This window comes from Cervus canadensis, chromosome 24 (assembly GCF_019320065.1).
Source record: "Cervus canadensis isolate Bull #8, Minnesota chromosome 24, ASM1932006v1, whole genome shotgun sequence".
Classification (NCBI taxonomy): domain Eukaryota; kingdom Metazoa; phylum Chordata; class Mammalia; order Artiodactyla; family Cervidae; genus Cervus; species Cervus canadensis.
This window is the reverse complement of record NC_057409.1, coordinates 20,485,823-20,557,911: the sequence shown is the minus strand read 5'-3', so window position 1 is coordinate 20,557,911 and position 72,089 is coordinate 20,485,823. Positions and strand designations below refer to the sequence as shown.

Here is a 72,089-nt window from a genome sequence, read left to right as displayed (position 1 = left end):
ATGCAGGGCAGAAGGGGTCTTCCATGCAAAAGGAATATCCCATATTGAAAAGAAGGGCTGCAATGGTGTCTTCCCACCTGTGTAGGATGACTAGGCCATAAATGCCCCTTTGGGTATAAGGAATGTTTTTCCATATACATATATATACATATATATTGCCATATTGTTCTTTTGGTTGCTAAATCATGTCCAAATCTTTTCGGACCCCAGGGACTATGGCCTGTGACTCATCAGGCTCCTCTGCCCTTGTGATTTCACAGACCAGAATACCGGAGTGGTTTGCCATATATATATATGATGGTGAAAAGCCTAGGTTTAGAAGTCAGACCAAACTAGTTAACAAACACTGCTAACATATAATTATCCTCTTTATTCTGGGGTGTGGATTGCTTGAGAAATAAAATTTTTCTAACCCCTTCTTCTTGTTCTCCACCTCTCAGGCATAAGAAAGGGGAGATGGAGGATTTTTTTTTTCAATTCAGATTCTCACTTCTAAGCCTGGCAAGAAACAAAGAGTCCTAGGTGGAAGATGGCATTGTTTACTGCTCCTGAAATTCACTCATTGCTTTGATCAAAGGGTCAGATAATCCAAACTCTTTAAACACAGAAAAAACTCCTAATTTCCAATCCTTATAGAAAAATATACATTAAATGCCACTTTTAGTATTGGTGAGTACTATTTCTCAAGCCCTATGTAAAGAAAACAGATTTTCAAATATGGCATCCTCTCATTTGCCAGTTTTGCTAATGGAAAAGAAAGAGGAGGTGGAAAAAATCATTCAAATTGGCTATGATGGAGCCCACTACTCTCTATATTCTTTCTACCTATGAAACAAAATCATTTAGAAGATATTTTTCTAAGGGAATATTGATCAATTCCACCAAACAAAAGTTCTCTTTACTTCACATTATTAAAATCTTTTCCTCCTTAGATACACAGCAAAAGAGATAGGAATATATTTCATAAGAAAGTTAAGAAAGAAGTAGAAGGATATTCATAGAAAAGGAGGATCCAGGAGCCACGCAAGCTGCATAAGGCCCTTTTGTACCCCAGGGGTGTCTGGGAAAGCCACATATGTATGTTGCAATGTCATTGCATCATCGCTTCTCTGAATCTGAGGGGAGGGATTTTGCTCTACATAAATTGTGGTCACAGAAACTAACTGAGCTCACTTCTGTTACATTTGCGGCCAGGAAAAGAATTACACATAATTATGCATCTTTGTTGGCCATGCATGGAAACAAATCCTGGAAATAAAACCAACTCTTCTATCAAGTTCTCCAAGCACACATCCATCAAATTTACGAGACCTCAAGAGTGTGAATTTGGAAATTCAAGCATGATGCTTCCTCTGAAACGATTCCCCAAGGTGTGTGGGTCAACAGAGAATGGAATCCTTCACTGTGTGACTCAGAACACAGGAGAGAGAATCTGGGTAGAACATCGTGAATGAAGGACTGCCTCAGTCACCCTGTGCATCTGCAACAACTGTTCTGGCACCCGGTTATATAGCCCACAAAGACCTAATTTAATGGTGTGAATACACAACATGGTGTGTGTATCTGTGTCTGTTTTTAATGACCTCCACACAGGCTACTATTTTATCGTGGCTTCCAGCAGAGAGAGGGAAAAACAAGATTCAACTATAGAAGCTGTCTATATTTAATATTTCTGTTAGTTTTCTGTCTGCCAGTCTGGCAGATTGGCCCAATTGGAAAAACAACATCTATGATTGCTGAAACAGTTCCTGGCTACATTTGGCACTCTTAATCACTGAATGACACAGAAATTCCTGTCTGCAAATCTAAGGCAAAAGAGGCCAGCCTTTGTGTATCACCAAGACTTATCTGTTTGTCTTTATTTCAAAGTCCAGATTCTAAGGTCATTACTCAATTCAATAGCATAGCCGTTCACAGCATTTCACAAAAACAATGCAAGCTCTATGCAAATCCTTGGGTTAACTGGATGTCATCAGCACCATTCCACTATAAAAACTGAGTCTGTCTCATGTTCTCTGTTCTGTTTTGTTTTTCTAGGTCAGGAAAAAAAAAAATCTCTTTCATTCAATCCACTCAAATGCTACTTTTAACATTAAAATAACTTTTCTATATGTTGATACACAACAAATAAGAAAAATGAAATTAACATCCTGTGCTTTTGATTACTAGTTGGCCAACAAAATTTCTAAATGTGGTGAAGAAAAAAAAAATGTTTCAAAGTTCTGAACTTGAAATTGGAAGTGCCAAATATGAAACTTAGTAGCTGGGTGAGATTTGACAGCTCACTCAGCCCTCTGAGTCACTCAGTCTTACATTATTGGAAAATCAAGTGGGATTCCATGCGAGGGTGCTATTGGTAAATCACAGCTTGCTATTCAAATGTAACATATTATACTATAAACTGAAGAGAGGACACCTAATCTGTAGGAACTACTTAAATCAAAGTTGAACATTTGAACAAATCTATAATTCTTAAAAAAAAAAAAAACCTTTATCAGTATCTATATAGGCTTCTGTTGAGTGAAGAAACTGTAATATTTGGTCCCACATCGAATTATGTCCTGAAAAATTCAGCAGGATGTGAATGGAAGTTTTGCTTCCATGCAAGAAATCCTGGCAATTAGGACATCTTTTTTCCTCAGCACATCAACATTCCATACCACAAATTACTGGCGTGGACTGCAGGCAGAATCAGCTACCACACCCTAACACTTTGGCTGCCAGTAATGGGGAATTGGGCTCCCCTGGTGGTTCAGAGGTAAAGAACCCACCTGCCAACGCAGGAGATGCCAGAGATATGGGTTCAGCCCCTGGGTACGGAACATCCCCTGGCAACCCTCTTCAGTACTCTTGCCTGAGAAATCCCACAAACGGAGGAGCCTGGTAGGCTACAGTTCATGGGATCCCAAAGACTTAAGCAACAACAAGTTTCCAATGGGGAATACACATTATCAGCAGAGATGGAGTAGCCCAGGGGACAGCACTGGTAGAAGCCTGATACCATCTTGAGTAAGGTCTTGAATTGGTTTTAAGAAGAAAGCATGACCTTTGAAGTCAGACCATAGTCATTCCAGTTTTGGTTACACTGTTTTCCTTTTCCCATCTATAGAGTGGCATAATAATTACCTACAAGATAGTAGTATTGTTGACAAGCATCTTAAGATGAATTAAGAAGAGTGTGCCAATGTCCAGCACATAGAAGTGTATGTGTTAGTCCCTAAGTCCAACCAGACTCTTTGCAACTCCATGGGCTGTAACTCGCCAGGCTCCTCTGTCTATGGGATTCTCTAGGCAAGAACACTGGAGTGGGTTGCCAGTACCTTCTCCAGGGAATCTTCCCAACCCAGGGATCGAACCCAGGTCTCCTGCATTGCAGGCAGATTCTTCACCATTTGAGCCACCAGATAAGGCAAAATGATTGCCATTAATATTATCAACTGTGAGTTTATTTTTTGGAACGTCTTTATGTCCTTTACATCATAGGGAACTGGAAGGCAAAAGTAGGAAGTCAAAAGATACCTGGAGTAACAGGCAAGTTTGGCCTTGAAGTACAAAATGAAGCAGGGAAAAGGTTAACATAGTTTTGCCAAGAGAATGCACTGGTCATAGCAAACACTCTCTTCCAACAACACAAGGGATAGCTCTACACATGGGCATCACCAGATGTTCAATACTGAAATCAGATTGATTATATTCTTTGCAGCTGAAGATGGAGAAGCTGTATGCAGTCAGCAAAAACAAGAGCAGATGACTATGGCTCAGATTATTAACTGCTTATTGCAAAATTTGTACAGGACACAGGGAGCAAGACCATCCCCAAGAAAAAGAAATGCAAAAAAGAAAAATGGCTGCCTGAGGAGGCCTTACAAATAGCTGTGAAAAGAAGAGAAGCAAAAAGCAAAGGAGAAAAGGAAAGATATACCCATTTGAATGCAGAGATCGAAAGAATAGCAAGGAGAGATAAGAAAGCCTTCCTCAGTGACCAGTGCAAAGAAATAGAGGAAAACAATAAAATGGGAAAGACTAGAGATCTCTTCAAGAAAATTAGAGATACCAAGGGAACATTTCATGCAAAGATGGGCTCAATAAAGGACAGAAACGGTATGGACCTAACAGAAGCAGAAGATATTAAGAAGAGTGGCAAAAATACACAGAAGAACTGTACAAAAATGATCTTCATGACCCAAATAACCATGATGGTGTGAACACTCACCTAGAGCCAGACATCCTGGAATGTGAAGTCAAGTGGCCTTAGGAAGCATCACTACAAACAAAGCTAGTGGAGGTGATGGAATTCAGTTGAGCTATTTCAAATCCTAAAAGATGACACTGTGAAAATGCTACACTCCGTATGCCAGCAAATTTGGAAAACTCAGCAGTGCCCACAGGACTGTAAAAGGTCAGTTTTCATTTCAATCCCAAAGAAAGGCAATGCCAAATAAAGTTCAAACTACTGCACAATTTCATTCATCTCACACACTAGAAAAGTAATGCTCAAAATTCTCCAAGGCATGCTTCAACAGTACGTGAACTGAGAACTTCCAGTGATCAAATTGGATTTATAAAAAGCAGAGGAACCAGAGGTCATATTGCCAACATCCGTTTGGTCATCAAAAGAACAAGAGAGTTCCAGAAAAATATCTACTTCTGCTTTATTGACTACAATAAGCTGTGTGGATCCAAACAAACTGTGGAAAATTCTTAAAGAGACGGGAATGCCAGACCACCTGACCGGCCTCCTGAGAAATCTGTATGCAGATCAAGAAGCAACAATTAGAACTGGACATGGAAAAATGGACTGGTTCCAAATCAGGAAAGCAGTAGGTCAAGACTGTATATTGTCACCCTGCTTATTTAACTTATATGCACAGTACATCATGAGAAACGCTGGACTGGATGAAGCACAAGCTGGCATCAAGATTGCCAGGAAAAATATCAATAACCTCAGATACGCAGATGAAACCACCCTTATGGCAGAAAACGAAGAGGTACTAAAGAGTCTCTTGATGAAAGTGAAAGAGTGAAAGAGCTAGCTTAAAATTTAACATTCAAAAAACTAAGATTATGAAATCTGGTTCCATCGCTTCATGGCAAATAGATGAGGAAACAATGTAAACAGTAACAGACTTTATTTTCTTGGGCTCCAAAATCACTGCAGCTGGTGACTGTAGCTGTGAAATTAAAAGACGCTTGCTCCTTGTAAGAAAACTATGACCAACCTAAACAGAATATTACAAAGCAGAGACATTACTTTGCCCACAAAGGTCCATCCAGTCAAAGCTATGGTTTTTCCAGTAGTCATGTATGTATGTGAGATTTGGAGTATAAAGAAAGCAGAGTGCCAAAGAATTGATGCTCTTGAACTGTGGTGTCTTGAGAGTCCCTTAAACTGCAAGGAGATCAAACCAGTAAATCCTAAAGGAAATCAGTCCTGAATATTCATTGGAAGGACTGATGCTGAAGCTGAAAACTCCAATACTTTGGCCACCTGATGTGAAGAACTGACCCCTTGGAAAAGTCTCTGATGCTGGGCAAGATTGAAGGCAGGAAGAGAAGGGGATGACAAGATGAGATAGTTGGTTGGCATCATCAACTTGATAGACATGAGTTTGAGCAAGCTCTGGGAGTTGCTGATGGACAGGGAACCCTGACGTGCTACAGTCCATGGGGTTGCAAAGAGTTGGATACAACTGAGTGACTGAACTGACTAACTGACTGACGTATATCTAATCAATCTTCTAATCCTGTCAGACTAATCTCCAAAGTCCCCCCTCAGAGTCCGGTTCCTTCTCTTGTCCTTCCTCTGCTCTGCCGGGACCTCATCACTGCTCTTCTCCACAGCTTCATGTTCTCTTACTTCCATCCCCGCAGGCACTATACTCTCACTCCTTACCCAGGTTAGACCAGTGACCCAATCCATGGGTGCCATGACCAAAGTGTCTCATTAACCTAAAAGTGCAAATTTCCTATTGTTAAATACAGTTCACTTGGCATACTGACTCAGGTAACCTTTCAGTCTCACAGTCAGGGTCTCCCTCTGAATGGCCATTTTGCACCTAAGTATACTCATTCATGGATGCTAAGTCACTTCAGTTGTGTCTGACTCTTTGCAACTCTATGGACCATAGCCTACCAGGCTCCTCTGTCTACGGGATTCTCCAGGCAAGAATACTGGAGTGGGTTGCCATGCCCTCTTCCAGGGGATCTTCCAATCCAGGAGTGAACCCACAGCTCTTATATCTCCTGCCTTGGCAGGCAGGTTCTTTACCACTAGCGCCACCTGGGAAGCCCTAAGTATACACAGAAGTATATACAGAAGTTCAGTGGGAACCTCATCCCTTCCACAGACACAAGATGACAGAGCGGGTGTATGGCTGATCCAGGCAAGCAGACAGAAGCAAAGGAAATAACCAACAGACAGAAGCAAAGGAAATAACCAATAACCAGCAGACAGAAGCAAAGGAAATAACCAATAACCAAATATATACAAACACACACACACACACACACACACTCTCAAAAAAAAGAAAACTAGGTCACTTTGCTGTATAACTGAAATAAGCACAACACTGTAAATCAACTATGTCACAAATAATTTTTAATTAAAAAACAAAAACTAACCTGAGCTTCTTAAAACACTTCCCCTACATTGAGTAGATAAAAATGGGCCCAAGTGTGGAGAAAGGGGATTTTGTAGGATGCCTACACTGGCGAGGGTTGTTGTCATGTAGAGTCTTATCTCTACCTTTTGAGAAAGGGGTTCAAGGGTCCTACCTTCTAAATTACCCCATCAGGGAAGGACTTGCCACAGGTTCTGAGTGGGGCTCGTGGCACACTGTTCTCAGCTGTCAACCCTGTAGGGAATCCCTCAGGTGCAGAGAATAACCTTTCTCAAGATCACTGCCCTGTCAAGATGGCCCACATCCAGTGAAGGATCCAATGACAGATAAGGCCAAGCTATTTCAGCCTATCCAGTCAACTCCAAAGGACCTTTCAGTGCCAGAGCTTATTGTGCAATCAGCTGAGATTCTCCCTCTTAGCTCAACAACTCCTTCTGCCCAATCCTACATAATCTCCTTCTCTTCAACAGGTGCTAATTCCAGGGACCTTTCCCAATAAACATTTTACATATTAAACTTCACTTCAGAACCAGCTTTAAGGAGATCAATAGTGTGTTCTAGTGGTTTATTTTCAGATATAACCGCCTTCCAGGCTGCAAGTCACTTGAGGGCAAAAGTGGCTCTTTTTTGCTTTTTTGAAGTATAGTCGATTTACAATGTCATGTTAGTTTCAAATGTACAGCATAGTGATTCTTTTCCCTTATAGGTCATTGCAGAATATTGAGCAGAGTTCCCTGTGTTATTCAACAGGTCCTTGTTGATTATCTATTTTACATGTAGTAGTGTTTATATGTTAATCCCATCCTCCTAATTTATCCCTCCACTGTCTTCCCCTTTGCTAACCATATGTTTGTTTTCTATGTCCATGAGTCTATTTCTGTCTTGTAAATAAGTTCATTTATAACTTTTTTCTCAGATTCTACATATAAGTGATATCATATGATATCTGTCTTTTTCTGTCTCATTTATTTCACTTAGTATGGTAATCTCTAGTTCGATCCATATTGCAGCAAATGGAATTATTCATCCTTTTTGATGGCTCAGTAATATTCCAGTGTGTGTGTGTGTATGTGTGTGTGTAAGTAGTGAAAGTAAAAATATTAGTCTCTCAGTCATGTCCAACTCTTGGTGACTCCATGGACTATAGCCTGCCAGGCTCCTCTGTCCATGGAATTCTCCAGGCAAGAATACTAGAGTGGGTAGGCATTCCCTTCTCCAGGGGATCTTCCAGACCCAGAGATCAAACCTGTGTCTCCTGCATTGCAGGTGGATTCTTTACTGTCTGAGCTACCAGGGAAGCCCATATATATGCATATGTATATGTGTATATATGTATACATATATATATATATACACACACATATATATCTCACATCTTAAGAGATAGGTCATAAGGCATCTTTGCATTACTGAGTCCTGACTCCTGAGAAAGGGCTCAGGATTTTCAATTAATATAAAACATCAGTCTAGGACAAGAAAATAAAATGTGAGATTTCAAATTAGCACAAGGGAGATGTTTCTTTGCCAAGCACATATTGAATTTCACACTGAGATAGAAAGTACTTAATTTTATTACTACTCACTTTTTTCCTAAATACTCCCAGCCTATGACTGCAACTCACTCCTGCCTGTAGAAATGAAGTTATTTATGTGGTCACTAGGTAACCATCCGACTCAAGGAAACCCATCCACTTGCATTTGGAGTAAAGATCCTGAGAGAGAAGAAACTGACTTACCAGGAGGTAAGTTTGGTAAAAGGAGAGGTAATCCTCTCTCTTCCTCAGTTGATTTGGAATCTGCCTGCCTAACAAAACCCTAGTGTCTTCTGTGTTTCCACAAGCTATCCAAGATGAGGTATGTAGTTACTCAGTCCCTCCAGAGAGTAAGTAGGTATAGCTGTCTACTTTAGGGGCAGAGTATTAGCAAGGTCACTTGGCAAACAGAGGTGTATTAGTTATTAGTATTAGGTGTATTAGGGGAAAAAATTACCCAAAACTTAGCAGTTTAAAACAATTTACTATCTCATAGTTTCTGTGTGTCAGGAATCTTGACCTGGTTTACCTGCACCCTCTGCTGCAGGGTCTTTCCTAAGGCTGTTGTCAAGGTGTCAGCTAGAGCTGAGGCTTCATTTGACCTCTCAATTGGAGAAATGTTTGCTTCCAAGCTCACGTGGTTTTTGACAGAATCAGTTTCTTGCAATATATTGGAGTGAGGACTTTATTGACTCCTCTCCAAAGGCTGCCCCCAATTTCTTGTCACTGAGTGTCTCCAATGTGCTACATCAATGCCAGTAAGGGCAGTAAGGGAGACGGTCAATAAACAGCACCTGCTGGCCAGACACTGATCTTATGTCTATAGTCATCACCATTGCCGTATTCTATTCATTAGAGCCAGTTACTAGGTCTTGCCCACTCAAAGAGAATGGATTACACGTGGACTTGGCTACCAGCAGATGGGTATCATTGGCGGTCATATCAGAAGCTGCCTTCAACAACTCATAAGGCTCACTGTCCAGCAGGCTTATCAAAAATCCTAAAAGTGATATTCTTATTGCCATTGGTCTGACTCCAGTGCCCATTTCTCCATCGGCCCCAATCTCAGGAGGGAAAGAGAGATGCTCTCTATTCCCCCCTGCCCAAGTCACCAACATGCATCCCTAAGATTGTACAGTGCACGATTGAACAACCTCTCAGCGGAGAAAGCACAGGTTGATCTCTAACTGCCCTCTCAACCACGCCTTGATCCCAGCATGAGGCAGAATCTCACTGAGGATCTTAACCTTACCCTGTAAGCAGAAGGCACTGCACTTATCCTTACAGGAACTTGAGAGAATTGACCCCATGTGCTCATGCGGGCCAGTGATCTCACATAACCACGCGCTGAGGGCAAATGTATACTTGCCATGCCAACTCTCGGGAGACACAGATACTAAAGACTCATGTGACTCTGGAGGAACGGAACCAGAGATCGTGTGACGCAAAAATCCACACTGCATCTCCGTCAGAGAGAAGCGTTGAGAAGTGTGCCCCTTACTTATCACCACAAAGGTCCTGTCCATGTTGTAGCTAATCCAAAGAGCAGGGTTGGCTGAATGACCCAAGTCCTCCTGTGCTCAGGAGGCGTTCCCAAGTGCCACACACGAGACACTGACATTTACATGATGGAAAAGGGCTCCAGAGCCAAATGGGAAGCAGCTAAGCACCTGAGACATGTGTATCCCTGCTCCTCTAAGACACTGAAATGAATAAGCTCTGACAACGCAAGCGCCGACTCTGTGTAGAGTGAAAGCCGTGTAAACCCACCTTGAGGACAGAGACTGGGTCATTGCCTTCCCACTGAGATCTACTTATTGCCATATGCATAGGGTGTTTTGTAGATATGTGTTCAGTTGTTTCATTGCTAAGTTTTTGTTTGCTGTTGTTGTTTGGTTACTAACAGCCTTTTTCAATTTTTTACCTGTTTCATTTTTACCTGTGCTACAATATATATGATTGCTACATAAGAATTCTAGATGGATAAGGAGCTACTCTGCAGTTTTTAAATTATTTAATCAGAATATACATCAAGAGTACCAAGATAAGATATTGGTATCTTATCTGAAAGATAAGCACTGAAACCAAGTGCTAAACTGGATTGCTCCTGTTTGCTGGGATGTGGTGATGGATCCCGGGCATTTGCGTATGAGCAGGAAGAGATCTCAAGAGAAATCTCTTATAGCTTAGATTACACCAGATCTTAGGAAGTGCTACACTTTGGTTCTGGACCTTCCGAATGCATAGATCTCTTTTTCTGGGAAATGGTGCTACCTTGAAATTTCAAGAAACCACGTCCTATTTAGAGCATTTCACTCAACCTAGAATTGGACTGTCCCTCTTCTAGTACAAAGTTGTCCAACGGATACTTCTGAGATGATGGAAGTGTTCTATTTCTGTGCCGCCCAAAACTGCAGCACAGCCAAGGGTGATTATTGAGCACTTAAATGTGGCTCGTGAGACAAAGGACTATATTATTTAATTTTATTTAACTTAAATAACCACATGTGGTTTTTGACTGCTCTATCAGATAGCACAGTTGCTAGAGAGTTGCTATTCAAACCAGCAGCTTTGGCATCACCTCTTGCATTTCTATTAGAAATGCAGAATCACAGATCGATCAACAAACATAATCTGCATTTTAACAAGATTCTCAGATAACTTGCATACACATCAGAATTTGTAAATTGCTGTTTTAAAATATTTCTTTATAAAATTGATTAGTTTCTGACACTCTAAGGGAATAAAACTTCAAAGCTTACTTTTTTGCAACAGAAACCTAGAGAACACAGTATTATTTCAGCACTCTTCCTAGAGAGATATCAATGTAGAAGGATGACTACAAAGTTAAATCTTCCAGAATCTTCTAAAATGTAATCTGTATTCTTTCTCCAGGGGATTGTCCCAACCCAGGGATCAAAGCAGGGTCTCCTGCATTGCAGGTGGATTCTTTACCATCTAAGCCACTAGGGAATATCCCCCAAAACTTTCATTCAACCACATTTAACCAAGACCTTCTTTCTTTCCCATTAGGGCTGCTTTTCATGTGAACTTCATACATGTACTTGGTAAAAGATTTCCACTGGCCCTAGAAAGAGGCCTCTTCGTTCACTACTCTTCTTTCCATTGAAATCAGTTTGCCAATTCTTTCCCTAAGAAAGATCAGGCTTCAAAAGTTTATATCCTGAAAACATTTAAAATTTGCACCGGACTAGTCGCTGGGAGTCGGACAGACTGGGTGACTTCACTTTCACTGTTCACTTTCATGCATTGAAGAAGGAAATGTCAACCCACTCCAGTGTTCTTGCCTGGGGAATCCCAGGGACGGAGGAGCCTGATGGGCTGCCGTCTATGGGGTCACACAGAGTCAGACACGACTGAAGCGACTTAGCAGTAGCAGTAGCAGTAAAAACCACAATATAAGTTATCTGAGGACTACAGGTGATAAGGAAGGAGCAAGAAAGGACATGCCCTAAGGAGAAATGGACGAGAAATCGCAGCGGTGAGGGAATAGGGAAGAGAGGGAGGCTGCCTTTCCCTGCAGCACGTTATTCAGGCTATGATTCCAGATGGAGAAAACCACTGTGGTCCAGAATTATATTCCTCAGAGTGACTGCAGTCACTCTGGTAAACTAAATTCTAGGAATATTAGTCGCATGCATTCGAAAGCTCTGAGTACCTCCAAAGGCACCTACACTAAATCATTCTTCCTAAATTGTTGCTAGCAGGAACTCCCAAGAACTCTTCTGTGGTGGTCGTTTTTGTGTTTGTTATTTTCTGGTTCTGCATACACTGCACTTTTCCCCAGTATTAACTCCAGAATATTATTTGAGCCTTTACCTTCAGGTCACCCTTAGCCAGTGTATCATTGTTGTTGTTCAGTCTCTCGGTTGTGTCTGACTCTCTGCAACCCCATGGCCTATACAGTCCATGGACTTCTCCAGGCCAGGATACTGGAGTGGGTAGCTGTTCCCTTCTCCAGGGGATCTTCCCAACCGAGGGACTGAACCCAGGTCTCCTGCACTGCAGGCAGATTCTTTACCAGCTGAGCCACGAGGGAAGTCCAAAATTCTGTAGTAAACAACATTAAAAAATTAACTTGTGATCATAAAATTCTCAGTGGTGTCTATTCATTTATGACCAGCATAACATTATCCACCACTTGGGTGAAAAGTCACAACATTTTCAAATGTACAGCTTAATGACTTGCTACAGATTCAGCCGAATTTAATTTTCTTATACAAAGAGTAATAGAAGTTAAGATGCACATTTCCAGGTATCTTGTCTTATTATTAAAATCTGACTTCTAAGGGAAAGCTATGGGAATAGAAAAAATAAAGTAAAATTTTAAGTGGGATTCCCTAAAATGTTGGAAATAATTTAAGTATGTTGAATACAATTACTTTACATTAATATGTCTGGGTTGTTTCTTATTAGTGAAACAATGTTTGGAACTGAGAGTCCATTTCATGTAAGGTATTAGATGGTGTAAAACACATCAGTAACAATTATAAATCAGTGTCAGTGTTTCTGACGGTGCATAATGTAATACCAGGCATAGAGTGGCATTCTATCTTGAGCCACTTACACCCCTAAAGGAAATGGCAGTCACGTGTCCTAAATCACAAGTTTCCTCAACACCAGAGACTTCCAGCATGCCATTGATTTTTTTGGAGACTCTATGCAAGAATGCATCTGTATATAGATTCATTTTAACAGAGATTTTTGTGAGGGGAAGCTAAGTGTTCTGTATCAAATTAGGAATGAGAGTTGCAGCCAATGAAGATGGCGGGGGGAAAAAAGACAGCTTATCCCTTACTGCTGGCAAAGCCAATTAGGCGTATCTTTGTTTCATGACAGCTATATAAAGAATTGGGGAGTGGAGAGTGTGGGCATTTGATATGGATTGCAAGCTAATTCATTCTGTTGGATCACACAAACAGCAGTTAGTAGAATATCCGGTAGATGCTTTTTGGCCTCACCTCCCTAAAACATGTAAGGCAATGCAATTGAATACACGCAGTGGTTTTCTGTTTTCTATCCAAAAATATGAGTTTCTTCAAATAGAGCATTTAAGATATGTCTAGATCAATCCTGATTCATTAGATTATTCAATTCAAAACTAAAATCAAACTCACATTTGTGTAATGCTCCTGATAACTTTGACTTTTTGTATATCTGCCACATACTAGCAATACAGTAAGCATTTGATATGCATATTCAGCACCAACATGAATTTTGTTATTGTAATTTATTTCATTGTTTAACCCTTTGCAATTTATGTATTCCTCCATCACTTCTACTGTATTGTGACTCTTGAGAGTCCCTTGGACAAAAAGGAGATCAAACCAGCCAATCCTAAAGGAAATCAATCCTGAATATTCACTGGGAGGACTGATACTGAAGCTGAAGCTCCAGGACTTTGATACCAAGAGCTGACTCGTTGGAAAAGACGCAGATGCTGGGAAAGATTAAGGGCAAGAGGAGAAGGGGGCAACAGAGGATGAGATGGTTGGATGGCATCATTGACAAAATATACATGAGTCTGAACAAACTATGGGAGATAGTGGAGGACAGGGAAGCCTGGTATGCTGCAGTCCATGAACAACAACAACAAACACAAAAGGCTTTCACTTGTGTCTACTTTGTCCGCACTACACAAAGACACTGGGAACTCAACAGTTTGTGAAATAAATTCAGTATTGGTTTCTATAGAAAAGTATGTTAAGTGTTTTGGTTAATAGTTTATTAAGGAAGTCCTACAAGTAAGGTATGGTGGGATTCTCCTGAGCAGCACTCATTCTTATTTCACAAACACATATTTAAAAGATAAACAATTATATTAAGCACAAGGCTGTAGCAATTAGATAGCAATTCTGGCTGCTTACTGTCAGCCAGATAAAATGCCATGCACTCTCAATCCATTATTTCTTCTCTTTTTACAAATGTTCTATATGGTAATGATATTTCTACCCCAAACATCACAAGTAAAGAAACTAATGCTTCCTTAATAGAGGACTTAATTGTATACCCAAGATCATACAATCTGACACCTGAGTCTTCATTCACAGCCATGCTATGCTGCTACCCAATAGGTTCTTTATTTTGATGACCCTGAGAATTCGTAGGTGAAGGCTAAGCCTGTGGGAACAGGTAGGTGGGTAATTGACTTTACCATAAACTCTAATCTCTCCTTCTGTTTGTTTCCTAGTTTCAGAAATGAGATCAGCCACATAAATTCCTTCAATCCACAGGGTAAATACGGAAAGAGATCACATGAGATTTTAAATAAGGAAATTGTTTGGTTTGAGGAGGTTGGCACAGACCAACCAGCCCTGAAAAGTACAGTTGGCTGTGTGCTCAGAGAAAACAGGTCTGCAGAGAGGGAGATGAACTGTGAACCTGCCTGGGATCACCCGTCCAGGAAAGGTAGTTTGCTTGGGATATCGTCATCCCCTGTTGTATCAGCAACTCCTCCAGGAAGAGATGTAAAAATGACCAATGGGGAAAATATGAGCATTTTGTAAGACAATTGGAGATGTTTGGTTGGACAGCTATTACCATAAACTGACAAATAATTAATAGTAACTAATATTCCCCAAAGGCTCAGCAGGTAAAGAATCCTCCTGCCAAGGAGGAGATGCAGGTTGGCTCCCTGGGTCAGAAAGTTCCCCTGGAGTAGGAAATGGCAACCCACTCCAGTATTCTTGCCTGGGCAATCCCATGGGCAGAGGAGCCTGGTGGGCTACTGTCCATAGGGTCACAAAATAGTCGGACATGACTTAGCAACTTAACTACAACAATATGTATATTTAAGCATGCATTCCCTTATTTCCTGATTTTACTTTTTACTTTCTTACCTGTGAAATCTATACAGAAAAAAAATAACTTACTTGCTTCAGAAAAGATTCCTGTCATTCTATTTGAATTTAAAATGACAATGTCAATTCTATCATAAAAAGAGGTTTAAGTTTAAGGATTTAGAAAACATTTCCAAGACACCCTAAGGAATGTTTTTTCTCCTCTTTTATTTTTAGAATGTGAAATTAATACAGTTTTCACTCTGAATTTTCCTATTATAGAAAAGGAAAACAACTAAGATTCTATACCCAGTAAAAATAGTCTTCTAAAATTGCTGTTGTTTAGTCTTTCACATTTAATATATCAGGGATTTTAATTTTCTATTAAATGATTAATATCCAGGGAAGCTACACATCTATTGGAATAGCTAAAATTTAAAAGATTTAAAAGATTAACCATGTCAAGTGTTGGCAGGGATGAGAAGGAGCTGAAATTCTGGAACACTGCTGGTAAGAATGTAAAATGGTTTGGCCACTTTGGAAAGCAGTCTGGCAGTTTCTTAAAAGATTAAATATACAGCTAACATTTCATCAGACACTCTGGAATTCTAAATCTAAGTAAAGACCTGTGTCTATGCAAAGATTTGCTCATGAGAATGAATAGCCATTTTGTTCATAATAGCCCAAATATGAAAGCAACCAAAATGCCCAAACTGTGATCTATCCATACCGTAGAATTACTTAGTAATAAAAAGAAATGAATTATTAATACAGGTCACAGCATGAATGAACCTCAAGATAATTATGTGTGGATAAATCCTAAACAGTATGTTGAGAGAAAAAAAGCCACACATACTCAAACACACAAAAAAGATATATCTATGACCCACCATATTTGACTTCCAAGAATAAGCAAAATAAGCAATACTATGTAAAATTCAGGATATTCATCTTCCTGTAGACAAGGAGGGTGGGTATTGACTAGAAAGGGGCATAACTGGCTTTTCTGTGGTGATGGAAAACTTATTTTCAGTTTAGGTTATTCAGCTGCATACAGTTGTCAAAATTCCTTAGCCTGAACACTTAACATCCATGCATTATATTGTTTATAATTATATATCAATCATATTTTAAAAGAAGAGCCATGAAAAGTAAATTACTCTTTATACCATCCCTCACATATGCTTTCCTCAATGATTTACACATTGCTATTGCAGATGAAGTTTATTTTCCATACTCATAAAAACAAGCTGAAAACATAATTAAGAGAATATTAAACGTATTTTTTTCCATAAAGGACCTCAAATGCAATAGCAGGAAAAGCAAATGGCCAAACAAACAAGAAAACAACAGACAAACAAATACAAAGGGATACTCTAAAACAAGAGCCTTCTCCAAACTTAGCTTAAACCCAGTGTTTTCTTCATGATCAGATCATTCTGTTAATTTCAGCTCATCTAAGGTAATTAAACATTAATATGGATTTTCATGGCCATTTGAAAATACATGTCCTGCACCAGTGTTCTGGGGATGCTTTGGTCCCATTCAGCCAATTTAAACTCACGTTGTGAAGTAATTTCTTTGTTTTGTTGCCAAAAGATATATAGAGACAATAAAAAAGGAGAGAAAAGGGAAGATTGTTAGTAAAAAGAAAAAAGGCAATGAAGATGTAGATTTAAATGAGATGACCCTCCTGCCTCAGTCATTAGGCAGACTTTTAAAATTACATAGCAAATATCCAAAAGTGTCCTATAGGAGGGCATGGCAAGCCACTCCAATATTCTTGCCCAGAGAATCCCATGGACAGAGGAACCTGGTGGGCTGCAATCCACAGGGTCACACAGAGTCAACACGACTAAAGCGACTTAGCACAATACAGCACACCCAACTTTAGACATCAGAAGAACTAATTCCAATTTGGTACAGGGGCATCTGTGTGGGGGTCTGGTTGTGATTATTTATGGGTTTTTCTCCTTCATTACTTACCTCAGAGGAGAGCTAAATACCCCATGATTTTAATGCTTTTAAGCCAAAACGTTTTCCTTTTAGGGCAGAGATAATTAGAGTCCCTTGAAATGCAAGGAGATCAAACCAGTGAATCCTAAAGGAAATCAACCCTGACTATTCATTGAAAGAACTGATGCTGAAGATTAAGCTCCAATACTTTGGCCACTTGATGCGAAGAGCCAACTCATTGGAAAAGACTGTTGCTGAGAAAGAGTGAAAGCAGGAGGAGAAAGGGACGACAGAGACGAGATGGTTGGATGGCATCACCAACTCAATGGACTTGAGTTTGAGTAAACTCCTGGAGACAGTAAAGAGCAGGTGAGCCTGGCGTGTTGCAGCCCACGAGATTGCAAAGAGTTGTACGTTACTTAGTGACTAAACAACAACAATTTAGAGCGTGTGTACACCTTGCATATCTAGAAGTTAAAATTAAAGAAGTAACCGTATTGCTAAGTCTCAATGAAATTTTGCCAACTATTCTCTTTCCCAGGAACCATACTGTGGACAGCACCCCCTAGAGATGTGCAGGGTACATAAGCATCTATGGAGTCCTGCAGTCCCCCTTCCTTCATATAAACATCCAAATTTGAATCTCACATTGTCAAATTTCCACCCAGCCCCTCTTCCCATGATAGCCATCCCTCGCATTTCTCAAAGACATTAGCTCCTGGACCTACTGTTCCTCTCTCTTTGACATTTCCTGTCTCCAAATAGATGATTCTTCCACTATTCTGGTTTCTTAGAGTTTTGAACCCTGTTTATTCTGATGGTCATATTCTTCCACCTGTCTCAGTCATTAACTTACCATTCTCATATATCAGTGGCTCTCAAAGTTCAGTCTCAATATCACCTAGGTACTTGCTAAAAATGAGCATTCTCAGATCTCACTTCAGATCTACATTGAAACATGAAATGTGGGATAAGGCCCAGAAATTTCTGTTTAACAAACCCTGGAGGTGATTCTGGTGCTTGTTCAATTTTAACATCGCTATTATCAAAAACTATAGCACCTCTATAACCAAGTTCCAAGAATTCCACACTCTGCCCTGGCTTTTACCAGAATCTCATCTCTCCCCTGAGTATAACTTGAACACTGTATTTCATATCAATCGTATTCCTATTATTTTACTCACTTGGCAAAAAAGCTCGACTCTAATTAAGACCAAACTTCAACCCTTTTCTGTCTGACCTCAGAAGAGCTAAACATGGCTAAAGAAAATCTAGTATCAACTTAAATTTTAGTCACTATCCTCGGGGACCCTTCGTGATGAAGGGCAATCATTCTAGATAGATCATCTCTATTCTTCCTCCCTCCCCACTGAGGGACTATTAGGAAATTCCACACTTCTGTTCCAATCGTCACTCCTATCTAATAACTTTGCTTCCTATGTCAACAAAAGGTAGCAACAGTCAGAACAGAACTTCTCCCGTCACTTGTATCCACCTACCAGCATCTGACTCTTACACTCTGCCTGCCCACCACTTTCTCCAACTTGAGTGAACTTCTAAGATCAACCTTTTCTACTTTTGCACCAGCTTTCATCCTCTCTTGCCTACTCAAGGATGTTATTCTAGTACCTATCCACTCTTTTCTGCTTCGTAAGTTTTTCCCTCTTACTGGATCATTTCATCTACGTAAAGCATCTTTTTTTACATTTTAAAAAAATAACAAAACCCTCTTGATATTAATAAAACTTTCCCCTCCAATTACTGCCCCATCCTTCGTATTAATAGCAAAACTTCCTCCACAGAGTCATCTATACTTGTTTTATACAATTCCTCGGCCCTCATTTTCTCCTAAACCCATTCGTTAGGTTTCACTCCCATCACTCCACCCAAGTGTTTCTATCAAGGCCTCCTCTGATGTACTTCACTGGCTCAACCTGCCAACCATATTTGACTCATTCTGTCTTCCCTACCAGTTCTTCCTCCCTTTAGCTTTCTCCATGTTTCTACCACATGAACAACCCCTCCATCCGTGTCTCCATTCTCACTTCTCAGCCACTGTACACTGGCATTCCCCAGTTCTTGACCTTCTTCTTATGGTCTTCTTATCACTGGCACCCTGAATGATGTCATTAGTCTCAAGATTTTAAATACCTTCTACCCTGATCATCTCTAATTTTATATCACAGGCCGAGGCTGCTTGGCAAACTTTATACTTGTATACTTAACTGCGTTAATTCAGCATTTCCACTGGCTTCCCAGGTGACACAGTGGTAAAGAATCTGCCTGCCAATGCAGGAGATGCAAGAGACGTGGGTTTGATTCCTGGGTCAGGAATATTCCCTGGAACAGAAAAATCAATCCACTCTAGTATTCTTGCCTGGATAATTCCTTGGACAGAAGAACCTGGGCTACAGCCCATGGAGTCACTAAGAGTCAGACAGACTGAGCACGCACACAGGCAACAGACATTGAAAACTCAGTATGATCAAAATTAAACTTCCCTTCTTCCTCTGCAAACCAGTTCTAACCAGAGTCTTCCCATCTCTAGAAATGGTAACCACAAGCTTCTAACTGCTAAGGGTCAAAACTTGCAAATCTCCCTTGACTTCTTTTTTCTCTCTTACATCCAATTCATCAGTAGTCCTATTGACTTTATCCTCAAAATATACCTCAAATCTCACCACTTTTCAGATGCCACAAAGCCACATCATCTCTTACATGGGTTATTGAAATAGCTTCTCAACATTATCACCTCACCTTTCAGTCAGGCAGTCAGAGTAATCCTTTAAAGACATGTATCAGAATATTGCACTCCTCTGCTCAGAATGGTGCAGCATCTTCCCAGGTCTTCTAGTTGGAAATTCAGAATTCTTGCAGTCCTACGTGATCTGACCTGCTCCCCTTTATTTCAACAATTCATTGACGACTGTTTTTCCCTTTGATAGTTCTGCCAGTCAGTCCAGTGCAATTGTTTCAAAAAACAACTTTTTTGTTGATGGTGAAATAAGAATAAAAGAGAGAAAACAGGCTGAGTAATTGAGGGATGATGACAATAGATAACATTTATTAAGCACTTACTATGCCCAGGTAATATCCTAAGTGTGTTACATATCTATTAATTCACTTAATCCTTCAACAACTCTATGAAGTGAGTATGACTATTATGGCCCAGATTTCCAGATGAGAACAATTGAAGAGCAGATGTGGGAGGTAATCTGCCCAATGTATCCAATGCTAAGTAGATGAGTGGAATTTGAACTTACACAATATAATTCTACAGCTCATGTTTTTATCCACTTGACTAAGCATGTGTGCTAAGTCACTTCAGTCATGTCTAACTCTGTGACTCTATGGACCATACCCCACCAGGCTCCTGTCTCCATGGGTATTCTCCAGGTAAGAATATTGGAGTGGGTTGCCAGGCCCTCCTCCAGGGATCAAACTGGCATCTCCTGTGTCTCCTGCATTGGCAGCCAGTTCTTTACCACTAGCCCCACCTGGAAAGACCCCACTTGACTATATTGCCTCTAGACAATAACAGATTATAAGGATTTTTTTTTATTTTGAAAAATGTTAACCCACTAATAACCAAAACAGAAAAGCCAGTAGAGAAAGTTGAGAGAAGAGAGTAGATAAAGCAAAATCTAAAGGTGAGAAAGAAACTCAGGTGTAATTTTAATTTCAGAAGAAAAAAAGACATATGTTATTTTCTTTACTTTTTCCCAGTTTTCCCAGTATGTCAATATTAGTTGACATATAACCCTCTATAAGTTTAATGTAAACAGAAGAATGATTTGCCCTATATACATTATTAAATGGTTATCACAATAAGTTTAGTGAACACCCATCATCTGACATAAACACAAAATTAAAGAATAGAGAAAAATGTTTTACTTGCGATGAGAACTCTTAGGATTTACTTAACAACTTTCGTATATAATGGACAGCAGTTACATTGTACTGTTATACTGTTCAGTTATACTGTATACCAATTACAGGTGGAACTCAGGGCCCAACTGGGCCAGGTGGCCCAGATTTATAATGGGCCCAAACAATGGTCATATTCTTACTCCTGTAATATATGCCAATTATGTCAACAATCGATTTATTAAGGCAACTAGTCTAGTGACCCATTAATCTATTTCAGTTATTATCATTTGAAAGTCACAAACTATGTCCCTTCTTAAAAGTTTCTACAGGTATGAGTTATCACTAATTCAGACTGACCCTCTTCCCAATTGGCCCAAATATTTCATATTTTCTGTACTTCTTTCATCCATTCTAAGACACAATCATTTCAGATTTTATTATCTCAGAAATCAAGTTATGTCTTATACTTGATTTCTGAAACTGGGAGCATTTCCCCCTGAAAGTGAAAGTTTGTTGCTAAGTTGTGTCCAACTCTTCGCAACTCCATGGACTGCAGCCCGCCAGGCTCCTCTGTCCATGGGATTTCTCAGCCAAAAATACAGGAGTGGGTTGCCATTTCCTCCTCCAGGGGATCTTCCCAACCCAGAGACTGAATCCATGTCTCCTACTTGGCAGGCAGATTCTTTACCACTGAGTCACACGGGAGGCCTATGTATTTTACAATCTATGGCATCTTAAATGAGATGAACCACAATATTTACTTTGTTTTCAGTTGACTTGAACGCGTCCAAGCCAAGGAAAGGTTAGAAACTTAACCTCAATACTCAAGATTTCTATAGTTTATTTTCCTACAACACAAACTCTTATGTGAATTATATAAATGTTATTTTATACTCCTGTCAATTCTATGAGGTAAGTGTCTGTTATCACTTCCTTTCACAGCTAAGGAAGCAGGGGTTTGGAGAAGGTAATCCCCCTGTATGAGGTCTGTAAGCCATGGAGCCAGGAGTTGAGTGCATGTCCTAAGACACCAGCTCTGGTCCTTTGTCTGCTCCACCATAATTACTCCTAGACTTTTGGTGTGAATAAAATTCCTTTTACCTTACACTTTAAGGTGTAAGCACTACCTGTACAATCTTGGTTATAATTGACAACTTCTCCTCATCTGTATAAAGTATATAGGAATTGTATGCAACATCTCTCTGTGCTCATGAAAAATGACATATAGGAGCTGGCTTCTTATCCTTTTCTGAGTTCTTTTCATTTCACAAGCCACAGCCACTGAAATTTTAGGGTCTTCATATTAAAATACAGAAGCCTTTTTGGAGGAAAGAAAAAGAAATTTTTAAAAACTTCAAAAATTGCTCTGTAGAATTGGGACACTACTTTGAGCTGATAAAGGGACTAAAGATAGCCAATGTTGTTAAGCAGTCAGTGGATAAATAATCCTCAACTCCAAATTTATTTGAAGACTACCAGAAAGGCAATAAAACCACATGAAATTGACATGGAAATCTGTTCCTTACAGACAACTCAACAGAATATCAATTTGCCAGTGAAATTATGACAGTCAACCCTTCTTTTCAGGTATCACAAGCTGTTTACCTTAAATCACCCACAAAATGGGTTTCTCACAGATGATGACAAGCCACCCTCAGATTCCTGGGCAACCAAGCCAATTTGGATGTTTATGCAACCAAAGCAGTCAAATTTCCAAATTACTAATCTGGCTGAAGAACCAGATTTATTTTGGAAGTTTGGTGAAATAAATAAATAGACTTGAAGCCTGGGGTTGAGCAAGATCTACTTGTAATAAGGGCTGGATTGCTGTCAAAGAGAAGGAAAAGACAGAAGCAGGGGTCCCTAGAAAAAGGGTAGTAAATGAATTTCTGAATCAACTCTGCCACATGAAGACTAAGCTAAATGCTAGTATAGTCTCATATTAGATACTAAATTGTATTTCTAAGGAGTAGTAAATAAAACAGCAAGGCACTAAGGCAGGAATAGATCAGCAAAGGAGACAGTGTGGTAATTTAACCAAATCAATAGAGAAAAGATGGATTAGTGAATAATTGATATTGGAACAACTGACCAGTAATTTGGAAAACCAGGTAAAACTGGACCACTACACTTTTCTTGAAAACAAAACAAATTCCATTAAAAATTAGAGTGTAAAAAATAAAACCTTAAAAATAGTAGGAAAATATCTTTGTAATCTCAGCAGGGAAAGCTTTCCAATAATCTCAAAAAACAAAGTAAGCATACAAAAAAGAAAAGATCAGTACTGTTAATTCCATAAAATCACATAGTTCCTACATAGCAAAGTAACTCCATGAGCTAGGTAGAAAAATAAATTACAACCTGAAGAAACAATATTTTCAAGCCTGTGTCCAGAAAATTTTAATACCTTTTTTTAAAGTTCTCAAAACTAATATTTTTTAAAAAGAAAGCAACAGACAAAAGAAAAGCAAAAAAACAAATGACTTGCATGAGTGATCTTATTTGGGCAATAAAATGTTCTAAAACCAATTTATGGTAATGGTTATACAGCTTGGTAAATTTACTAAAAAATAATAATAGCATAAATATAATAATAAAATTGTACACTTGAAAGAATTATGTGATATGTTGAATGTCTCTACAAAAGTGTTAATAAATGAATAGTAGACATTTTAATAGATGTTCTTCCTCATTCATATCAAAAGAAATGCAAATGGCGCCCGCCTTCCTAAGCTCCCACAACAGCACGTTGCCTTGGTTTTCTTCCTTCCTGTCACATGGTACCTCCGCCTCATTTGTTCATGCCTCCACATCTAGAGTTGGCTATTACCCAGGGTTCTCTGCTGAACCTCCCTCCCATTTTGCCACATTCCTTTGCTAGGAATTAGCACTTGCAACTGGCTGTTAGTACTGGCTTTTGTTACAATAACAACCAAGGCAGCAATTATAAAGCAACCTTGCAGACCTCCTTTCTAAGCTCCAGAATCATACATACAACTTTCTGCTTGATGTCTCCACTTGGTTGAATCATCAGCATATCAAATTTGTGTAGAGGAGAAATCTTTAATCCCATCGCTACCCACCCAATCCCACCTTGCTCTCTTCCTTGAATGCTTCCCTCCTCTGAACATGGTATTTCTCTTCCCACTTGTTTGTGCCAACCTCTGAGATTCATCCTTGGTGTCTTTTTCTCCCTTACTCCCCTCATCCAATCCATCCTCTGTTCCTGTAGGATCTATGTCAAAAATGTTTCTTGATTCCATTCTCTTCCTCACAACTCAATGGCCCCCTAATAGTTCCAACTATCATCATCTCCCATTGAACAATTCAAACGATTCAAAAAGAGTGGTTTCCCAATCCACTCTTTTCAGTGGACATTGAGACACAGCACACAAATTCTGCTTCAGTGAAGGACTTCTTATCCAGAAGTTGGGTTTGATATCAGCCCCATTTAGGGTTACCTTGGCTTCAGAGAACTGCCTTACCCCAGATCACACTTCATCCTGGGCAAGCGCATATCCAGTGACGTCAGAGTGTGGGGGTATGACTGTCCAAATGTCTCAGTATCACTGGACTACTCTGAAGGATCACTTCTCCCCGTGAGGTCAGCCAGACCCCAAATCATTTTTTTTTTCTCTACCCAATCCTTCTTCCTTCCCAAATGTCTCCATATATTAAGCCCTGGGTCACTTTTTTAGAAACATCTTTCCTACTCAACTCTCTCAGACTACTTCCTTGGGAACCTAATTCGAACTAGTCTTTTTTGGTTCTCTGCTTGAAACCCTGCGATGGCATTTTTGCGGTCTTCCTGATCCACACAGGTCCCTCTCTTGCCATTCTCACACTCCAGCCTTGCCAAGTCTCTGTCTTCAAACCACTGATCTCCGGGCCTCAGAATTCTTATATATGGTGGATACAAAATAATACTTCATCACATTAATGGGACCCAAACTCCAGTAGATATAGACTACGAGATACAGATCACTCATAGATAATATACTTAATCATTTTATAAGCTTCTTCCAGTAATGGCTCTGTCTTAGAAAACTTGACGTTCTCTTTAGTGGATGGCACAGAGTTTTGTTCACAGAAAATGCCCAATAAATAAAACATGTATGGAATTGAACTATGACTGGGCAACAAATGTTAAATTGCAGTACCAAATTATTATTAACAAGGGCACCCTCAAAAAAACTCTTCTACAAGAACCAAAGTCAGATCCTAGTGGAGAAAGGGGGCAGAGAGACAGGCAACATTTGACATATTGAACATATAGCTGAGATCAGAAATTCTTTCAAGGCAAACTACAAGCAATCTCAAGGATGACTCACAGCTAAGATATTTAAGCAGTAGCAAGAAGTACATGGGGCAGTCTTTTTTCAACTCCTGTTTATCACAACTCAGAAACTCCCTTTCCGGAAAGATCTCCTCTTGAATAATTTCATACTAAGTCCTTCCTCTTGTCCCATTTACTCTTTGTGTGAGAAGATGCAAAGCAAAGGAACACTTTATTCCAACTGTTCACAGTACATCCCTTCTCTCTAATTCAAAAGTCCTTTAGTTAATGACATTTTTCTTTCAGTTCAGAATTCCTATCAACAAACTCCTGTCATTTTGGTTTATTTGTAAGTTCATCCATTAAGATGAACTATACATTCCTGAGGGGCTTCCATGGTGGCTCATTGGTAGAAGAATCCACCTGCCAATGCAGGATACATGGGTTTGATCCCAGGGAGAGGAAGATCCCCTGGAGAAGGAAATAGCAACTCACTCCAGTATTCTTGCCTGGGAAATCCTACGACAGAGGAGCTGTTGGGCTGCAGTCCATGGGGTCACAAAAGAGTAGGGCGTGACTTAGTGACTAACAACATACACTTCTGAAGCCAACAACTGTGGTCTCTTTGAGAAGAACCTTCTTCTTAGAAGGCATCAAAAAGTAAGTATGGTGATTTAAACAACTAAAAACTTTCATAAGAATAAATAATCCATTTGCATTCAAAAGATTTTCAATACAGGACAACCATGACTATGCCGGCAGGATAATTTCTTCTTAGTCATGATAATATATTTGGTTTTGGATTTTTGAACTGATAGATAAACAGATAGTTTATATTTTTAAAAATCATTATGAAACAGCTCTTTAAAGACATGAGTAACTTGGACAAAAAAAACAGGTAATAGAAGTTAGTGGAAGGAAAGGAATAACAGATTGCTCCTAAAGAAGCCAGAAACTTAATTATCACCTTAACTGAAATCCAAACACCCGGGTTCTTGTTTCAAGGAGACCTACTCACAGAATATTTTCATGACTAACCCTATGTTTGCAGCTGAAGATTAAAAACTAAATATTATTTGACAAGTTTTTATATGACGACATAAAGAGTGGCTGGAGCCTGGCTGTTGACTCAAACATTTCTGCCAGCCTCTTTTGCCTGCCAAAATATAGCTTCAATAAGCACACATAAATTTTATTTTTAATAAATAACCACAAAACGGTTTCATAAACAGGCTAAACTGTGGATAATTGTAGCTTACAATGAATATGTGTTACAGTTTCAGTAAATAGAAGTTACACAGCCTGAAACTGGCACGCCCTATCTCCATCTTATGGATTGATGGCAAAGCAGCCCGTGTTGGAACAGCCCAGTGATTTTCTTGGTAAGAGGCCTACATCCTAACTACTTAGGCTTCTGCCTTCTTGCAGTAGCCCTCCTGTTTGTCTCTGCAGACATTAGGTTTCAGAGTCCTGAGAGTTTAAAAGGAGAGCTGAGGTCTCCACGTGGTGTCCCAAAAGGGTCTTTGTGGTAAGAAAAGTTCTTTATGTCCTGACCAACATGTAGACACCTATGATGGTTTAAAATGAATAAATAAAGGGCATGTGGGGGGAATAAATACTGATGTGATGAGAAGGCACCAGGGAGAATAAACTGTTCTTTCTAACTAACTTTTCTTGGAATTTACGTGTTCCTTTTACTCAAAGGATCCTTTTGGAAAAGTGCATTGCGTTTTCCTCTGTTGGCAGCATTTTTTTTTTTTTTTTGGTAAGTAAATCAACTGATTTCTTAAGAAAAAGAAAAGCAGCTTATTGAAAGCTTAATGAATTTTTTTTTTTCACCTTTAGAAATCAGCTTTATTTTTAAGCTTCCTTGGCCACACGTGTGCTTTGATGAACTTCCCTCCCACTCAAGGGAAGAGTTCCTCACACTCCCAGCCGTGAGCCTTCACATTCACTTCACACTGATCCCAGGAAACACAGAGAGAGAAAAGTCAAAAGGGGGGAATTTTTTTTTTTAAAAAAAAACATCTTGAGCTTCTTTTTGAAGATGAGGAAAGGGAGTTTTATCTCTAGTAAAAACAGCCCCTTTTGTGGGGAAAAAAAAAAAAAAAGAAGTGATGATTGATCAAACAGTATTCAGAATTCCAGGCATGCCAAGATATGGTTGTGTTAAGCGGGAAAGATGACCCAAAGACCCCAGGCTGTTTGAAAATAAATAAAAGAATTCTGGCATCACGTTCTGCATTCCTATTTGTAGTCATGTTTTACACTCTACCTGTGGCGACCTTTCTCACTTGTTTCATAGCTCACAGTTGGATTTATTCAGCCGCAATTTGCTGAGAACCTCCTTGTGGAATGTATGAAACTAGGACCTGGGATGAACGGAGCAGAGCGTGCAATGAGGAGGGGAGACAGAATAAGATGGCAGCACTGATGCCAAGAAGTGCCCGATCTGAGGACACGGAATAGAGCAGAGCTATGGATTAAGTGCCACATGAGCTCAGGGAGAGAGTGACTCACGCTGCCTGAGCTTGATCTCCACCAGGAGGAATGCCTTGTGGTGTTGTGTGACCTATGAAACATTGGCAGCCTGCAGGGCTGCCTCACAATTCTCTTATGCTCTTGAGCATGGCCAAGGTTAGATTTCTCGTGGTAAGTTCAGCCTTCCTCCCGTCTGCGTCCTTCACAGCCCTACCCAACCCTCAGCAGTATTTCTTTAAACAAACTCTCACCCGACTTCAGTTAGCCAGTTGTTTAATTCCTCACTCCAAATTTAACTCTCTCTACACATACCTTGTTAAGCAGTTATGTGTAGAAAGCTGTGGGGGATATGGGTATACCTGGTCTCTTTTTCTTCAAAAAGCTTATAATCCAGTGGGAGAGTTAGGCATGTAAAACTTTAATTGGGGGGAAAAATGTTGTAATAGAGGTGCAAGTAAAACGCTGTGAATGCTTAAAAACCTAGGGGTAAGTTTGAGTTTGATGGGATCACAGTTTTCCCAAAGGTTCTGGCACATGAATTGAAGGAAGGAGTTCCCTGGTGGTGCAGTGGAGAAGAATCTGCCTGCCAATGAAGGGCACACAGGTTCAATCCCTGGTTTGGGAAGATTCCACATGACGTGGAGCAACTAAGTCCATGCGCCACAACAACTGAGCCCAGATGCTGCAACTACTGAAGCCCCTGAGCCCAGAGGCTATGCTCTGCAACAAGAGAAACCACTGCAAGGAGAAGCCTTAACCCCTGCTCACCAACTAGAGAAAGCCCGTGCAAAGCAATGAAGAACCAGCACAACCAAAAATAAAATATTTTTAAAAAAATAAACTGAACTAAGAGGCATGGACAACTTGCTTGGAGCTCCAAGGAACAGTGTGAGTCAAGGACTAAAGATGCATGGGTAGGTGGCCTAGAGTGTCACCAGAACATAAACCCCACAGAGGAAAAGATTAAGAACTACTGATTTGCCCCATGATGAATCCAAAGCAAGAATAGAAGTTATTCTGAACATTTTGAAGTTTTCTTAAAAAAAAAAAAAAAAGAATTACACTGATCCGTGATTTAGAATGGTAACTCTGGAAGCAGTGAGGAAGATTGATTAGAGAGAGAGACTCAGAAGCAGGAGCTGGAATGGACCCATGTTAATGATCCATTTATAGTGGGTATAGCACACTAAGACAAGAGGCCCTTAGAGCCAAAATAAATGGTTTTCTGTGTAGACAAGTCTCCACTCTCACATCTCAATGCTCCTGCCATCTTTCCTTTCCAACAATCAGACAAGCGACCGAAGAAATCAGAAGTTAATCAAATAAAATATTCTCTCTTGAGAACTGTACCTGTGTGCTCAGTCATGTCCTCCTCTTTTGTGACCCCACGGACTGTAGCCCACCAGACTCCTCTGTCCATGGATTTTTCCAGGTCAGAATACTGGAGTGAGTTGTCATTGCCTGCTCCAGGGAAACTTCCTCACCCTGGGATTGAACCCATGTCTTTGGAGTCTCCTGCATTGACAGGTGGGTTCTTTACCACTGAGGCACCTGGGAAAAGCCACTGAGAGCTGTTGTTCCTAACAGAACTTCCTGCAATAATAGATACTGAGCACTTTAAATGTGACCACTGTGACTCAGTAATTTTATTTTAATTGAATTTTCATAGTCCCATGTGGCCTATGCCAGCATAGTAGACAGTGCAGCTCTAGAGAATAAAACTTTACTGAACTAAGAAAAGCAAAGCATTTTTTTAAAAACTCTACTACCAAGCATCCAACCCCAGTGGCTTTGCTGGCTTTTAAAGAAGATGTGTACCTACCTCTCGGATCTTCTTGACACAGGGATCGAACTCAGGTCTCCTGCACGGGTGGGCAGATTCATTGCCACTGCACCACATGGGAAACCCCCACAAGAACTTCACATTAAAAATAATAAGAAGCAGAGCTTATATTTAGCTCAGGCATGAGAAAACATCAAAAACACTGTCACTTTCAAGAGGGATCCCTTTGAGTTATTCAGAAAGACCATCTTTACTTGATGGATAAGAGGGAGAGACTCAAATCAGGAGCTGGAATGGACCCATGTTATGGTGGGTCCATCTGTCTATGGTGGATAAAATCATAGAAATCAGCAAGAGGTTGACTAGTGCTCTCTGTTTCTTAAAGAGAAGAATTTACCTCCTAACTATGCATTTTCCAATGAAGGCTTCCCGGCGAGTCATCATCTCATTGTAACTGAAGAACAGCTGGCTGACTGCGGTGTGTAGTTAAATGTTTTTGTAAGTTGATTTGTGGTGCTAGCTTCCTGGATCATAGAAATTATTTTGTTCAATATATTTTTTCTCTGTGGTTTTGGAGTCAAGAATTGCAATAAGTGTCTAAGTCTCTGACTTTGAGTGCTCCGTGTAGTTATTTCAAGAAAGCTCTTTTGCAATTTTCTTGGTAACTGATTCCTTGTTACATGAATTCAGATATGCATGTGTCATGGCTGCCAGTCAACTATTAGGACACATGACCTTTTTAATTCTTCATTCCTTAGCACCTCTTAAGGGACACTGTAGTACACTATGTAAAACCAGAACTAGATCATTTTTGCTAATCACACTAACAAAATATACTAGAGATGCATTGGGATAAATGTACTAATAGGAAGATTTTGAAATAACATTTTATTCATACATTGGTTATTTCCAGTGGAACAAGTGTATAGAAAATGGCTATAATAATCTGAATCTCTGATAGCCTTTAATAACAGGACAGACTACCTTGAAATCATAATTTAAAAAATAGATGTGCCAAAAGTCACCAATATGAAATAATGTTTTTCAAATTGTGGGTTACCTAGTAGTTCAGGAAATCAATGTAGTGGATTAGAGCCAAATTTCAAATTTAGAATAGTATAAAATAGGATTGGATGAAATGGAATGAAATATAATACAACAGAAAAAAATGTATGACACACCTATTTCAGGAGAGAAAATGCTGTATCACAAAACTCTCTGCCACTTGTGCCCCTGTGAGTGTGTTCTGAGTTGTGAGGAAAAGAAATACTTAAGCAGAGCATTACTATACAGAAAGCTTGAAAGCCACTGACTACCAGATGATAGGAGTTGAAATTTCCTGCTGAATGTATTGTTCCGTGTGAGAAATATTTATCAAACGTCTATTCTATGCCTGACACTGGATTCAGTTTCAAGACCATATAGCTGAATACACGCTTGCATGCATGTGTGCATGCTAAGTCATTTCAGTCATCCTGTCCAAATCTTGCAACCCTATGGACCATAGCCTGCCAGGCATCATGATCCATGGGATTCTTCAGGCAAGAATACTGGAGTGGGTTGCCATGCCCTCCTCCAACGGATATTCCTGACCCAGGGATCAAACCTGGGTCTCTTACATCTCTTGCATAGGCAGGCATGTTCTTTACCACTGGCACCGCCTGGAAAGCCCTGAATACATGCTTACTCTCCTCAAATAACTTACCATCTGACAGTATACACATGTGAATAATTATGATAAGATGATATACGAAGAGTTACATTGAGAACATGGCAGAGAGGGCCCTACTTCTGCATGTGAGGGAAATCAAACAGAAAGTGAGAGGAAAACTTCCCAGAGGAGCATCTGATATGTAGGTGAGTGGGAAGGACAGAGAGAGGGGTATTTACATTGCTGTATCTTAAGGCTGACTTATGAAATCTATTTTACCTACAGTCTGGGATGGTCCTCAGATTTCATTGCACACCTTGGTCATCTAATACAGACTGCCAGCAAACCTAGAGGCATACAGAAATTTGAAATATTTTTATTACTTTTGAATTGTTGATAATATGGGAGTATTTGCTTTACATCTTAAAGACTATCACTTTTGGAGAGGGGGAGGGTGGGCAGGGGGCTGCAGTCCATCTTAGTTGAAGCATGCAAAATCTTTAGTTATGGCATTCAGGACTTGCGCAATATGAACTCTTAGTTGCAGCATATAGGATCTAGTTTCTCAACCAGGGATTGAACCCAGACCCCTGTATTAGAAGCACGGAGTCCCAGCCACTGGACCATCTGGAAAGTCCCCAAACTATCATTTTTAAGAGCAAAGTTTTTCAAATGGAAGGGTTCATCTCAAATGGGTCAAAAGTTATACTTCCTAGGAAAGAAAGCAAATTATTTGTGTAACAGGATGTAGAAAAATCATATGTTGTGCAAACTCCTATCTTTCAGCAGTTTGAGCAAAACAAATATTTATTAGAAAATAAAATAGTGTGTGATAAGAAAATCAAGAAAATTGGGTCATGCTTTGCATACTTATAAGGGTTATAGGGCATACATCATTTCACTTAATTTCACACTTATAAAATTTACATTATATTGGGAGTTGGGTAGAAATTGAGGTCTAGAACCAGGAATATGTGTCATGAACAATCACAGAAGGCTTTTGGAGCCAATTTAGGCAGCATATGTGTGTTTTATAAGCATGAAATTATAGAGACCCAAAAGCCCTACTTCAAAATAAGACTTTTTATCAATTTCTTTTTTCTTGGCATCATTTACATTTGAGTGTGAATGTATTTGGTATTTCTTTTTAAAATATCTCCTCTTTCTCTTTTTTTATATGATATCTAACAGTATTTCAAATAGTGATTCAACTCACAGGTCCCTAAATGATGTAGCAGAATCTAATAGAGCTTTATTAATCAGGGCAATAGCTAAAAGGAGATCATTAATGAATTTTACTAGGTAAATCACGTTTAATCCTCCTAAATGTAGTGTATGTGCATGTGTACATTTGTGTGTGTATTCTTTCTTTAAGATGAAAAAAGAGTCAATCACTTTTAAAATAGTCTCAAAGAATGAAAATAACCCTTGTATTTTTTATTTCATCAATTCCATGGCATGTGCCATTGTAAAAATTTTGATACAGCCTTGAGGTATATGACCTTACTCTCCAAAAGATGACCTTTTTTTTTTAAAATAATAACTTTGACTTGAAATGAGAAAATAAAGAATAAAATTTCCAAGTTTTACCATAGCACCATTTTTAAACAAAACTAAACCTTTCTCCTCAGGTACCCATTAAATTTTTCAGATCTTGGAAGGGAGAAGCACAGTAACTACAATTGCAACCTTTACCTAACACTTAAACGTTAAAGAAACCTGAAAGAACTGTAACTTTTTAAAGCAGTTCTTCAGAGTTTTCCAGAATAGGAAAAGTGATTATGAGTTAGCTTGTGCTTGGGTTTAATTTTCATCCTGCGGGAGTGAACATTAGACCAAAAATATATGGATCTTGTAGTAAAAGCTGCAGCTCCTTTCCCCAGCTGCCTGAATGTTGTAATGTCAGATTTTTCAAATTCTTCTCTACTTTAGAGGAATCAGATCATTTCCAGGAGTGTGCAGATGGGTGCTTTTCTTTCCAGCAGAACTTCAATTGTCTACCTGTTTACACAGCAGATGCTCTGTAATTTAATCCCCACCACAAAAGACAATCATTATGATTAAATCAGGCACTAGTTTAACAAGGTACACCTAATAAGCACTTCTGGTCCTCAGATCTTGCACAAACAACATTCTTTCATTGGGCAACTTGTAAAATAACTTTTGCACCCTATGGCAGACTCCTCAGACACAAGGCACAAAGCGTTGTCTCTTGACTGACTTTTCACCTAGAAAGCAGAAAAGACACCACTTCAGCCCAGAATCTGTGACTTTGGTTCATGTAACCTATATGAAAGCAGGAAAGAGAGACATTTTTTCGCACTGTTTGCACTCACTATGGGTTTTTGGTATACCACACTACTGAGCAGGATATGTGTCTCAAAGTACATGGCAAAAAAAAGGTGCCTCAGAGGACATAACTTTTTCCAAACTCAGTTGGTTTCTCTAATTTTAAAATTTCCTCCCCTTTAGACACATGCACACGTGTGCACACACACATACCACATAAACACATGCACACGCATCCATTCAGTTTACAGAAGGCAAGGGAAAACCAGAAGGATCTTGTGGAAGGCAAACAAAAGGAAGACACAGATTCAAAAAGAGAAGGAGAAATACATGTTAAAAGGGAGTCACACCAAGGATAAAAAAGAAATCTAGAGCATGGAAAACAAAGTTGTTTTCACCTCTATAAAAAGGAAGTATTCCAAAGGAGAAAAAACATCCAACAGGATTGCAATTCTTGAGTATCATTTCCTTTCAAGCCCAAAGGTGCAATTTGCAGATCAGCTTCTCCTATCTCTGTCCAGTGTTTGGCTATTTCTGTGCTTTTGTCACCATTTCTAACCTTTTCCTTTTTTTGTTACTCTCGCTCCTCAGGGGGTAAATAGAAGGTGGTCCCTCTATTTATAAAAGACTGTAATGCCTTTTGGCTTGAAGAATGTGGAAGAACAAGTCAGGAATTCTAAACAGTCAAGCAGCATTAGGCTCCTGCAGAACTGTAGTCTGAAGGAGGGAAAGTGAGTGAGCCTGGACACCAAACAATGGAGCTGATGTCCTCAGAAATCGCTGCACTTTATACATTCCGTTTAAAGACAACTCATGGCTCAAATACAAACTGATGGAGTAAAAAAGGCACAAGAAGGGTTTCTAGTTTGTTGTTTATTTAGAGAACTTGTCTTGATGTGTTCCTCCCATCCATCATCCAAGGAGGAGCAGCCCTCTCTGAGTTATTTCAAATCCATTTCCTCCAGTGGACCTCACAGCTGCACCCACCACATATGGTATGATACACTTATGCAGTAGCTCACGTAGAAACACATTTCTGGAGTAGAAAGAAATTAATGATATGGTGGTATGACAGAGAGTCCCAAAATTTATATGAGAAAAAAGAAGCCAGAAGCCAGAAAAGGCTGCTTTTATGTGTAAAGATCAGTGATAGGTAAGTAGATAAATTAGATGTATGTATGGATGGATGAATAGATTGATAGATGGATAGATGACGGAGGAAGATCTTGCTTCTCCATCTAGCTTTATTTAAAGGCTTATGACTATTATTTTCTCCTTTTCTTAAATTGGAATATAATTACTTTACAATTATATTGAAGTGAATCAGCAGTGAAGTGAATCAGCTATATGTATACATGTAGGTCCTTCTTGGACCTCCCTCCCATCCCACCCCTCTACGTCATCACAGAGCCTTGAAATGAATCTCCTGTGCTTTATAGAAGAGTCCCGCTAGCTATCTACTTTATTATTGTGTGCGTGTGTGTGTATGTCTTTTCAAACAAAAGTAATATTTACAACTCACCATCAAAAAATTACCCACAATAAATTACTTAAGGATTATTATGGATTTTCAGTGAACAAATTATGACCAACTTTGGTTCACTGGGTAGCGGCTCATCAAGGAGAAGCAGCAAATGCATCCACAAGAGCTTGGACCAAATCCTAGCCTGATTTGCACAAGGTCCCCAACTTCTAGAGATCATCTGCCCTGATATGAAATCTCATATCCCTCCCTCAAATTTCAACATTCCTTCCTCTGGCCTAGTTATCAAGAATATCTGTCCTTATGGAAGATGCTAATGAAGATGATGCTGGTGATGGTGATGACAAGGATCACAGTCAACAACTCCCAAGAGTTACTCTTTGGCAGGCATTAAGCTAACCATTTTTTCATGGATTCTCTTATTCAATTTTTACAACACCATTAGACCTATCCCCATTTTACAGGTGAGGAAGATGAAGCCCAGACAAAATTAAGCAAATGTACTTGAGGCTGCATGCTAGTAAGTGACAGTCTGAGCTTGGCCTCAGACAGTGCAACTCCAGAACTTGTGCCATTAACCCTTACTCTCTCTTGCCTCCCATGATGTCCATGCAGGTCCTCAACCTCTGGATTTGTCTATAAGATGCTCAGGCCAAACACAGTGGGGGTGGCCCTGCAAGTACCTAAGTGTGCATATGTATTCAACTGACTCCATTTGGGCAAATTTAGAGCCAATTGCTACACAATTGATTGGGTTATGGAATGATCCAAAAATGTAAGGGGCCAAAACAAGCAAACTGTTTCACAGTCTGGCTATTCCTTTCACACAGACAAAGCCAGAATCTCTGTGAACGTGGGCAATGTGGAGCACACAGACACCTCCTGTATTCTTCACCACCCACCCAACCAGTGCACCCCAAATAGACACTGTTGAAGCCATCCATTTGTGCTCTGATACCCAAGCTGAGATCTGAAATAAGATGTAAATGCAACATACACACAGGGAACTGAAGAAAGAGGCAGAAATATTTTTATGTTAAAGAGTTAGAGAAAGATCCAAAGTTCACAGTGCCCCTAACGCCCCTGACTGCTGCCATACACACACAAAAATGCAAACACACACATACACACACAGACCCCACAGAGAGCCACTCAAACGGCAGGCAGAAACAGTCAGAGAGCAGTAGAAAAAATAGAAGGAAATGCTTCAAATGAGCAATGAAAATAGGAGGGAAAACTCTTTCATTTATTCTATATTTTATTCATTCACTCAATAAATTGAGTACCAACCCTTATGGATATAAGTTAAGGAGCTGTCAGTCTAGTGCAAGAGATATACACATAAACAAATGACAAAGTAGAGAAAATTCACTGTCGTTTTATAACAACATTTCTTGTAAATGACTGTGTGTAACTACATGTGTTTGAATGGTTTTGAAACAAAGCCTATATTATACAAGGATTAGCTGTTATTCGGGAGTTCTGCATGTGTCTCTTCCCCTTTATTAGTGGGTGGTCAGCTATTAAATATGCCTAATTTCAAGTATCAATAAATCTTGGCTCCACATTTAATTTCTTTACCTAATTTTTTTGGCTCAATTCCTGAATTTAAAACATCCGTTACCTGACTTCACACAAGCTTTCAAGTAACTTCAACTAATGTATAGAGGTGTAGTATGAGAGGAATGTGTTATAATATGTACAAGACTTGTTCTCTCTTGAAAGGATCTTAAAATTATTCATGGTAATGGACAGGTATACAAATAACTTTACTGCAAAAGTGGTGCAAATTACTGTGAAAGAAAGATAAAACAGGCTACATGTAGTGGAAGGAATTAAAAATAATAGTTTTTCTTGTAATTTAACTTGAAATTTTTAATAAGAGTAATTTAAAAAGAGGGGGTAATAAAAATCAAATTCATTACAGGTCACGAATCTTTAAAAAGACAAGGTTCAATATCTCTTATGTCTGAAGACCTCAGCATTTGCTTATGTTTAAGTTGAAGCAGCCGATAGACTTAACCAGAACCTTTTGGTGGTTATGACTTTGTCATTGGTAATGCCCATACTTGAGCTAGAAAAGCAGTAGGGCCAAAATTTCTCCATCTCTTGACTCTCCCTCCTATTGCGTTAATTTTCAGACTCCACGTGGTGACTCCTAACAACTTCAGGGTCATACTCTTCCATGTTCAATCCAACAGAGAAGAGAATTTTCCCAAGAACTCATGCACATCCCCTGGATTCACTCATCTCCGCCTCTGTGATAATCACTGTGGTTCAGGGGCTGTGAGGCACTGAATGGCCAAGCTTGAGTCATAAATTCCACCCCTGGCATCAGATATTATAGCCTAACCGAATCAAACAGAGAGAGTAGATTCGCACACGAGCAGGAAAGAGCACATGATGCTGATACTTCAAGCAAACATCCTCTACACACATTGCATCCTTCCAAATATGCACAAATCTTACATCCCAACCATACATGAAGCAACACTGATGAGGAATGTAGGACAATAAAAATGTAATTGTGGACTTTGAGCTAAAGTCTCTCTATAAATAGTTCATTCATTGTTTAAATTTTTATCTATTTATTTTAGTTTTGGCTATGCTGTGTCTTCGTTGCTTTGCGGGGTCTTTCTCTAGTTGCAGCACGCAGGGGTTGCTCTTCATTGTAGTATTCGGGCTTCTTATTGTGGCGGCTTTTCTTGTTGCAGAGCACAGGCTATGGGTGTGTAGGCTTCAGTACTTGTGACACCCAGTCCCTAGAATGTGTGGGCTCAGTAGTTGTGGCACACAAGCTGAGTTGCTCTACTGCAAGTGGGATCGTCCCAGACCAGGCCTCGAACATGTGTCTCCTGCATTGGCAGGCTTGTTCCTATCCAGTGTGCGACAAGGGAAGTCCTTATATAATCACTTCTTAAATCAATGTATGTCTTTCAGCCAGTGGTTCTACAGTCCCTTGAATCTGTGTTCTTCTCGGATATATACTGTGAATCCTTAATCCCTCCTCCTGAATTCGCTTGTGAGTTTTCCTCATTCATAGGGCTTCCGTTGATGTGGGAGGGCTTCTGAAGAGAAACTAGGTGTTGACTCTTCAACCAAATGCATGTTAAAAAAAAAGTAGAGAGAGACGGCATCCTTTAAACCTATCAACATGTTGAAGCTAAACAGGAAAAATATGGGCAAAGGCAGGAAAAAACCAGACCATACACTGGGTGCTTGTCCATCTCAATACTTTCTACTCAGCTATGGGAAGTATGTCATGACTCTGAGAGCACTGTTTAGCACCAAGGGTGGGGAGAAGGAGGAAGGACCATAAATGCATATTAACAAATTTATCCTATGCAGATCATGCTTTTAGCTAATGAAATAGCAAACCACCACAACACTCTGCAGTCACACCTAAATGCACTCAAACACTCTGTCAAGAGAAACACATTTATCATCTGTCTTTTCAGATAATTATCATTACACTTTTAGAACAAATTTGTTTATATAGGCTTTCTACTTTAGGTTGATTCAGATTCTCTTTGGAATTAAGTAGAATTTTATGTGAACCAGAGCTTATCGTCAGGAAAATATCAGATTCATAATAAATGTTTTATTTGTCAAATTAACAGTAATGATTAATGAGGTGTGTGTTGCCCGACTTGAGCGGGTTGTTCAGTCACTAACTTGTGTCTGACTCTTTGTGATCACATGCACTGCAGCACGACAGACTCCTCTGTCCTCACTGTCTCCCAGAGTTTGCTCAAATACATTCCACTGAGTCGGGGATGCTATCTAACCATCTCATCCTATGCCATCCCCTTCTCCTTTTCTCAATCTTTCTCAGCATCAGTGTCTTCTCCAATGAGGCAGCTCTTCACATCAGGTGGCCAAAGTATCGGAGCTTCAGCTTCAGCATCAGTCCTTCCAACGAACATTCAGGGTTGATTTCCTTTAGGATTGACTGGTTTGATCTTTCTGTCCAAGGAGTGGGGCACATCATTTTAACAAGGCCCTATAGGAGCCCTTCTCAAGACAACAGCATGACTCAAAGGAATGAGTAATATTAGGAATTCCAGACATCGCAGTAGATGCCAAGATGAGAATTGTGTGTTAGCTTGTGTTCTATTTGGGAACTTCCTGGTTTCACTATTTATCTTGCCAACAAGGAGAATGGGTTTTATCTACATTAAATCTACTTATAACAAATTAACAACCTCTGAAATAAGTCTTGTCAAATCCAGCAGCCCCATCCAAATTAGACTGATTTTCTAAATATAGTTTTCCAGCAAAACAATTTCACTTATTAAAAAAAAAGATAGCAAATATTAATACATGATTAAGAAATTTCAAAAGAACCTTAAAACACACCCAATGAAATTACCGACACAAAGGCCATGAGTTTGAGTAGGCTCTGGGAGTTGGTGATGGACAGGGAAGCCTGATGTGCTGCAGTCCATGGGGTCACAAGGAGTCAGACACGACTGAGCAACTGAACTAACTGAATGAAATTACACATTTATGTGACAACAACTCTAAAATATTTAAATATAACGTCCAGCACTTCAGATTGTACAATTTGGGGGGTGGGGTGGGAGTTCCTATTCTCATTGTATTTCATAGGAATGGTGGCTTCTGGAGATGTTCAGTGCAGTGGAATAATGCCCTGGCCCATGCTAAGTCACTTCAGTCAAGTCTGACTCTTTGCGACCTCATGGACTGTAGCCTGTCAGGCTCCTCTGTCCATGGAATTCTACACTCAAGAATTCTAGAGCGGGTTGCCATGTCTTCCTCCAGGGGATATTCCCAACCCAGGGATTGAACCCGTGTCTCTTAAGTCTCCTGCATTGGCAGGCAGTTTCTTTACCATTAGCGCCACCTAGGAGGTGGAACGGTATATGTGTCACGTGTCATTCTCTTAAAATGCAATGTATGTACGTGTATGTCTGTTCATGTACATACATATACTTATCTATAGGTATACCTGCATCTTTCTATGGCTATATAAATAGCTACACTATCTATCTCAAACTAGATTCAACTTTTCTGAAATTTCTCCTCTACTCAACAGATAGTAACTGGTTTGGAATTTCCCAATGCGTTTGTAATGTGGAAGCCACCTCAAGCCATTCTTATCCCCCTACTTGCATTGACTTTCGCTTAGTTGTATTCTTGAGTTGAATTTTCCAAACATATATGCCTTGTCAATAATTACAAGTAATCTATTAGGTTTCTTCCTGCCTATAAAATATAAACTAAAAGTTGACTGTGTGTGGGAGATACAGGGAAAAAGTGACAGAAAGATTCAAGTGTGACTTTATCTCAGAGTCATGGCAACCATGAAAAGTCTTCTCCATAAATCAAGAGAAGATTTGTCCTGCCTGTCTCAGGAAACAACTATGTGAACCTATGCAAGTTACTTTCACTTCTGAATCTTTCTATAATTTTAAGCTTCACATTTCACTTCAAGAGGATAAATTTGTTTGGAGATGATTTACTTAGATTCAGAAATACACAAAATCTATCCTCCATGGATTCAACAGCAAGAACATGCTGTATACTGCTGTCAAGACTTACAAAAGTCACTAGCTTAAGAGAAAATTGGGAATTCCAACAGGTGATGCAATTTTTCTCTTAGCCAAAGTTAATGTGAATTAATTGTAATAAAACTACCCAATTTCAAAAACAAAAACCAAGGTGGACTATAACTGGAATAACACTTAGCTAATCTATCCAAACTGGATGTCAACCAAGTTTCCAGAGTAGAAAAGACTTATGACTGGTCAGTGGTTCCCAGTACAAGTTTCAGTTTTCAAAATATTTCCTTAGGAAAAAAAAGGGGAGGGGGGGGACAGAATACCTATTTTGAACTTTAAAGTAGAAACCTTTGCCACATATATTCCTGGAATCCTGCTGGCTGCTGTCTCACTTTTTCCCCTTACCTGAAGATTTCTGTGAAAGGGGACATTGTCCAGTTAATATGATCCTTTCTTTGTTATAAGGCTGTACTCGTCTCCCATCCTACAGAAATGAGTAGTGAGCCTCTATGACAATATAACCTTTCATAGACTTAATCCCTCCTCCTAAAGAAATTCATTTATTCTTCTCTTATTTCCTCCTATATAGATTTTCTGATAAAATGTATATTCACACTCTCTGCTGATTTATATCTATGGGAAATCAATGTCTTCCTTAATGCTCCAGAGACTTAAATAACCCATTCTCAGCAGCAACCGATTATGTTCATAGAGATAATTTACCTGTGAAATATTACCCAGCAGTCTTTCGAACTTGTTACCAACACCATTTCTCTGCAGCACACTGTGCATCTTCTAATTAGATGGTGTTTGTAAATAAAATATCTCCACTCCTAAACCAGATAAGGAAGCCAGCGGGCCTCTTGCTAACGCAGTGACAACTAGCAATACTCCAGGCATGTGTCAAATTTGACTCCTTCCTACTGTTTTAAGAAATCATTGTGGAGAGGGGCAATGTGATGTTTAATACCTCGTCAACCAAGAGCCTTCTTCCTGTTCTGAATATCTCAGAGCTCATTAACGTGGGGGACATTGAGTCTGGAAGAATCCAGCTGATATAACCGCCTTGTTACAAAAACAACAGCACTGATGTCCAAAGCACCTAAGAGACATATCCAGACTTAGCCAGCACCCCACGGAGAGTTAGTACCAACATCAGAATGATCGTCTGTCTCCGGAGTCTCAGGCTGGCCTTCTGGCCTTCATGTAGTAACATGTGCGGGATTGTATGCTAAATTGTTTCAGTCAAGTCCGACTCTGTGCGACCCTATGGACTGCAGCCTGCTGGGTTCCTCTGTCAATGGAGATTCTCCAGGCAAGAGCACTTCAGTGGGTTGCCCTACCCTCCTCCAGGCGATCTTCCCAACCCAGTGATCAAACCCACAACTCTTACATCTCCTGCATTAGCAAGAGGGTTCTTTACCACTAGTGCCACCAGTGAAGCCCCTAATCCAGTAACATACTGCAGCGTAAATAATTTCATAATGAATGTGCTATTCACACAGGATAAAATTTCTCTCAGGGGGTTATCAGGCAAAATCATCAATAGCTTACAAAAAAATGAAAGAGAGAGTTTTCCCCTCTGCCCTGTGAACATCATCTCCAGCAAATACACCCACAGAGTGGGAGGACCCCTGACACAGAGCAACGAGGAGGTTCACTCAATGTCCATAAACGAAATTTTACTTCAAATTTCGTAGAGGGATCTTGGAGAGTTGGCAGTCACTCTATGAGTCGCCTCTGTGGACAGGGCAGGGAAACCTCAGAGATGCTCTGAGAAGGGCTCACCTAAGGCCATCTGGGGTTTCTCTGGTGGCTCAGACGGTAAAGCGTCTCTCTGCAGTGCAGGAGACCAGGGTTCGATCCCTGGGTTGGGCAGATCCCCTGGAGAAGGAAATGGCAGTCCACTCCAGTATTCTTGCCTGGAAAATCCCATGGACGGAGGAGCCTGGTGGGCTACAGCCCATGGGGTTGCCAACAGTCGGATACAACCGAGCGACTTCACTTTTCACTTTCAAGGCCATCTTGAGAATCTTTCCATCCCTGGGAACGAAGTCATCCCATCTATAGTCCTTCTCTGGCCCATAAAACTATCTCTTCTACCACCCCTCCACCCTCCCACGGAAGGACCCAGGAAGAAGTTCCTGCTTCTCTCTTCCTCAACCACCCCACCATCCCAAATGAGGAAGATGGCGTGGAGTTGTGGACACAGTGGGGGAGGGAGGGTGGGGTGAACTGGGAGATTAGGACTGACATATATACACTATCACATGTAAAGCAGATAGCTAGTGGGAAGCTGCCGTATAACACAGGGAGCCCAGCCCCGCACTCCATGCCCACCTCGAGGGTGGGATGTTGGGGCAGAGGTGGAGGGATGCTCACGAGAGAGGCGAGATTCGTGTTGGCTGATTCATGTCGTTATACAGCAGAAACCAACACAACATAGTCAAGAAATTGTCCCACAGTTAAAAATTTGGGGGGGTCGGGTACTGATGCAACAAGGCAGGCTGCTCAGGGATCTCTTTCTGCAAACAACCTGCCTTCAGAAAACAACTTTCCTCCCCGCCTAGGTCCACCAGCCTTGTCGGAGTCTTGGTCCCCCAGCTCCGCAGCTTGGGAGGGAGCAGGTAGATAATCAGAATGGCATTTTGTTGTTGGATCCCTGCCATGTCCTATTTATATCCATAAATAAAAATTCCTCTCTCCTGCCCCCCAGAGATGATTTCTGAATCGATTCAGTCTGAGGGGAAGAAACATGGAGATGGGATCAACTGGCCCCTTTAGAGGCTTCCTTCTTCAGACAGGGAAGCCTGGCGTGTTGCAGTCCATGGGGTCACAAAGAGTCAGACGCAGCTCAGCGACTGAACTGAGCTGAACTGAGAGGCTTCCTTGAGGAAGGGAGGGGAGGAGTGTCAGATCCCATTGAAACAGCAGTCAATGTTAACAAAAGGAATGAAGCCCGGGCCCTTGTGCTGGGCCAAAGCTAAGTGGACATTTCATCAAATTTCAGCATAGAAGAGACCAAGTCCTACTGCCTATCTGACGAAACCAGGACTAGATTCATGGAAGAGTTAAAAATAGGTACAGTTACTTGGAACTTAGCCAGGAGAGATGGTTATGGAGTCAGCTAGGGGATGCCAGGCCTAAGGCAATGTTGCTCGGAAGACAGAGATGGAACCAGGGGGGTTTTGTTTTAATTTATATTTAATTTAATTGGAAGATAATTGCTTTACAATATTGTGTTGGTTTCTGCCATACATTAACATGAATCAGCCATAAGTATGCATATGTCCCCTCTCTCTTGAACCTACCTCCCATCCCCCGCCCCATCCCACCCTCTAGGTCATCACCTAGCACCAGCTTTGAGTTCCCTGTGTCATTCAGCAAATTTCCACTGGCTATCTATTTTACATATGGGAATGTGTATGTTTCCATGCTATTCTCTCAATTTATTCCACCCTCTCCTTCCCTCACTTTGTCCACAAGTCTGTTCTCTCTGTCTGCATCTGCATCACTGCCCTGTAAATAGGTTCATCAGTACCGTCTTTCTAGATATCATATAGTGTTGGTAAATTTTTTTAAAAATTGAAATCATTTCAAGAATCTTTTCTGACCACAGTGCTATAAAGGAAGAAAAAAACTATAAAAAACATGAATACATGGAGGCTAAACAATACACTTCTGAATAACCAAGCAGTCACTGAAGAAATCAAAGAGGAAATCAAAAAATACCCAGAAGCAAATGACAATGAAAACACGACAACTAGGGCTTCCTTGATGGCTCAGATGGTAAAGAATTCCCCTGCAATGTAGGAGACCCAGGTTCAATCTCTGGGTAGGGAAAGTCTCCTGGAGAATGTAATGGCTACCCTCTAGCATATTCTTGCCTGGAGAATTCCATAGACAGAGGAGTCTGGTGGGCTACAGTCCATGGGGCTGCAAAGAGTCGGACATGACTGAGTGACTAACACTTTCAAAATCTGTCATGTCCAACTCTTGCAACCCCAGGCTCCTCTGTCCATGTGATTCTCCAGGCAAGAATACTGAGTGGGTTGACATTTCCTTCTCCAGGGGATCTTCCCAAGCCAGGAATAGAACCCAAGTCTCCTTAAATGCAGGCAGATTCTTTACTGACTGAGCTATGAGGGAAGTCCTTCAAAATCTATGGGATGCAATAAAGGCAGTGCTAAGAGGGAAGTTTATAGCAATCTGCTTCTAACCCAGGCTTTGCTGGCCAGTGCTGGGACCTTGAGAAATTTTCCATGAGGTATTTCTCTGTGAGGTGAAGTCAGAATTTCTGCATAGGTTGTTTTTCAGACAATGTAAGTCCTTTGAAACAGTGAAGAACAATCAAAAATTAAAAGGATTATTAGTTGCAAAAAAACTGAGAAACAGTTAAAAGACTAGATAACTGAACACTGCAGTATTTTCAGGCTGTTGAGTCAGAAGTGAAGGGAGCACCGTGAATAGGATAAGAGAGAGAAAGGATGAGAACTGTCTTGGGCAAGACTGAATCAGAGAGGGATGCCAAGAGACACAAGGCCAGCTCAGGGACTGCTGCTACTGCTACTGCCAAGTCACTTCAGTATTGGCCGACTCTGTGCGACCCCATCCCTGGGATTCTCCAGGCAAGAACACTGAAATGGGTTGCCATTTCCTTCTCTAATGCATAAAAGTGAAAAGTGAAAGTGAAGTCGCTCAGTCATGTCTGACTCTTCACAACCCCATGGACTGCAGCCTACGAGGCTCCTCCGTCCATGGGATTTTCCAGGCAAGAGTACTGGAGTGGGGTGCCCTACACCCCTGGCCTTTAACTCTTTCCTCTGGAAACTAGGAAAGGATGCCACTACTTCCAGGTAGAAAAGCTTGTACCAAGCTGCACAGTGTGGTGAAGAGAACAGGGTTTGTGTCTCAGCTCTCATTCACCCTCTTAACCAGAAGTCTTGTACACTGCACAACCTGCCCAACTGCACATCACAGCCCTGATCTATGTGAACTTGGATACCCAGCTTTCTCTGTTTTCCTGCTGTGGCCCAAGAAGGCTGGAGTTGTAATGATGTTCAGCACTCTCACCTTGTTTTGAGGATTATGTGACATATGTGAAAGCATTTAGGAAGCATAAACAATGACAAGGATTATTATGAGGCAGCCTAACCCAGGTCTCTTTCAACAGGACAAGAGAGAGACCAAAAAGTTCAGTTCCTCACAATTAAGCTTGAGGACACACACACTACCTTGTGTATGAAAAGAAATTGTGGCTTATCAGGAAACATGCTCACAGCTCCTTGGGGGAATGCAATGGTTTTCCTCTTGTTATTCTTCTAGCAGTGGGAGGTCACCATTTGTATTCGTGTTTTCTGCAATTACCCAGAGGCTATGGTGGCATTTTTGCATATTTAATCAATCTAATGACCAAACCCTGAGACCGTGAGCACACCACCTGTATTCACTGTCTTCTCTCACTGTCTATTCACCTCTCCTCCCCTTCACAAGCCTCTCCTGCCTTCATTTCTTTTTTTCACACATTCTTGTAATTTATTCATCTCAAGATGCACTTCTGTCTCATTTAATCATTTAAACAGACCTTTGGTGCCTATTTAATTGATTCTTCCCGGGTTTTAATTTGCATCTTTGACTCTACCATCCTGATTTCTTTGACTATCCCTCTTGCTGCGTGACATATGTTTATGCTTTAACAGGTTTCCAATATTCTGGAAGACTTCAGAGGCCAAGGTTGGGGCGAAAAAAATGCTATTTTAAATAGAATTCTATTTGGCCCGGCAGCTGAGCAAAAACAAGAATAAACCCTCCAGCTTTGGGAACCAGACAACCAGGGTCATCCTTTAACGCCCAGCTTCCCAGAGCCAACCAGGCTGGCCAAGGACTGTGGGAATGGATGGGGGGGGGGCCCATTGGTCAGAAAAGGTTAGGGTTTCCTGGGAGAGGTCTCAATTTGATTTTGTCCCTATTTGATTTACAGTCCTACGGCTAATTTTTGGATTTGCTTTTTGTTGAGGGTGGGGGGTGTTGAAATGGAAAAAGCATACTAAGGAATTGATAAATTGAAATGTTTGGAAAGCAAGGGACAGACAAGTGGTTCATCAATAGTGACCTCTACATTGCCTTTGGGAACAAGATTTGTGTTTTTAATTCTGTGTAGGTTAAATGTAATAGGAATTGCATAAAGATTCTTATAAATTAATATTACCCACAGAAGGCCCATATGATAGGAAACAGGGGGTAGGCGAGGTGTTATGATTCTGACTTCATGAGCCAGTATGGCAGCTAATCCAAGAATGTCTTCCAGTTCCCCACAGGAGGCCCTAACCCTAGGCTTGGGTTATGTGTGCTATTGAATTTGTATTGGGATCCTGCCACCAACCTGACACAATCCTTTTATTTTTATTTTCTCATTGATATAATGAGAGCCATAAGATAAAAATTATCCCTGAGTGTTATTATGCAAAGGAGTTAATATTTTTCAGCACCCAGAAATTCTACCATATGACAGAGAAGTACTAAATATTATAGATGCCACATGCATTTATTATTTTCTTCAAAGGAAAAAAATTATTACTCAAGTTTTAATCACAAACATAGAATCATTAAACTTGCAGTGTGGATGTGTAATTTCTGCCAAAAAAAAACAAGAAAACATTCCAAGTCTTTCATTTGCTTTAATGAGCTTCAGAACCAGCTATTGGCACCCAATTTTTTTTAATATGCATCCATTTGCTTATTGTTATATTTAAACACTCCTTCATGAAAAGTGGTTGATTCACTTCAAATGAACAATGGATTTTTAACAAACCAAGACCTCGTTATAATGGATAGGATAGGCTACCTTAATCTTTACCCTTGAATCAATGAAAAGACCTAGATTCTGAATGTACTTATGTAATGTTATGATTAATTTCGAATATGGTTTATGAAATCTCAGTCACTTTTGGGTGTTGAAATAAGAAATACAAACTGGGCCCAATCTTTCAATAGATAAATTTATCTTTGTTCTTTTGGCCTTAGGCATCAAATTTCCCACCTGTGAGCCTGAGCTCTCTGATTGGCCCCCCAACATCACTAAATGGCTATGCTCTATGATTATTCCATTGTAATTAAGTTAGTAGCAGAGTAGGCCAGAGCTAAGAGGCTTGGATCTGGATATTTAGGAGATAAGCAACTCAGCAGACAGCACAGCAAAGGGGGAAAAAAGCAATTAAAGGAGGCCAAGATTCATACAAGAGAAAAAGGGAAGAGATCAATGCACACAGCTATCCCATTCTGAAGTTTGTTCATTGCATGAAGATACCAGAGAGAGTAACTGAGTCTGGGGGATCCTCTCTCCATTCCCCATGGAGACTGTTCAGGAGCATGGTTGCAACCACCTGGAAGAGATGATTTTCTCAATCATATGAACACTTCTAAACCCACACTTAAAAGTAGATAGGTTCCAGCCTTGAACCCTGAGTCTCACATACAGGACTTTAGTCTAGAATTGTTAACTCCAGGTGAGGGAAGAGTCCAAAGGCACAGTAAGATCAGTGCTTCAGAGAGTGTTAATCACTGCTGTGCCCAGAGCTTCAGTGATGAAATCAGAGGGAAAAGAGAAAACGCAGAACAGAGAGAGAAATATTCCTTGGTTGGACAGAACTAGAGAGAACAATAAAGGGTACAGATGTTAAAAACTTTTTTGCACAACATGAGAGTTGCAACTTAAGTTTTTTGGGAGCAAAATGAGAACTGCAAGGAGAGTCAACCAGTCGATCCTGAAGGAAGTCAGTCCTGAATATTCATTGGAAGGACTGATGCTGAAGCTGAAACTTCAATACTTTGGCCACCTGATGCGAAGAACCCACTCATTTGAAAAGACCCTGATGCTGGGAAGGATTGAAGGTGGGAGGAGAAGGGGATGATAGAGGATGAGATGGTTGGATGGCATCACCGACACGATGGACATGAGTTTGAGTAAGCTCCGGGAGACATTGATAGACAGGGAGGCCTAGTGTGCTGCAGTCCATGGTGTCGCACAGAGTCAGACACAACTGAGTCTGATGGAAGTCAGGACTACAGAATTTGCTGTAGCATAATGCTACAGGACTACAGGTAGCAGCATTTCAGATAGCTCTGAGAAACTGCTCCAAGGAGGTGAGGGGAGGAGCTATAACATATAGGAGTTTTACAGCAAAGGGCAGGTAGTCAGGAACAATGAAAGATTACTGTTAATTAAAGAAACCAGATATCTCAAGTTAAGGAATTTAACACTTTTCTATGTATGGAAAGATGTTAGAGTTTGATGTTGTTGTTGTTGAGTCACTAAGTCGTGTACAACTCTTTGCGACCCCATGGACTGCAGCATACCAGGATTCCTGCCCTTCACCATCTCACAGTGTTTGTGAATGATGCCATCTACATCATCCTCTGTCACGCCCTCTCTTCCTGCCCTCAATCTTTCCCAGCATCAGGGTCTTTTCCAATGAGTCAGCTCTTTGCATTAGGTGGCCAGAGCATTGCTGCTTCACTGTCAGCATCAGCCCTTCCAATGAAAATTCAGGGTTGATTTCCTTTAGGATTGACTGGTTTGATCTCCTTGCTGTGCAAGCAACTCTCAAGAGTCTTCTCTAGCACCACAATTTGAAAGCATCAGTTCTTTGGCTCTCAGCTTTCTTTATGGTCCAACTGTAACATTCATACATGGCTACTGGAAAAACCATGACTTTGACTATATGGACCTTTGTCCACAAATTCTTATTGTTGTTTTTTAGTCACTCAGTCATGTCTGACCCTTTGCAACCCCCATGGACTGCAGCACAAAATCTAGGCTCACTGAATTACTTCTTTGACATGTACCTGGGCTATCTGGAGCGAGTATACTGTTTTTTCACATTCTGGGTTCCTCAGGGCTCAGCATAGGGAGTGCCTGCACTCTGATGACTGCCAGATGGCAGGTATTCTTTCCTTCCTGAGTTCCTTTCAGGGCTCACAAGCTCACCATCCATGATAGCTGCAATTGCTGATGACTCTGACATTCTTGTTTACTGATATGAGGAAATATTCCATTTCCCACAGGCATATTCTGAGAATAAGCCCAGGGTAGCGGAATGAGGCTTTCTTACAAAGGAGATGTCAAAAGAGATTAGAGAGAAGAGTACATGTGCAAGAACATCTTAGTGGTCTACCCCTAGAAGGCAAACATCTGTTATTTCTAAGTCTTGTCATCTGGTTGAGTTGCCTAGACAGCTCTAGATTAGATGAAAGGTCTAGGCTCTGTACATGAAATGAAAGGAAGGTATGTGCTCACAAAGGAATGTAAGAGCCACAGAACAGGATCATAGTGGAACCTGCCACCACAAGCTGCTGGCCTAAGGCCCTTTCAAAGTTTCCATTCTCTGGGCAAGATTAATTCTATAATCTAGTGGCTGGACAGAAACTACAGAAGTGTGGAAGGGGCAGGAGCTTCTGGTGGGGAGAATGTTCTCAGTGGTTCTAGCACACAGGGTCAGGAAGTCAACAGCCTATTGTTGAGGAGACACGGATCGTGACATAGAAGTGAAGATGGATGCAGTTATTAATCAGCTACAGATGAGAAAACCCTCTGTGAAAAATAATAGTGAAGTTCTCAGGTGCCATGCTTACTTAACAGGAGGTCATTCTCTGTGTTAAAGTGATTCTTCTGATATTTTAAAATGTTTTCGCGTCTGACTTGAAAATCTGGAATTGTGTGTTATGGATACAATTTAATTTTTCTCTTAAATTGCTAGTCAGTTTTCCCAACACTATTTATTGAACAGTTATTCCTTTTTCCACTAATTTGAAAGACTGCTTTAAAAATATACACTAGGGACTTCCCTGGTGGTCTAGTGGTTAAGACTTTTCTTTCCAATGAAGGGAGTGCAGATTTGATCTTTGATTAGGGAACTAAGATCCCACATGCCTTGCAGCCAAAAATCCAAAACACGAAAACAATAGATCGCAACAAATTCAATAAAGACTTAAAAAATGGTCCAGATTAAAAAAAAAAAAAAACTTTACAAAGTATATATGTAAAATACACAAAGTTAATTCACAGAATTTTTTTTGGAAGAAAATAGTAATAGTGAAATTCAAAACATCTTTGGACAGCATGCAAATAATTGTCAGCAATTCTAGAAGGTATAAAGAAAGGAATCAAGATAGAAATCATCACTCAGTAGAAAATAGACATTCACTAGATATTCTTACACCTAATATTCAACTTTTGTATGTACATAGATGCACACATAACAGTGAAATAGACAAGATATGATATGATAAAATATCATATAAAATAGTAAAATATCTGATTCCCCGCATATTCCCACTTGAAATACTAAACCCTTCTGGATAACAATGTGCTCTGATAGAACCCCACAGGCTGTGTTGAATTGTGTCTCCCGAAAAGATGAAAACTAGGAGAGACACATGGAATACACTGTCCTCACAGACCTCAGAAGGAAATAACCCTGTTAGCTCCTTGAGTGATATCTTACATATGACACAAAAAAATAAAATAAAATTGTAACTTATATGAGACTGATGTTCTACTATATTAAAATTAAGAATTAATTTCTTAATTTATTAAAATGGAATAAACCTCAATTCATCAATTAATTAAGAGATTACAAAAGCAGCACACATTTTTTATAATGTGTTATAAGGTTTTTATAACGTCTTGTGTCCAAAGTATTTTTTAATGTCTACAAATTAATAAGAAAAATTTAAAAACCCAATAGGAAAGTGGGCAAATACTTGAAGGAGCATTTCATACTTGGATATCCAAATGCTCAATAAACAAAAAGGATAGGATGGTAAAGACTATTACTATACTGGAAATGCAAATTGAAATTACAGTGAGATACCATGACACACCCACTACAAAGGGTAAAACTAAGAAGGATGACTATGACACATTATTAAAATGTGTGGCAACTTGAACAATTAAATACTAGTGGTGAGACTATAAATTGGTACAACTGGTTTGGAAAATAATATCTACTAAACCTGAACATATGTCCTAAAACCTTCCAATTCAATCCCTAGGAATACTTGTAACAAACATGTGCTTGGGTGCAGCAAAAGACTGACGCAAGAATGCTTATAGCATCTCTATCCATAATAGTCCGAATCAGAAACAACACTAATGTCCACCAACAGTAGAATATATAAATAAATATTAATATGCTCATACTATGGAATGCTGAATAACAATGGAAATAAGCTATTGCTACTTAAACAGTATGCATGAATCTCACAAGTATAATGTTGAGCAAAAGAAACCAAATATAAAGAAATTTTATCACTGCATGATTCCACTTATATGAGGTTCAGAAAGTAAAATGAATCCATGATGGTAGAAGTCAAGGTATTTTTCACTTTTAAGAAAGATAGCTACTGAATAAACAGAATCCAAGTGGACATTTCTTATACACTGTTGTCGTTTAGTCACTAAGTCATGTCTGACTCTTTGCGGCCCCATGGACTGCAGCATGCCAGACTTCCCTATCCATCATCTCCTGGAGTTTACAAACTCATGTTCATTGAGTCGGTGATGCCACCCAACCATCTCACCCTCTGTCATCTCCTTCTCCTCCTGCCTTCAATCTTTCCCAACATCAGGGTCTTTTCCAATGAGTAGGCTCTTCACATCAAGTGGCTGAAGTAGTGGAGCTTCAGCTTCAGCCTCAGTCCTTTCAATGAAAATTCAGAGTTGATATCCTTTAGAATTGACTGGTTTGGTGTTCTTGCTGTCTAGCAAAGTTCTATTTCTTTACCCAAGTAGTAGTTACATGGTTGTATTCACTTTGGAAATTCATTGAGCCATCTACTTATGCTCTGTGGGTTTTTCTAAATGTATAATATAGTAAATATTTTTAAGTTTTCTTAAAAAATTTATAACCGCTATAAACTTCAGTAATTGTACTTTGCTTAGAAGTTCTTATTTAGCACTTGGAAACATTGCAACATATGTTTCATAACTGATATGTTTATTAACTATGCTTAACTTATGTTTATTTAGCATTTTACAGTTTTTCAAAACACTATATATCATTGTGTCTCAACACTGTGACCATATACCCAGAGAAGTATTGAGAAGCATTCATTGAAAATGACATGCTCAGAAATAGACAAGCATAGTTAGACATGAGAAAACCAGTAACATAGCCTTGCACAGAAAAACATATTTGTAGATATTCGTGACACATTCTAAACTATGTGTCCTTCTAAATAACACATTCTAAACCAGTCCTTCCTCTGAAGATTAAGAGAAAGAAAAGATTACTATGTTCTATTCACTGGAAGATTTAGAATAATTACATCAATGTAGATGGTTGGATGGCATCACTGACTCAATGGACATGAAATTGAGCAAACTCGGGGAGATAGTGGAGGACAGGAAAGCCTGGCATGCTGCAGACCATGGGATTGTGAAGAGTTGGACAGGACTTAGTGACTGAACAAACCTCTCAATAACACTGAATTCAGTTCAGTTCAGTTCAGTTCAGTTCAGTCGCTCAGTCGTGTCCGACTCTTTGCAACCCCATGAATCGCAGCATGCCAGGCCTCCCTGTTCATCACCAATTCCCAGAGTTTACTCAAACTCCATCAAGTTTACTCCATCAAGTTTACTCCATCAAGTCAGTGATCCCATCCAGCCATCTCATCCTCTGTCATCCCCTTCTCCTCCTGCCCCCAATCCCTCCCAGCATCAGGGTCTTTTCCAATGAGTCAACTCTTCACATGAGGTGGCCAAAGTATTGTAGTTTCAGCTTCAACATCAGTCCTTCCAATGAACACCCAGGACTGATCTCCTTTAGATGGACTGCTTAGATCTCCTTGCAGTCCAAGGGACTTTCAAGAGTCTTCTCCAAAATCAGAGTTCAAAAGCATCAATTTTTTGGCACTCAGCTTTCTTCACAGTCCAACTCTCGTATGCATACATGACCACTGGAAAAACCATAGCCTTGACTAGATGGACCTTTGTTGGCAATGTAATGTCTCTGCTTTTTAATATGCTATCTAGGTTGGTCATAACTTTCCTTCCAAGGAGTAAGTGTCTTTTAATTTCATGGCTGCAATCACCATCTGCAGTGATTTTGGAGCCCAAAAAAATAAAGTCTGACACTGTTTCCCCTGTTTCCCCAGCTATTTGCCATGAAGTGATGGGACCAGATGCCATGATCTTAGTTTTCTGAATGTTGAGCTTTAAGCCAACTTTTTCACTCTCCTCTTTCATTTTCATCAAGAGGTTTTTTAGTTTCTCTTCACTTTCTGCCATAAGGGTGGTATCATCTGCATATCTGAGGTTATTGATATTTCTCCCGACACTGAATTAGGCACTGTCATTACAGATGAGGAAACTGACAAACGACTCTCATTAACTTGCCCAAAATAATCGGGCAGTAATAATAGTGTCAGTAACCACCAACACACAGATTTAGATAGTGCTGTGTATGACTGGCAGGTGGCAAAAGAGTCCATTTCTGCTTTTCTACTTTCTTTACCTATACACTTTAGAGTGTCTGTCAAGAAAACTACCAGCCCGTCTCCTCCATGTGACTCAAAGTAGGCAGATGGGAATCTGTCTGCCTGAAAGTTGATCCTAAAGACAAGGGCACATGAATTGGTTTCACCCCAGGGGTGACATTCTTGCTTTTTCTACTTCCTAGAGTCCCAGAGGAAACCATGGTTCCTTCAGCATTCTTGTAGATTCTGTGAACAACCACAAGTCTTTCCAGTAAATCACTTTTCTTCTTAAGTAGGCAAAAATGGGTTCCTATGGTTCCAGACCAAGTACTTATAAAGGAATAATCAAGAAACATCTTAGAGTGATAAGAAGGAGACCTAGAGCAGACTGGCAATTTCCACAAGCTTCTTTATGCAGAGTGGACACATGTATCAATATCAGATCACCACTAATGTTCAAGCCTTCAGTCTGTGCCCCTCTCGAAGTGACAACTTTTGTCAATGAGTTTCTGAAACATTAACTGCGGTTGTGTAAAGTGTCCCTTTACAACTCCTCCATTTTTTCAGGCTTCTCTTCAGCTGTAGCAGACTTTGTCAAGTAACATGATCCCTTGGCCAGCATGCTCCAAGTGCAATTTCCGCATTTGGTAGTTAATCACTGATTTTTTTTTTTTTTTTTTAGATATTCATTTTATTTTTTTCCATTTATTTTTATTAGTTGGAGGCTAATTACTTTACAGTATTGTAGTGGTTTTTGCCATACATTAATATGAATCAGCCATGGATTTACATGAGCTCCCCATCCCGATCCCTCCTCCCACCTCCCTCTCCATCCCATCCCTCTGGGTCTTCCCAGTGCACCAGCCCTGAGCACTTGTCTCATGCATCCCACCTGGGCTGATGATCTGTTTCACCCTTGATAGTATACTTGTTTCAGTGTTATTCTCTCAGAACATCCCACCCTCACCTTCTCCCACAGAGTCCAAAAGTCTGTTCTATACATCTGTGTCTCTTTTTCTGTTTTGCATATAAGGTTATTGTTACCATCTTTTTAAATTCCATATATATGTGTTAGTATACTGTATTGGTCTTTATCTTTCTGGCTTACTTCACTCTGTATAATGGGCTCCAGTTTCATCCATCTCATTAGAACTGATTCAAATGAATTCTTTTTAATGGCTCAGTGATATTCATAGTGTATATGTACCATAGCTTCCTTATCCATTCATCTGCTGATGGGCATCTAGGTTGCTTCCATGTCCTGGCTATTATAAACAGTGCTGCAATGAACATTGGGGTACATGTGTCTCTTCCAGATCTGGTTTCCTCGGTGTGTGTGCCCAGGAGTGGGATTGCTGGGTCATATGGCAGTTCTATTTCCAGTTTTTTTAAGGAATCTCCACACTGTTCTCCATAGTGGATATACTAGTTTGCATTCCCACCAACAGTGTAGAAGGGTTCCCTTTTCTCCACACCCTCTCCAGCATTTATTGCTTGTAGACTTTTGGATAGCAGCCATTCTGACTGGCGTGTAATGGTACCTCATTGAGGTTTTGACTTGCATTTCTCTGATAATGAGTGATGTTGAGCATCTTTTCATGTGCTTGTTAGCCATCTGTAAGTCAGGAGTATATCTACCTAAAGAAACAAAAGACCTATACATAGAAAACTATAAAACACTGATGAAAAAAATCAAATAGGACACAAATAGATGGAGAAATATACCGTGTTCATGGATTGGAAGAATCAATATTGTGAAAATGAGTATACTACCCAAAGTAATCTATAGATTCAAGGCAATCCCTATCAAGCTACCAACGGTATTCTTCACAGAACTAGAAAAAATAATTTCACAATTTGTGTGGAAGTACAAAAAACCTCGAATAGCCAAAGCAATCTTGAGAAAGAAGAATGGAACTGGAGGAATCAACCTGCCTGACCTCAGGCTCTACTACAAAGCCACAGTCATCAAGACAGTACGGTACTGGCACAAAGACAGAAATATAGATCAATGGAACAGAATAGAAAGCCCAAAAATAAATCCACATACCTACGGACACCTTATCTTCGACAAAGGAGGCAAGAATATACAATGGGAAAAAAACAATCTCTTTAACAAGTGGTGCTGAGAAAACTGGTCAACCACTCGTAAAAGAATGAAACTAGAACACTTTCTAACACCATACACAAAAATAAACTCAAAATGGATTAAAGATCTAAATGTAAGACCAGAGACTATAAAACTCCTAGAGGAGAACATAGGCAAAACACTCTCCGACATAACTCACAGCAAGATCCTCTATGACCCACCTCCCAGAATATTGGAAATAAAAGCAAAAATAAATGGGACCTAATGAAACTTAAAAGCTTTTGTACAACAAAGAAAACTATAAGCAAGGTGAAAAGACAGCCTTCAGAATGGGAGAAAATAATAGCAAATGAAGAAACAGACAAAGGATTAATCTCAAAAATATACAAGCAACTCCTGCAGCTCAATTCCAGAAAAATAAATGACCCTATCAACAAATGGGCCAAAGATGGTTTTGTATTTTTGGTTCACGTACCATCTCTTCCATTTGTTTGTTTGTTTCTTATTCTTTATACTCCTCATTCTGTTCAGCTTAAGTTTAGCACTTTGAGGCTGATCTGAAACCGCAAGTACAGGATGATTGCCTCCTATATTCAGTATTTAAATTTCAGTAGTTACTGGGCTAAGGAGGAAGGACCATTTGTTGATAATTAACATGGTCCTAAAGTGTTCACCAACCTTTTTTGCATCTGCTTCATGAATAACCCCATTTAGTCAGGACGTAGAGCAAAGGCATTCTACCTGACTTTGAGAAATGTATCTCTATTATCTCCATTTGACATTCCAAAGCCACACTAACAGGTCCCTCTTCCAAAACACTATTCAGTTCAGTTAGACACATTCAACTCTATCAGATCTTTATTCCCAATGTTATCTTTTAGGTTGAATATTCTGGAGGATGAAATTAGGCTAAAGTCTCATTACAATTGGAAAGAAAATCCATTTATATTTGCAGTTTTGAAATTTATACCAGAACTTAGATCACTGAATAGAACCCGAGTAGCAGTCTAACATTTGTGTTACATGCTTGAAATCTCTCAAATTCTATCAGACGCTCAAGAACGAGCATGCAGCCACTAAAGGTTTTGAACAACAAAGTTGGAAAAGGACAACTAAAAACAATAAATTGGGCTCCATGATCCAAGCCAGACTCAGTCATGTGTAACTACTGAGCTGGAATAAATAAGACCTCTGTTGAAAATGATAATAAGGATTTCAAAAAAACTAAAAGAATAAAGTCAAGAAAAATCACAAAAGTTAGTTCTACAATTTCTGAAACATTAAAGCATCAAGTTAATAAATGATACCACGGCCTACAAGAAACAAAATTAAACCCTGATGTAAATAAGGAAAAGTCACTTTGATTCAGCTTAAGAGTTCCTGATAATGAGAGAGAATATCTCAAAGAAAACTATTTTCAAAAATTTCCCCAAAAGTACCATAAAAACAAAGAGATTTGGAACATAAGCCCATTAGTAGGCTGGGTAACACATCAAAAAGTAGCCCATCACAAATATTATCTTTTTGCACTATTCTTTCATAATCATCTATATAAATGTTAAAATGAGTTAATTTAACTATCCTTGGGACAGTTTTAAAATTTATTTTATTAAACTTTGAGTAAAGTCAGTACATGGAGAAGATATATCATACTTATCTTAAGGGTTATTGAACTCTGGCATGCCACCACCTACCCATGGAGGCACAAATAGCCCAGGTGAATAAGCATAGTTTCAGAAGAATTCACATATTTTCCAACCAACTGGCCAGCAAAGACTAACTGGTTACATGAGTATAACATCAGGAAGTATCCTAAGAAGTGTGTATTCCTGGAATATTAGAGAATTTAATGGATGCTGTAATGGAAAGACCCAAAATAATAATGGCTTAAATAAGATATGGTTTGTTTGTTTGTTTCTCACGTAAAAGTCTTGGCTAATGCGGTAACCTCTTTTGAAAGCCAGGATTCATCTGCCTTGTTGTTCTGCCATCCTCAGTACAGTCCAGGGTACCTCCTCTAGTTCCTGCCATTATGTTCACAACCATCAGCAGGCAGCTCTCCTGCTTTATAAGCTGTGTATGAAGAACAGATTCAATAATTTTATCCATATGAAACTGAAGACACTTGTTACCTTGTCTTTTTTTCAAAGCATATTTGGCAATACATAAATTAAATGTAGGACTGATATATGAGACTCTACTGTATAAATATTTCAATTTCTCTCACTCCTGAATTCCATTCTTGCCAGCAAATTCTTGCCCTTACTTTCTTGCAAAAAAAAAAAAAGTCACCAGCCTTTAACTCCCTTATCCATCCTGTTCCCAATGTGTTTTTTTTAAAAAGGGTATCCCCTTCTAAGGTAAAGAGCTCTTCACCCATCTCCTGAATTCCCGTTTCTGTCCAGCTTACAATAGTCATTTTATTATTCCCAGTCATCTTCTAAAGCTCTATTTTCTCTGAGGAATCTCTACACATTGTATATCTCACACACTGACTCATTTTGAAAATGTCTTTCTTGACTCTTCTGTTTTCCTTAATTATGGTCATGCTTCCATCCATTCAATCATGTATTCATTTTTGCACCTCTAGTTCACTCTCCAATGCCCTGAAATCCCCTGTTTATACTCTTCCACTCATACGTGGTCATCCCTCCTCTGCAAAAATAAATAAATAAATAAATAACTGATTACTCTCTTTTTGGCAAATAAAAGATTTTCTTTCCCACAATTTTTAGACTTGACCTTTAAGCACAATGGGGCAGTGAACACCCATCTTTTTCAAGGACTCTATTTGACTACCACTTCTTTTTCCTGTGTCCTACTGCTCATTTCTGGGGCTTCTCTGGTGGCCTGCTAATGCAGAAGACACAGGTTCGATCCCTGGGCTGGGAGGACTCCCTGGAGGAAGAAATGGCAACCCACTCCATTATTCTTGCCTGGAAAATCCCACAGACAGAGGAGACTGGCGGCCACAGTCCACAAGATTGCTAAGAGTCGGACACAACTGAGCAACTGAGCACACACACACTGCTGATTTCTACTTTTTGTCCTTCCTCCAGCCACTACCGAGAAATTTTCCAAAGCTGTCTTTGGCCTTTTATCTAAAGCATCAGGTGTTATCATTATAGTGTCTCATTATTTTAAGCATTTCTTCTATGCTGATGGCTCAGATCTCTGCCTCCATTCTGTTTTCTTGGGTAATTCTAGCATGACTCTCCAGCTACCTAAGGACATGCCTATTTGCACAATATCCAAATCAACCTGAACAAAACCAAACTCATCTCCATAAAAAAGAAGCCTTCCACCCATCCTCCCTAGCAGTTTTGTTTTCTTAGGTGCTCCAAGCAAAGAGTTTTAAAACATCTAAGTTATGAAGAAAAAGAAAATTAAAAAGGGCAACCTCCATCCACTGCCATAACATCTCCCATGCATTTATTTTATTTAAATCTACTTTTCTGGATGCATATTAGGCTTAAAATATAAAGCATACTCAATCTCTTCCAACTCACTGGGAATCACTGGGATGTGTGTGTATGTGCCTAGTAACTCAGTCATGTCTGATTCTTTGCGACCCTTTGGACTGTAGCCTGCCAGGCTCCTCTGTCCAAGGGATTTTTTCAGGCAAGAATACTGGAGTGGGTTGCCATTTCCTCTTCCAGGAGATCTTCCTGACCAAGGGGTCAAATCCCTATCTCCTGTGTCTCCTGCATTAGAGGCAAATTCTTTACCTGCTGAGCCATCGGGGAAGCCCCACCCCCTGGGATAGTCCTCAACATTTTGATAACAACAGTCCATTCTAGTCCACTCTAGTTCTTTGTCACATGCTGTTTTGTGGGACACATGATTGTTGCAGACATATCTTGTCTTTTGTCATTTATGTGGTAAGGTCTTTAGAATGCTTCAGCAACATATAAACACAAGAAAATTTCAACACATATTTTCTGAAATAAGATTATTTTTCAGCCCAAGTACTGATATACTAATATTGTAAGACTCATGTTATGGAAATGAAAAATTTCTAGTTCAAAATTTCAAAAAAAACCAAAGTGGAAACAAACCCATGCTATGTATTATGAAATGGTGAGAGCAAAAGTGATAAGGCATTATAAATTAAAGTACTCACAAAAATTAAAATTATTTCCATTTAATTGAGAGATTTTTTTGTTTCCTCTAATGAAATGAGGCAAATGTAATTAAATAGCTAAAACAGAGGATGATAAAAAGAAATGTTCTCTTACTTTTTCTCACTTAGAACTCACCCGTCTTTCACGGATTATACTTAATACCAAGTAAACTGCTTATATAGATATATATTTTTCCTTTGAACAACTCCTACTTAGCTTTTTAACATAATTTTTATTAAACAAGACCACACAAATGGGTAGGAAAGAAAACATTTTGTCAGCTTTATGCTCAGATACTTACGCTAAAATATTTTTGCCAAGAAGAAATAGACTAAACATACATCAAGCCAAATGGAGACGTTGACTTTAGCGACTGGAGGTACTTATGATTTAAGACATTAGTCCATTATTTGAGAATGTTTGGAAAGATCATGCAATCACTTTATATTTCTGACAATCACTGTCCAAAAATCTGTGTGTGCAAAAGATGTGTAAACATATATGGGAGGATAATAATATTGTTTTTTAGCTATATTTAATTTTTTAAACCAACTTTACAAACATTTTTGAGGGTAAATTCATTTTTTATTCCTGTCTTCTGGAAGAGTTGGGTTTTTACTTTTTTTAAGAAACATAAAATTTATTGTGAGTATTCCCCTTGGTCACCTCTGTCTTAAGCTTAGCACTTTTCATTCCAGGGTTCAAGCTCCAAAATGCATTTCTTTGCAGTATTACAGAATTGTCAGCCATGATTCATTCATCTGGTTTAGAATTTGTCAAAAGGATTAGTTTCTACTAAACATTATTGCTTCTTCTGAGGCAGGAATGCCTTTCAGGTGGGGCGTAGGAGTGAACTGGGACAGTGTTAACCCTATTCATTCATCTGGTATTTATTTTTGAGCATTTACCATGTGCCAAGCCCTATGCTTGGTTCTGATGATGCAGCAGTGAAAGTGACAATTCTCATCAAATTTGCATTAAAAGGAGCAGGAGGACATTCAACAATTAATTACACAATAATTTAAACACAATAGTGATAAGCATTATAAAGGAGAAAAATAGCTTGGTAACTATGAGACCTTTGTGAACTAGCTCCTTCTTCTGTAACCATGGTTGCTTTATCCTCTGTACCCACCTTTTATTCCACTGAGAGACTTTATTTAAACTATTTGTAATTAACTAACTCCCAGAATGTCCCTTGTAAGTGACTCAGCATGACTCTGCAAACTTTTCATGGAGATCAGAGTACAAGATTTTGAAACACAACCAACTTGTTTTGACCAAACTTAACCTATGAAATTCGACCAGTGTAAGTTAAATATAAACAGGTATCTTTAGGAGTAAACATACATCAGAAAAGTTCAAAATGATGAATGGGAAGAAGTTCCCAGCATAGCCACCCCCAACTTCTCATTAAGGACACACTGACAACTCACCGAAAAACTTTGATTGATAGTCAGCCTAAAACCAGAATCTAGAAGGAATTGGCATTAATTATAGAGGAGACAGATCTGGATTATGAAGCATCTATGGAGGCTTAAACCCGGGGCTTAGGAAATGAAGAAAGACTGCTTGACAAAGAGGTTTTGCACCTTTCACGCCGTTGCTGGCCAGGTTCAGAGTTATAGAGTCCCTACTTAGCAGAGAATAAGCAGATGGCAATAGGACCCCTGGGAATTGCTCCAAGAGGCCAAGTTGTGCTGACGCTGGGCAAGATTTGCTGTAAATGAGGCAGGAATGCAAAAGACTTTGGACCAGTACTGAGTATAGTAATTTTTTGTTTTATATTTAATATTATTATCAAAACTAGCAGAATAGAGAAGATACTACCACAGTAGAGTAAATAATAATAATTTTGTGTGCTCAGTTCAGTTCAGTTCAGTTCAGTCACTCAGTCGTGTCTGACTCTTTACAACCCCAGGAACCACAGCACACCAGGCCTCAGTCGTGTCCAATTCTTTGCGACACCATGGACTATAAATTTCCAGGCTCCTCTGTCCAGGGGATTGTTCAGACAAGAATCCTGGAGTGGGGTGCCATTTCCTCCTCCAGGGGATCTTCCTGACCCAGGGAAGGAACCTGCGTCTCCACGTAACCTGTACTGCAGTCAAATTCTTTACCACTGGGTCACCTGGGAAAGGGACACAAAAGCTGTCAATGAAAACCTTCCAGAAATAAGATCCTGCTCAAAACAGCCTGCCCTCCATCTGAAAATCTGAGAAAGCTACTAGGCCATCACATAGCAAGGTACAGAGCAAGTACGAGGACAATTAGCCCACTCTTTCTACAGCAAATGATCCTTCATTGTAAAAGTATCAGATAAAAGACAAAGGGAAAAGAAAAATATAAAACTACTATAACAGAATAACATCTGAAACTCAAAGGGGGGAGTGTGTCTTGGTTTCAAGAGTTGGGTATAAGGGAGTATCTAACACTGAAACATTGGATGTATTTGTTCTATTATTAAACTGTTTATGGAAGAGCAAGCTGATACAATTAGCCTTGTAATGAAATAAGGTGTATAATATGAAAGGAAGACACAAAATTATGATTCTTTGCAATAGGATCAATACAAAACAAATAAAGCAAAATTATATTACCTAATAATAGATCTTCTTTTAATTATAAAGGCTTTTAATATTTTAAAATAAAATCATACATAAATCATAAAGACTCATATCTAAAAAAACTTTTTTTAGAAATTTACTCACAGACTCAAAATACTTTGTGTGATGAATGGGTCTTCCTGTTTAGGAAGGTCCAATATCCTAAGGATGTCAACTCTTTTCTGATTAAACTATATAAATTTTGTTAGGAATTTTTGATTGTTGGAATCAGGGTGAAGTATGGGAACTTAACAACATCATTCAAAATTCACCTGGAAACATAAGCACAGATACACACACAATTTTTTTTTTTTTTTACTTTTTTGCTATATTTTAATACATTTTAGAGGTAAACATGGCATTACCTGAAAAAAAAAACAAAACTAAAATACAATACATAGTATGACACTGATAAAGTAGATGAATGAATAAATGAATGAGTATATGAATACATTGGAGCCTTCAGCATGTTAGTTGTAGTTATTTTTTTAATTTAACTTTTAAATTAATTTTTATTGTAGTATCATTGATTTACAAGGTTGTGTTAGTTTCTGCTGTATAGCAAACTGAGTCAGTTATACATATAAATTCATCCACACTTTTTGAGATTATTTTCCCATATATCATGTGATATTTGTCTTTCTCCATCTGACTTCCTTCATTCAGTATGACGTCTGTAGTTCCATCCATGTCACAGCAAATGACATGATTTCTTTTCTTTTTATGGCTGAGTAGTATTTCATTGTATCTATACACTACATCTTCTTTATGTATTCATCTGTTGATGGGAACTTAGGTAGCTTCCACATCTTGGCTATGGGAAATAATGCTGCTATGAACATTGGGTGCATGTATCTTTTTGATTTAGTGTTTTTGCTTTCTTCAGATATATACTTAAGAGTGGAATTGCTGGATGACATAGTAGGGCTTCCCAGGTGGCTTAGTGGTAAAGAATCTGCCTGTAAATTCAGGAGAGGCAGGAGACTCAGGTTCAATCCTTGGGTCAGAAAGATTCCCTGGAGGAGGAAATGGCCACCCACTCCAGTATGCTTGACTGGAGAATCCCATGGACTGAGGAGCCTAATGGGCTATAGTCTATAGGGTCACAAAGAGCTGGACATGACTGAGTGGCTGAGCACACACACATCATAGTTCTACTTTTAGTTTTTTGAGGAGCCTCTGTACTATTTTCCATAGTGGCTGTACTAATTTACATTCCAACACTCTATGGAGGTGAGATGATATCTCCTTGAGGTTTGGATTTGTATTTCTCTGATGATTAGAAATGGTGAACGTCTTTTCTTGTGCCTGTTGGCCATTTGTGTGTCTTCTTTGGAAAAATATGTATTCAGATCCTCTCCCCATTTTTCAGTTAAGTTTCTTATTTTTTCGGTATTGAATTATATGAGCTGTTTATATATTTTGGATATTAACTCTTTATCAGTCATATCATTTGCAAACATTTTCTCCCATTCAGTTGGTTGTCTTTTCATTCTGTCAATGATTTCCTTTGCTGTGCAAACCTTTTAAACTTAATTAGGCCCCATTTGCTTATTTCTGCTTTTGTTATTTTACCAGAGGAGACTGATTAAAAAAAAATTGCTATAATTTATGTCAAAGAGTGTTCTGACTATATTTTTTTTCCCCAGGAGTTTTATAGTCTCAGGTCTTACATTCCAATCAGTCCGTTTTGTATATGGCATGAGAAAATGTTCTGATTTTACTCTTTTATATGTAGTTGTCCAGAAAAACAGTACATTTTTTGAGAATCAAATAGATCATTACTATTACACACACTGGACCACAGACTTACATGAAGGTTTTCACAGACACAGAGGAATACTGTCAATGAAGAGCTAAATAAATGATGACATGTGTAATTATTATGCCTGAGTTAGCCTTGCCACCGCATGTGCTGTCGCTAAGTTATGTCCAACTCTTTTGCAACCCCATGGACCATAGCCCACCAGGCTCCACTCTCCGTGGGATTTGCCAGGCAAGAATCCTGGAGTGGGTTGTCGTTTCCTTCCCCAGGGGATCTTCACAACCCAGGGATCAAATCCATGTCTCCTGCATTGGCAGATGGTTTCTTTACCACTAAGCTATAGTGAGTACATTAATAGGTTATAGTTTTTTAAAAAAATTAAAAAACTAATGGAGTGATATATTTGAATGAAACAATTATTAGTCAGATACAAAATATGAATTTCTGTAAACAATGTGTGACTGCTCTTGCACTCAAAATATGAATACCTTGATGAAGAGGTCACCACTACACTTTAGCACAAGTTGAGATGCTAATTGTTTTCCTTGCTCTGTAGACTAAGTTGGAAAACTGCATTCAGATGACCAGAAATCAAAGCTCCCTCATTTCTTCTAGAGAACATACTGTGTCATTACCACGTTTCTTCATAGTAAGTATCTTCATAATTAATTTTATTTTTTTATTTATAATGAAAGCCCAGTAGTCCCAGTAGCATAGTTTTTTCCAAGCATATTGTTACAAATTCCACTGCATATTACAGAGAAGTGCCTGGAATCTCATTAGCTGTGCTTCAACACATTTAACACAAATTTTCATGTTTACGCCTAACTGTAGTTTCATCCTTCCCTTGCTGACACCAAGATCCCCTGGGTGGGCCTCAAAGTCACAGAGACTGGGTGGCCAAGTATGGAAAATAGCAAATGACTGGAAAATAAGACAAAGGCAAGTTTGAGTTCCACATGCTGTGCTCATTTCCTGCATGAATATTGAATATACTTCATTTCCCTGATGTGTAGGAACGTGATTTTTCCTTAGTTTTGAAAGAAGACATCACCAACCAGTAACAGAAAAATCCTTGTTTTTCAAATGTAGCAAAAGTTTCTGTGATTGCATGCCACTCTTTCCTTAATTTACTCTTACTGCTATAAAGTAGCTCTTTAAGAAACTCTCATATTAAGTCAGCTGTTTGCTATCTGGTCACTCAGTCATGTCTGACTTGTTGTGACCCATGGACTATAGCCCACCAGGCTCCCCTCCGTGGGATTTCCCAGGCAGGAATACTGCAGTGGGTTGACATTTCCTTCTCCAGGGGATCTTCCCAAGCCAAGGATTGAACCTGTGTTTCCTGCCTGGCAAGTGGATTCTTTACCACTGAACCACCAGGGAAGATAACTGGTCAAGGTCATGGTTGTTGGTGTTCTTTCTCTGATCCTCATGATATCTGCTCACTAAAGATGTTCAGAACATGCCAGTCTCCTGTAGCATCAACTCAGATGCATTATTTCACTTTCCCTATTTTGCCAAGCTCTATTGACCCTGAGGCTGGGAGGGATTGGGGGCAGGAGGAGAAGGGGACGACATAGGATGAGATGGCTGGATGGCATCACCGACTCAATGGACATGAGTTTGAGTAAACTCCGGGAGTTGGTAATGGACAGGGAAGCCTGGCGTGCTGCGATTCCTGGGGTCGCAAAGAGTCGGGCACAACTGAGCGACTGAACTGAACTGAACTGAACTGAACTGAACTGACTCTCCCAGGTTCAGCTTCTATAGCAGATTTGGTGTGGAAAAGTGTCAGTTTAGTTCACCACCCCTCTCTACCTTTCTTGCTGCTTGTTACCTCCTGACTATAAACTCCAGGAGGGCAAAATGTGTTACAATGTCTCTTTCCCAACTGTAATGTCAGTGCTTAGGCCAGGACATATTTACTGAAAGAAGGAATCAACAGCCTTCGTCTAATTTCTGGCTGGTCATGAGTTAGGCCTGTGAACCTACAGCAGCAGTCCCCAACATTTTTGACACCAAGAGCTGGTTTCATGGAAGAGAGATTTTTCACAGACGGTGGGAGGGGTGGTTTTAGGATGATTCAAGCACATTGCATTTATTATACTGCAGCTGATCTGAAAGGAGGAGGAGCTCAAGTGGTAATGTGAGCAATGAGGAGTGGCTATAAATACAGATGAAGCTTCACTTGCTTGCCTGTAACTCACCTCTTGCTGTGCAGTCCATGTACTGGTCCATGGCCCGGGTGTTGGGGACCCGTGGTCTACAGCACATTACTGAGTCCATCTCATCTCTGGGCCTCGTTAAAAAGCTTTCCAAGGCTGGACAAAAGGATGACTTGGTGGAGATGATAGCCTAACAGTATGTCCCTTGCACCTTGTCTTTCCTATTTTTTTCCAGAATGTACCAATAAGCAAGGAGCATTCTAGAAGACTCCAGGTGTGAAGGGTGGCCATGAAGAGCCACCCTTCCGGTATTAGGATACAGCATAGGACCCATCAGGCAAGCAGAAGGCTCACTTCTTACTAGAGACTGTTAAAAATAGCATACGCTTGAGAGCCAGTTTTTGCATAATGAAGCCTCTATACACTAGGGAGGGCTTCCCAGGTGGTGCTAGTGGTAAAGAACCCTCCTGCCAATGCAGGAAACATAAGAGATGCAGGTTCAATTCCTGGGTTGGGAAGATCCCCTGGAGGAGGGCATAGCAATCCACTCCAGTATTCTTGCCTGGAGAAGCCCATGGACAGACAAGCCTGGCGGGCCACAGTCCATAGTGTTGACTGAAGCGACTTAGCTCACATGTACAGTAGGGGACTCAATTATCTTACACAGTGCCCAAACGTTCAAGAAGAAAATGTACTCTATTTTTCTCTGAGAAATATAATCTGATTTATAATCCGATCATTTATAACATTCTATTTGATGGGTCCTTGCTGTTCAATCACTAAGTCATGTTCGACTCTTTGCAACCCCATGGACTGCAGCACACCAGGCTTCCCTATCCTCTACTGTCTCCCAGAGGTTGCTCAAGTTCATATTCATTGAGTCAGTGATGCCATCCAACCATCTCATCCTCTATCATTCCCTTCTCCTTCTGCCCTAAATCTTTCCCAACATCAGGGACTTCTCCAATGAGTTGGCTCTTGGCATCAAGTGGCCAAAATATTGGGGCTTCAATTTCAGCATCAGTCCTCCCAGTGAATATTCAGGGTTGATTTCCTTTAGGAAATCTGATGGGTAGCAAGGGAGAAAAACTATATGTCAGTCCAGTTGATTAACCTAGTTTGTGTGTACTTAGTCGCTCAGTTGTATCCTATTCTTGTGACCCCATAGACTATAGCCCACCAGGTTTCTCTGTCTGTGGGATTCTCCAGTCAAGAATACTGGAGTGGGTTGTCATTTCCTTCTCCTAACCTAGTTTAAAGCAATATAAATGAGATAAATGCTTGGTTTCCCAGACCCAGTCCCGTTTCTGGATAAACATGGTGGAGGCACAGAACCTTGTGTCCGAACAGAAGGGATGGAGTCCTTGGATCCACATGGTGGCCTCTGTGAGCCTCTGAGTCTTGCAGCAGAGTACCTGGCCCCAACAGCCTCTATGCTGAGCCTGTTGCTCGGTTCTTGCCCTCAACCTCGGGCATCTGTCTGTTGCTGGAGCCTGTGACAGTAGAGCTCGGGGCCTGTCCTCTTCCATCTTAGGATACGGATGAAGCTTCACTCACTTTCCTATCACTCACCTCGTGTGGTGTGGCCAGGTTCCTAACAGGCCATGGACCAGTACTGGGTGTGCTGGTCTGACTTCACCTCTCTGTCATGCTGAAGACCCCCTATGTCTCTTCTGTGTCCTCCTCACCACCTTCAACCTCATCACTGAGTCCTCTGGTCCCACCTTTATAAACAGGTCCGCACTTAACCTCCTTTTGACTGATCATTAAGATTCTAATGTTTCTAATAAAAAAAATCTCTCACCTGCCCCCCTGAAATCCATATGCCCTCCTTTACTTCCTCTCTCCTTCTGCTCATGTTTTGACAGTAAGATGAAAGCATGTTTGAGACTTCCCTGGTCTGGAGGTTAAGACTCCATGCTTCCAATGCAGGGTGTGTGGATTTGATCCCTGGTTGGGGAACTAAGATTTCCCATGCCAAGGAGCACAGCTAAAAAAAATAAATCAAAATTAAGATGAACTCATGTTACATACATCAGTCGCATTCACCCAACTTTTCTGGGTCAGTTTTTCTAAAATTGGTGTTCCAGGGAGAAGCCTTTCAAATTTCCTTCCAACTTTCAAGTTTCTAATAATAAACACTGAGTTTTTTTTTTTCCTCTGCCCAAGAAAATGATGTATATGGTGTGTAGTAAGGACTTGCATTCTTCTTGATGCTCTCATGAATTCACGAGATTCACGCTTCCACATCTTCCTCATTCCTCAAAGTAATTCAAAGTAGGACAGGAAGGAATAGATTTGGGGCAGCCCACTAAGCACTCCCATCTCATGATAATACTAAATAGAAGGTTCAACCCTCATGCACTCATTTTCTGAGGCCCATGGGAAACTTAGCTGCCTTTGCCATTTAAAATCTTAGCTGGAAAAATGTAAAGAAAAAGGGAAACAAATCATCCTCTCCACCAGTGCCCCCCAAAAGCCTGTACAAAATGTTAACTAGAAGACTTAACTAGAATTAAAAATCTCCCTTTTCAACAGTCAAATACCTGTGATATCAGATGTGACCACAGCACGCCTTCTTGGGTCAACAGCAATGAGAGAGCCCTGAAGTCAAGCCTGCTGAAACCTAAGCTATATTGTACCTGCCTACTCGGACACTGGCCACCACATCCAAAGCAAGGTGTTGGGCATATTCAGGTTATATGTTGATCACCAAAATACCAGTTACCGCTTATCTTTCTTTAGACTTCCAAGTGTATGTACTACCTATGCAGATTGCCAGAAGAACAGGTATAGGAGATCAAAATATCAGCTTTAATGATGGCATGGCTAGACTGGAATGCCTGGTGGCTCAGACGGTAAAGAATCTGCCTGCAATGCAGGAGACCTGGGTTCAATCCCTGGGTTGGAAAGATCCCTTGGAGAAAGGAAGGGCAACCCACTCCAATATTCTTGCCTGGAGAATTCCATGGACAGAGGAGCCTGATGGGCTATAGTCCATGGGGTCGCAAAGAGTTGGACATGATTGAGCAACTAACACATGGCTAGGTTAAAGATAAAGGTCTGCACCCAAGGTTGTTTTTCCTTGAAATAAACAACCAACAAGTCACAGGCAGATCAACCATCAGAGAAAAAGAGTTTGCTCTGATGAGAGCTCCACTTGAAGGAGAAAAGAGTGGGCAGAACCCCTGGACAGTCTTGCTCCAAAAGAACTGGCCACTATTCATGCTGCTGCTGCTGCTAAGTCACTTCAGTCGTGTCCGACTCTGTGCGACCCCGTAGACCGCAGCCCACTAGGCTCCTCTGTCCCTGGGATTCTCCAGGCAAGAACACTGGAGTGGGTTGCCATTTCCTTCTCCAATGCATTAAAGTGAAAAGTGAAAGTGAAGTCGCTCAGTCGTGTCCGACTCTTAACAACCCCGTGGACTACAGCCTACCAGGCTCCTCCGTCCATGGGGTTTTCCAGGCAAGAGTACTGGAGTGGGGTGCCATTGCCTTCTCCGGGCCACTATTCAGACCTGTATCTGTTTTCTAAGACTACCATAACAAAGCAGTAAGAACATGGTGGCTTAACACAATGGTGATGTGTTCTCTCACAGCTCTGGAGGTAAGAAGACTGAAATCAAGTTGTTTTCAGGGCCGTGCTCCCTCCTAAGCTTATTCAGGAGGATTCTTCCTTGTCTCTTCCACCTTCTAGTAGCCCTGGTGCTCCTTGGCTTGTGGCTGTGTAACTCAATCTCTGCCACCATCTTCACGTGGCCATTTTCCCTCTGTCTCTATCTTCTCAGCTTCTTATAAGAACACTCATCACATTGGATTAGAGTCCAAATTAATGACCTCATCTTAACTTCATTATATCTGCAAAGACCCTATTTCCAAAGAAGGTCAAATTTACAGGTGCTGGGGGTTAGGACTTAGACATCTTTTTTCTTTCTTTGTGGGGGACACATGCCTGTGACCTTGAGCGCATTTATTCCACCACAGAATGAAGCCAGGGTAAAAGGATATCAGAACTGTGCCTTCCACTACGTCAGATAAAGTATGCTTTCCATGGGGAGGGCCCAGGGAAAGGGAAAAAAGAAGGCAGAAACCTTCAAGAAAATTATAATTGTATTTTAAGGCAAAAGTCAAAGGAAGCAAGATTAGAAAAGAAACAGTTGATTTTATTACAGTAGACAAACAAGGACTTACACGGACTGTTCCAATAGTGCCTATGTATTAATCCAGCACTTGACATGTTAATCTTAACTATGGCTATGTCATTGAATATGCTAAAATGAAATTTGCATGTTTCCATCACTTATAAAATTACGTTGACCTGAAGAAAATAGATGATTTCTGATTAATCATAAAGCATGTAAAAAGAAAGAAAATATAATTAATTAACAATGTTCAATTATAAAGAAAATTCAAAAATGTGGATATCATGTATTCCTACAAAATTGGCAAAAAATTTTTTAAAACCATAGGGTGCTTTGTCACAAGCCTGTATGGATAAAGAGACCCTCCTTTATAGCACTGGGAAGAATAGAAATTATAACCTCATGGGCAATAGTTTAGTGCAATACAAATGCAATACATATCAAGCACTTTATAGAAAGACTTTCCGAGGCACTAAGAAATTTTTCCAGTGACGTATCTGAGGAAAACCTAGAATGTCCATACCAAGTTTTAATTACAATAATTTTCATCACAGTATTATGATTATTTTGTGACAGACACAAAATAAATACTTAAAAGTAAATAGTAATACAGATGTGTGATAGATAAACTACTATTGGTATCATTTTTAAAAAATGACTCTGTAGAATGAGGATCAGCAAACTATGATCTACAATCTAAATCTGATGCACTGCTTGTTTTTGTAGGTAAAGTTTTATTGGAACATGTTGTACTTATGCATTTGTACATTGCGTGTGACTGCTTTCTCAGAGTTAAGTGATTGGGACAAAGACATTATTGCCTGTAAATCACAAAATATTTACCATCTGGCCTTTTACAGAAAGAGTATATTGATCTCTGCTATAGAAAACTTCACATGCTATGGGATAAGTTGCCAGTTATGCTTACAAACAGAAAAATTGCAAAACAGTGTGCTTAGTATGAATCTATGGTTTTCAAATGTGGATGCATTTATTTAAATATTTTTGTATAGATAGGTACTTATAAGCCCATACAAAAAATTAATAGTCATTATCCAAGAGAAATGGCATTTTGAATAACTTTTTTTTTTATTAAACTTCCTATCTTTCCCCAAAAGTCTGGAATGAATATATGTATGTGTACATATAACCATATTTTTGTAATAAATGTTGTTAATCCAAAAATTGAATTGTTCAATTCTGAGCCAGTTGCTTTTAATCCCTCTGAGCTTCAGTTTTGGCCTCAGTGAATAATAGAACCTGAGCCACCAGAGAAGGTCATCATTAGCTAAGAGATAATACGTGTAAAGTACACACGAGAGCCGGCACCTTACAATACCAACACAGCATCAGTGGGGAGTCCTCCTAAAGCTGCTTAAAACACTAAAATTAACTCCAGAAATAGTATAAAGAAATAGCAATATCTGACAGAATAGCATCAAAGTGAACTTTC

At 39.8% G+C, this 72,089-nt stretch overlaps 1 long non-coding RNA gene across 1 annotated transcript; it reads right to left on the bottom strand.

Moving 5' to 3' along the window:
- Positions 1-28,103: 28,103 nt before the first annotated feature.
- On the bottom strand, positions 28,104-48,147 carry LOC122426104. Its single transcript, XR_006265121.1, has 4 exons — positions 48,005-48,147; positions 37,695-37,706; positions 37,275-37,280; positions 28,104-28,114 (listed from the first exon to the last, which is right to left on the bottom strand). It is a non-coding gene; the product is annotated as an uncharacterized LOC122426104 (long non-coding RNA).
- Between the last annotated feature and the right edge of the window lie 23,942 nt (positions 48,148-72,089).